Here is a 72,089-nt window from a genome sequence, read left to right on the forward strand (position 1 = left end):
ACATTATATGAATGAATGAATAAATGATGTGGATTTATAGGGTGCAAACAGCTACCTAGGACCATCCTGGTTATAATTATAGAATGAGGACAATCTGAATTTCCACTGTACAATAGTTTGCACATAGGCAGCATGAAGACAAAAGCATGCAGTACCAATGCCAGAAATTACCAGAGGTGAAATGCTGCAATTCCACTGAACTGAAGTCTCTCCATAGAACGGTGCAACCTTTCAACCTGTGCCTGCTCTCCACAATGTTGTGGCCTTCCCAATTTCCTTTGAACACAGCCTGTGGCCATGGACAGCTGCAAAAGGGTGCCTATAGCATTGCCCCGGTGCCAGTGAACGTTGGCCATGCCTACAAAGTCTATGCATTGTGCTCAGGACCCCTAACTCCATTACCTGGTGGTCACAATATTAGACTATGAACAACCAGTGATGTGAAAAAGGTTTGGCCTTCACGATTACCACGTACCCATTACTCATATCACTGCAACTGTTGTACACAGCCCTGAAAATGTACCCTAAACCCAGTGCCACTTGAATTATATGATTTTGTAGCAGCGGTGATTTTTGCATAATTATATATTTGCAGCGTTTGCCACATAATCCATCATCTGCAACATGATCTGCAGATTTAACAAAAAAAATAATTGTTTCTGGACCAAACAGTTCAAAAGTTACTAAAAAGGCAGCAACATATGTTGTTGTACACTTGAAGGCCCTTTGGAAAGCTGGACTGGTCACCTTTCAGTTGTTTATTGCTATATTAGGGTTTTAAATTGGTAGTAATGAGGTGCAAGCAATACCTAGACAGTGTTACCAGGTTTAACAAGAATTGGTAAATGCAATATGTTTCACCTATGTGATTAATAATAAGCTTTTTTTGTTGTAAATTATAGCTTGGTGAGCAGTTGTGCAATATAAGTTACTGAAACTTATAAACAGTTTGACAGTGCTTGCTGCATCTCAAGTTGTTTGTAACTGTGACATTTTTTATGTGCCGGGCATCTATGATTACCCCTTAAACATAAAGCATTGTAGAGGGGCTGAGTGAGTTAGGAGCATTAAACACCGTCATTATCTTGACATTTTTATTGTTGCCTTAAGACTGCTGGACAATCAAACAAATTAGCAGCATCTGCTTTCAAGCCTAAAAGTTATTTTTAACACAGCGACCCCACCCCACACATCACACAAGGTCAATGCCAGGTGCAAGTCCACCAACATCCCAAAGTTGGCCCTGATTGAACACACACAGCAACAGCATCAATCCATCTTGTGTTATGTGAAACAAAGAAAACATTAAAAAAGCAGTAGTGAGCTTTTGAAAAACAGTAATATTGCCAACTTCTTTGTGCTGGGCTGGAGCCAGGACATGGAATTGGTTCCTAGTCTGATTGGAAAACATAGCAATTTCATTATTTTATTTTTAGCAGCCTCGATCAGAGGCCGTTCCGCACCAGAATTGATAGGGGATGGGGGAAAGGCAGGAGAGAGAGAGATTGAGAACATGGCCTGCACCATGGGGAATGGACTAGTCTTACACAAGGCATTTGTACAACACACTTACTAAAATTTAAGTGAAAAGCAGCTCTAATACTACATTGTGTACAAGGACTTACAAATCATCATGCAATAAATCCTTGTTTCCTGTAACGTGCGCTAGCATGCGCATGTTACAAACTGTGCAGATTCACTGAAATGTAAAGTAATCATCTCTCATGAAACCGAGCACCACTGGCATGAAAAGCGAAAATGGCATGTATAGCTGCCAGAGCTAAAGTGGTCTGACCAAGAGTCAGTGTTTACAACATGTTGAGCTCCGTTGCCAGTCAAGCTGATGCCACTTCTCTTATCTCGATAGAGATCCTCCCCTGATGGTACACAAAAGATTAATTTTTTCATCACAACAGGATAATTACTAATATTAATTAAGAATAATTAGTTGCCTTTGGCCTATTTATTACTGGGAATGGCAAGAGGGCATGCCCCTTCCTTGAATTCCGCAATGCTTCTTTGCTTTAAATGCTAGCGGAAGAACAGTGGGTGCCTGTGTCTCTGATGCAATCGTGCAGGACTATGCTTTAGAGCAGCACCGCCATTTGCATTCTGGTATTAGAGCTGTCCACAGCCCTGTATAATGGCAAGGGAGTGTGTGTGTGTCTGAATATAAGTGTACGAACCTCAGGCGCATGAAATGATTGTATGGTAGGTGTGCGTGCGTCACCTTATTCCCACCTTTGGTTGTTGGAATCTCTTGTTTAGTCTCAGCGATTTTTCTTTATTCAAGTACCCAGAATTTCAATTATGAAATTATACTGAACACAAAAGGCGCCTTTGTTGCAGAGCATATGAAGAAGGGCTCGCCCATATAAAATCAATAGTGGAAACATCAGTGTGCTTTTATACAGTGTTTACGGTCCCACCAGGGACTCTGTGTAGTTAAAGCAAGAAAGTCCTGCAATGTCAGACACTGGGGCATTGTAGACCTCCTGTGGTCTCTCCTGGTTGCCGCTGCAGGCAAAATGCATTATGCAACCATGGGGAGATTAAGTAAACAAGCACAGCACTAGCGCTGTGCAGGCTAAACATTCCAGAAAAGCATATGAAAATAGTACTCGGGCCTTGGGACACTAATAAGAGAAAACACACAAGGAAACAACAGGAAAAATATGCTACAGCCAATATAAACAGAGTTAAAGTAAGTGGCACACACAGGAACCAATGAAAAGCAAGGGGATGGGATGTAAGCCCCTTTAAAGATTCATATTGAATACAAGAGATTTTACAAGCACAGCACAAGCGCTGGGCAGGTGAAACCAAAAATGACATAATAATGAAATACTACTACTACAAAATGTGCCACTTTATGCAGCATACTTTGCCTTTTTTTGCTGCATAATTTACCCAACCCTGCTGCATAACCTGGCCCTCTCCTGCTGCATGATTCCAGTAGCCCTGCACAAACTCCATGCATATGCATTCCTTCTCCATATTTTTTACCAGCATGCAACATTGCACGTCAATATTCATCTCTGAAAAACTTCAATAAAGACCCCTTAAGACAGAGTAATTTTTGCACTACGGTGTGTATGCACATTTTTCAAAATTACACCATATGATACATCACCTACTTATGCTGTGTTGCTGAAAAAAGTTTATCGCGGGAACAATGGAAATTAACAAAATACTGGTGGGTTTTTTGCAGCATTTGTGATTTTGTACCCTTTTTTGGCATGATATGCACCCTCATGTTCAGAGTGGACTCAATATCGCATTTCACACTAAAATGTAGTGGTAGCGGATATGCATTTCATGCACTTGTGTGTAACATTACTGAATTTTTTTTATGCAAAAGGAAACACGTGGATTTCATACTCCCTGATATAAAAACAAATGGCTGGATTGCACCAAGCTATTCCAACCTGGATTTTGAATGGCATAATCACTATCTTCTGAAAGAAGGTTGAGCCATAGAGCACATTACAGACTCTGTAAATTATATTTTGTCTATAACTGTCAGAACTGTCAATATCAATCTGTCTGTGTTATTGTTTGCCATACGTGGTATAAGTGATGTAATATGAGGGGGTATAAGCTGTAATGGGGAAGGTGTGAGTTATAGATCATGTAGTCTGTTAAATACTAATAAGTGTATGCTAAGTCAAACATGTGTCTTATGGTGGCTTCATGCTAGATGGTAAGTTCATAATAGACTACTACAGTGGAATCTGATTGTATTTACAGTGGAGTACAGAGGAGTACAGAGTTGTAGAGTGGAGTGGCATAGAGTGGAGTTGGGTGTCGCAGAGTGGAATATTATAGAATGGAATGTCATCAAGTTGAGTGTCATCAAGTGGACTGTCATTGAATGGAGTGCTGTATAGTGGCAAAGACTGGAGTATAGTGTTGCAGAGTGGAGTGGCATAGAGTGAAGTGGTGTGGTGTGGTGCAGAGTGGTGTATCAAAGTTGAGTGGAGTGGCGTGTAATAGATTGGCATGTCATAAAGCCTTTAAAAGTGGAGTGGTGCAGAATGGACTGGCGTAGAGTGGAGTGGCATGTCGTACAGTAGAGTGGTGTGTCATCAAGTGGAGTGGCATCAAGGAGAGTGGCATAGAGTGGAGTAGATTGTTGTAGAGTAAAGTGATAGAGTGAGTAGAGTGGCGTAAATTGGGGTATTGTTGAGTGGAGTCTCATACAGTAGAGTGGAGGAGACTGCTGTAGAGTGGAGTGTCATAAATTGTGTCAGAGTGGAGTAGAGTGGAGTGGCATAGAGGTAGAGTAAAGTGTTGTATGTTAGAGTTGGTGCAGAGTAGAGTATCATACAGTGTGTTAGAGTGGAATGGCATAGAGTGTTGTAGAGGGGAGAGGCAAGGAGTGGTGTAGAGTGGAGTAGTAGAATACAGTGGAGTAGTGTGTCACAGTGTCATCAAGTGGAGGGTCGTTGAGTGGAGTGTCTTTGAGTGGAGTGTTGTCATTGAGTGCAGTGTCATGGTGTCATAGTGTGGCATAGAATGGAGGAAAGTGTTGTAGAATGGAGTGGAGTAGAGTGGTGTAGAGTGTCATGGAGTAGAGTGTTGTGGCATAGAGACAAGTGGAATAGAGTGGAGTGGCGTAGGGTGGAGTTGCTTTAAGTGGTGTGAGGTAGAGTGGAGTGGCTTGTCTTAGAATGGAGTGGTGGAATGGCATAAAGTGAAGCAGAGTGTTGTTGAGTGGAGTGGCACAGAGTAGAGTAGAGTGACATAGAGTGGCATAGAGAGAGTTATGTAGAGTGGAGTAAAGTGTTGTATAATGGAGTAGAGTGGAGTGGCACACAGTGGCATGTCGGAGAGAAGAGTGGAGTAGCATGTCATAGAGTGGCGTGTTGTATAGTGCCTTAGAGTTAATGGGCATAGAGTAGAGTGGTGAAGAGTGCAGTGAAATGTTGTAGAGTGGAGTGCCATGGCGCAGTGAGGAGTGTTGGCGAGTAGAGTGTCACAGAGTGGCATAAAGTGGAGTAGAGCGTTGTAGAGATGTGTGGTGTAGAGTGAAGAAGTGTTGTGCAGTGTAGTACAGTGGAGTGGCATAGAGTGTTGTAGAGTGGAGAGGCACAGATTGGCATAGAATGGAGTGGCATGAAGTGGACTAATGGAGTAGAGTGGAGTAGGGTGGAGTAGTGTGTTACAGTGTCATTTAGTGGCATGTCATTGAGTGTTATCAAGTGGAGTGTTGTTGAGTGGAGTGGCATAGAGTGGCATAAAGTGGAGTACAGAGTGTTGTACAATGGACTGGCAACGAGTGGACTAAAATTGTGCAGAGTGGTGAAGATTGGAGTGGTGCATCGTGGAGTGGCATAGAGTGGAGTAGCATGTTGTACAGTAGAGTGGAGGTGCAGAGTGTCAAAGAGTAGAATACAGTGTTTTTAAGTGAAGTGGTGTAGAGTGAAGTGGCATGTTGTATAGTACATTGGAGTGGCAGAGTGGCATAGAGTAGAGTACAGTGTTTTACAGTGGAGTGGCATAGAGTGGCATGTTGTAGAATAGAGTGGCGTGGAGTGTCATAGAGTGGCATGTCATAGAATGTCTTTGGTGGAGGGGCATATAGTGGAGTGGTGTAGAGTGAAGTGACATGTCGTAAAGTGGAGTGGCCTGTTGTAGGGTGGAGTAGCATGTCATAAAATGGAGTGATATGTCGTACAGTGGAGTGGTGTAGAGTGTTGTGCATTGGAGTGGAGTGTCATGGAGAAGAGTGGTGTGTCATAAAGTGGAGTGGTGTTCAGAGTGGAGAGGCATGTCATAGAGTGGAGTGGAGTGGCATGTCATAGAGTGGAGCAGAGTGGTGTAGAGTAGAGGGGAATAGAGTGGAATAGAGTGTTGTCAAGTGGTGTAGTGTGGAGTGGCATGTTGTAAAGTACTGTAGAGTGGTGTGTCCGAGTGCTGTGTCATAAATTCTCTTAGAGTGGAGTGGCATACAGTAGAGTGCCACAGAGTGAAGTGGCATGTCGTACAGCAGTGGTGTGTGGTAGAGTGAAGTGGCATGTCATGGACTGGAGTGGCACGCAGTGTCATAGGCCCTCATTCTGACCTTGGCGGGCGGCGGAGGCCGCCCGCCAAAGTCCCGCCGTCAGGTTACCGTTCCGCGGTCGAAAGACCGCGGCGGTAATTCTGACTTTCCCGCTGGGCCGACCGCCCGCCCACCAGCCCAGCGGGAAAGAGGCTTCCACGATGAAGCCGGCTCGGAATCGAGCCGGCGGAGTGGAAGCTGTGCGACGGGTGCAGTTGCACCCGTCGCGTATTTCACTGTTTGCGCAGCAGACAGTGAAATACATGTAGGGGCCCTCTTACGGGGGCCCCTGCAATGCCCATGCCAGTGGCATGGGCACTCCAGGGGCCCCCAGGGGCCCCGCGACCCCCCCCTACCGCCATCCGGATCCCGGCGGTCGGACCGCCGGGATCCGGATGGCGGTAGGGGGGGTTGGAATCCCCTCGGCGGCGCAGCAAGCTGCGCCGCCTTGGAGGATTCATTGGGGCGGCGGTACACTGGCGGGAGCCCGCCAGTGGTGCCGGTCCGACCGCGGCTTTACCGCCGCGGTCGGAATCCCCATTGGAGCACCGCCGGCCTGTCGGCGGTGCTCCCGCGGTCCTCCGCCCTGGCGGTCTTTGACCGCCAGGGTCAGAATGACCGCCATAGAGTGGAAAGGAATGTTATAGAGTCACAGAGTGAAATGGTGCGTCGTTGAGTAGAGTGGAGTGGCATAGAGTGGAGTGATGTGTCAGAGTACAGTGGAGTGGGCTGTCACAGAGTTGGGTGTCATAGAGTGTTCTAGACTGGAGGGGTGTAGAGTGGTGTGGTGTACAGTGGAGTGAAATGTCCTAGAGTGGAACTGCCTGTTGTAGAGTGGAGTGGGGCATTGTAGATTGAAGTAGCATGTTGTAGAGTAGAGTGGAGTGGAGTGGAGTGGTGTGTCGTAAAATGGCACGTCAGAGAGTGTCTTAAAGTGGAGAGGCATAAAGCATAGTGGTGTAGAGGGTTGTGCCTTGATGTACAGTGGACTTTGTGTTGTAGAGTGAGTGGAGTGGCATGTCGTAGAGTGGAGTGGTGTTTTATACAGTAGAGTGGCATATCATAGAGTGGAGAGTAGTGAAGTGTTGTAAAGTGCCTTTTGTCATATCTATTTTTTTTAACATTTCAATAGGTAACACAGTACTTTCTAGATAATTCGATAATTCGCAAAAGTATCACAGCACATCATAAATCTTCTAAAAACATATAAATCAATAAAAATAGTTTTTTCTAACTCTTCAGAGTTTGTTAAACTGCCTAATGTCTTCCAATAGATTAGAAAAACAGTAATAACCTATATCTCACGTAAAAACACAGAACAAACACAAAATGTGGTCAAAACAATATGGCTGCCTTTTCATTTTGCAAGACTTTTGATTCATCAATAATACCGTGTTTCACCATCACCATTTAGCACAGCCCTATATATCGCTAAGTGTTTCTCCCTTATAACAATAACAACTAGTTTTCTGGAACAGACAGGACTACATATCAACCTGTTATTCCATATTTGAATTCATATGTCTATAAGAAAAACAAAATAATTAAAGTTCAATGATATTCTGCTATAACGTAAAGCGAACACCAGTATTGTACTTCAACATGAAGTATTTCAGTCTTAGAGTTTGATGTCCTGTGCTCTAAATCCTGCACGATTAGTACTTTCCGCTTCTGCTTAAGTCATTACGTATGGCAAGATGAGAATTACTTCGGGGAGTGCATTCACATCGGTAACATCATTAAGGTGAAAAAAGAGCAGTAAACGATTTACAAAATCAACATACGCGGTCTAGACAACTTCCCATCAGGAAATGTTCGAAGACGTGTTTAATAAATTACTCCTGATCCCCCGCTGAGATGGATCAAAATCCGAAGGGAATGCCTTAGCACCCTGGGGAAATATCTACCCATCTGTTTGTTAAGTCTGTGTTTTTTCTGCATTTTACAAGATGGTGAGTGTTCAGCTTACAAAACCTAAAAGTTTAAGCACACTCAACCTTATTTCCATCACATCTAAACTCATATTACTAGAGAAAACCTCAAATAAAAAGTGTAAAAAGGCTGAACTCTTGCACTCAATTAAATGAACAGACTTGCTTTTTTGGACTCAATTGTTTTGTTACCTTCATAAAACTATCCCTCTAATCTTCAATACTATGATTTCTGCAGCATATTTTCCTTTATGGCAAAACACTGACCACAATATCTAAAAATTAATGAGCAATGTTTTAAACATGTATAAATCCCAAATTCAGATTTTGTCTGTTAAGCAGAGGGTGTTAAGGCGTATAGAGTGAAATGCTGAATAAGTATTGTAATTGCAACTAATAGGTTGTTGATTGAAAATCGTCACTGCATTTTTTTTTATTTGGAATTGAGTGCTATTTAAAGGGGTTGAAAAAATGCTCGAAAGATTAGAATAATGCATACTTTATCTAAAAAGAAAGCCCTCATTCAGTTTCACATACTTGATGCACACCATGAGTTGTTTTCAACCGTGCTGGAGTCTTGCTTATTTGTAAACTGAGTTATATGTCTTTGATTCACTTTAATGAGCGTCAACCACATCACCTGAATTTCTGTTTTTACATTACAGGTGGGTCAAGTGGCATTCTGCCAATTCTGGTTTCACTGGAATGGTAAAGGCTTATGTCAATGTCTGGGTTGCTCTGGATAGTTTTTCACTAAACCCACGTTTCTCAACGTCGATTGCAAATTGATACATTTCATGGCTCTACAGCTAAAATGGGGGCTTCTACAGAGGTCTTAATTATGCTTCATGTTAGTTATAGAAGCACATCTTTTAGACAGAAGGATCACATCTACAACGATTTTCAATACAAATCCGCACACTATAAACAATATGGGGGTCATTATGACCCTGGCGTTCTAAATACACCAGGCTCGCCGTGGCGGTCGGAACACTACATTACATCTGCAGCAGTAGCGCTGCAGTCGGACTGCCAGCACCACCACTCTACAGCCACAGAATAGTGTGGCAGTGCTGGCGGCCCTAATACTGGGAATTACGAGTCCCATCTCTGCTAGCGGCATCATGGCAGTAGCACCGCCATGAAACGGATGGCAGAGACGGGGTGCAGGAGGCCTTGTGATTGTGCTCCCTACGCACTACAGCATTGATGCTGGCTCTATTATTTGTAATCCTCCAGGGTGGCACTGCATGCAGCGCCACCCTGGGGATTATGAGTCCCCTTCTGCCAGCCTTTTATTGGTGGTTTACATTGCCAGGCAAAGGCTGGCGGAGTGCGTGACTCAGGGGTTCCCATGCACAACCCCATCAGGCATTCTACTGCTCAAATTACGGGCAGTGGAATGTGCAACGGGTGCTGCTGCACCCAGCGCACTGCCACATTGCTGCCGGCTCCATTAGGAGCTGACATCAATGTAAAGATTCTGTTCACCGCAGGGTTGGTGGGCGGAAACGCTGTTTCTGCCCACCGGCTCTGCGGTGAACACATAAAAGGGCTGGCCGGGTCATGACCACACTGGCGGTCTTCCGGCAGGATTAGTTCTGCCCACATAACTCATAATGAGGGCCTCTTTTCTCACTTCCTCCATTCTGCCTTTCCTCAATCACTAACTCTTGAATGGATTATGTACTGTTCTAATTCACATGTAACTAACCCCACTGTTATGTATTGTATCGTTCTCCGGAAAGTGCTTTGAAAAAGCACTATTTAAGGAAATATAAACACATTAAATTAAATGAAGGTAGGTAATGTAAAACTTGAACACGTGTCAAAGCAATCATAATATAAGTCAATGAGACAGTGTAAGTTGATTTCTACATATCAACATTATTTTAAAAATTATGTTTAGTATGTAAGTAAGCAACAAATGTATGCAACAGAAAGCTAAGGCGAAATGCTAAGCACGTGTTAATACGTAAATATGTATATTTTGAAACCACCCCCTGTCATGTCTCCACCATCCATGATACCACTTTATTTCCTTCTGCTTTCCCCTCTGTTCACTTGGAGGAGGTATCTGTTGGCTATACATAGCAGACTGGTATGAGCAAATAGCAAGTCATTCCTCCTTTTCACTGCTAAATGGATGAGTAAGCGTCATGAAGATTTCAGAGGCTACAAAAATCTGTTAGATTTCCATAGGGTAGTGAACATTCCACCTTTTTAAGGATGTTCAATGATAGTAAAGGTTTCAGCCTTAGGCAACACCCTGCACCCAACTTCAGCACTGCAGGAACCTGAGGTGCCCTGCCTTTGGAACACATTGTGGCATCTGACAATGCCATGTGCCCAGAATGTGTACCCCAGAACCTACTGTGGTTCACTTAGCAAATCTTCTTTTCCTACCTCCTGCACCCAGTCATCACATGCCCAGAATTCACTGTGCTTCAGACAAGTACAGTTGGCTCATCACAATCTTACTGGCTAGGGTGCCGACCATTGTATCCTCAGTAACCACTGTGCAATGCCAGTCAAATTTCACACCAGATTCTGGAACAGGGTGTAGGCTTTCCCTATTCCCACCACCCAGCCCCCAACTCGCCTAAAATCATTGTTTATTGCTGAAGGCTATAAGTGAAAGTGGTCCATTCTGCTTGATTATTTTTATCACTACTTTATTGTTTTTGTGAACTCCAGAAAGCTCAAGAAGAATCTGCGTATTTAAGATGGGGCTTACATTACTTTCTTAGATCCACTGTGAAGGCACAGTTCTTTGAGGACCTGCAGGTTCATGTTTTAGACAAAATTACCATGTTCTTTAAATTATATATATATATATATATATATATATATATATCTCAATCAGTCATTTGTAAAGTGCAACACTATCACCCCTATGGGTATCTGAGCACTGAGGGTGCTGAGTCTGCGTCGAAAAGCAGTGAGTTGCTTTCTGAAGACTGCCAGGGAGGGTGCCGTTCGGATCTGGAGGGGGAGGTCTCTCCAGGCTTTGGCGTTGATGAAGGAGAAAACTGAGCCTCCGCTGCAGGTGTGAGAGATGTGGGGTAGTTGTCCGAGGGCTAGTGAAGAAGAACGCAGGTGTCTTGAGGGAAGATGGAAGTTCAGCTGGTGGTTGATGTAGGATGGTCCCAGTTTAGGGAGGGCTGTGTAGGCGTGCATGAGTATCGTGAACTGGCATCTTTTCTGGACAGGGAGCCAGTGGGGTTTCCTGAGATGTGGAATGATGTGGGCATGCTTGGGGAGGTCCAGGATGAGTCTGACTGACACATTCTATATTGTCTGGAGTCTTCTGAGGAGCTGAGTGGGGATATCATTGTAGAGCATGTTGTTGTAGTTGAGGCAGCTGGTGATGAGGGCTTGTGCTACAATCTTTCTGGTGGTTACTAGGATCCATCTGAAGATCTTGTGGAGCATCCAGAGGGTGTGGAAACAGGAGGAGGCCACTGCATTGATTTGTTGTTTCATGGTCAGGTGGCTGTCCAAAATTATGTTGAGGTTGCGAGCATGGTCAGTGGGAGTGGTCCAGGTTCTTCCGCCCACCAGCTGTGGTCCCAAGCGGAGGTGTTCTTTCCAAAGATCAGTACCTCGGTTTTGCCAGAGTTCAATTTGAGGCAGCTGTCTCTCATCCAGTAGGCTGCATCGGTCTTGGCATTGAGGAAGTTGGTGTTGGTATTAGAAGGGTCTTTCGACAGCGAGAGGATGAGCTGGGTGTCATCAGTGTAGGAGATGATGTTGAGTCCATGGGCTCTGACGATGTGTGTGAGGGGGGTCATGTAGATGTTGAACAGCATGGGGCTGAGCGATGATCCTTGGGGCGTGCCGCATATGGTGTTCTTGGGAGCGGAGAAGAACAGAGGTAGGCGGACACTCTGGGTGTGTCCTGAGAGGAAAGAGGTGATCTACTTGAGGGAATGTTGTTGAATGCCAATGTTGTGGAATCTGGAGATGAGTATGTGGTGGGAGAAGATGTTGAATGCTGCAGACAGGTCGAGGAGATCAGAGCCACTGTTTGTCCTTGATCGAGGAGAGTTCTGATGTCATCTGTTGCGGCGATGAGTGCTGTCTCAGTGCTATGTTGGCCGAAAAACCTGAATGTGATGTGCTGAGTAGGTGGATCTGTTCTAGGTGGTTGTTGAGCTGTTGCTTGATGGTCTTCTCGAGTATTTTGGCTGGGTATGCATTCAGGGAGATTGGCCGGTAGTTCTTGAAGTTGCTGGAGATGGCTGGGGCTTCTTTAGGAGAGGTCTAATGTCTGTGTGCTTCCATCCATCGGGGAAGGATGCTCTGGAGATGGACAAATTGAGGAGGTCGGTTAGTTCAGTGCTGATTATGTTGGCTCAGAGGGCATGATGGTAGCAGTGATCTTGACGTTAAGTGAAGACCAGGTTGTTATGGCTGGGCTGAGGTTTGTCAGTTGGATGAGGCTATTGGACTCAGGGCAAAGAGGGTTGAAAGTTAAATTTGTGCACATTGCCAATCTTGCTGTGGAAGTAGTCGTATAGTGAGTCACTGAGTTGTTGGGAGTGGTGTACCTTGTTTTCTGTGGCAGTCAAGTTGGACAATTCCTTGATGGTCTTGAATAGTTCCTTGATGTGGTTGGTTGAATGTTGATGCGGTTGGTGACAGCTGTTTTTTGTCCTCCTTGATGCGCTGGTGGTAGTCGTTGAGTGCTGTTTTGTGTGCGGCTCTGTAGGAGGGGACCCTGGCACTGCACCATAATTTCTCGAGTCAAAGACAGTTACACTTGGTGGTTCCTGAGCTCTGGGGTGTACCAGCTGGCTAGTCTTGATGTTCTGTTGGCTTTTGACTGTTTCAGAGGGGTGACTTTGACAGCACATTTGATGGTTCAGGCAGAGAATTTGCAGATGACCTAGTTGAGGTTGGTTGACGTGTCGGCTGGTGTGGTGCTGAGAGCCTGCGTTTATGGGCTCTCAGTTACTTTTCCTCAGCTACGGTCGGTGGAGCATCAGTTCTTGGTGATGGTGTGCTGGGCCTTGGGAAATAGTGAAGTGGATGATTGTGTGGTTGGTCCAAGAGAGTTCCGTGGTGTGGGTGAATTTGATTCTGTTGCTAGAGGAGAAGATGGTGTTGAGGATGTGTCCCGCTGTGTGCGTGGGTTTGGAGACTACTTGGGTGAGTCCAATGTTTTAGAGGTTCTCGAGTAGAGACGTGGAGTTGGGGTACTTGGTGCCTCGATGTGGAAGTTGAGGTCGCCGAGCAGCATGTAGTGGAGGGAGTCAAAGGCAGGGGGGTGATGATGCTGCTGATGGCGTTACCAGGTAAATGCAGAAGGCAGCAAGGCAGAAGCCGAGACTGCTGACGCTATGCTCAGGCACTATGTAGCCCTTAGCAGTATAGTGCAGGGGGAGCTGGAGGGGCCTCTCAATGGGGTCACGCATGGATGCAATTAAGTATGTCCTAGACTGGGAGAGGTGTGGCGGGGCTGGAGGGGGAGCAGAATGGGAAAAAGCGGCATATGTATAAATCTATATGTAGATAGATATACATTTAAAGATATATAAAAAACAAAATCACTGAAAAGACTAAAGGAACGTTATATTTAAGTGAAAATGTCAGTTAAAACATATAATTTTAAGATAACAAAACTGCTGACATTCACCAGCTATAGTTAACTCAAGTATAACTCGGCGCCCCGCCATGCACAGTCGTGTCATCAATTCTGTAGTTTTGGATGTTGCAGTGATATTATCAATGATGTCATAGAACATGTCATGAGTAATGTAATATGTGAGGTAATTAATTAGCAGTGCATAGCAAGGGCACAAGTTAGAATTACTTTAGTGAATGAGTTATATTACTATAAGTAGTTTTGTTTGATTTTAATGGTATATTTTATCTGACATTATCACCTAACTATACCATAACCTTTTTTTCAGTGAATTTCGAAGGTTTTTTTTAACACAAGTGACATGTTGATAACCGTGCACGGCTTGGAGTTGGGTGAATGGACTGGCTATGTGTGGTGCCTGTGGCCAAAACCCATGCGAGCTCTCTACCCCCTACAGTTCACAAGCAGGTGGGAACAGGGCCAACCCCTCACTGGCACCCAAACTCCCCCTGCACATGGCTTTCAGGTTGTGGCAAGACCCTGCGCCAAACTCTAGTGGACTGACTATGTGATGGTACAATATAAAAGGTGTTATTATTTTAAGAAAGGCAGACTTGCTGACATTGTCAAATGGTCAGAACACCAAAATATAAAAAGTGGGCCTATTGTTTTTCATCAATGGCTCAACATATCTACATATGTAAAGCTGACATATTGTCTCTGTAAAAAAAACACAATTCATTATAATCAAATGTATATTTTATTAAATTTTGTTAATTCACACAATGCAATGTTTAATACAAGTGAGTGTCATAATTTTTTCGATAACGTTTTACTACTATAAATCAACCTTTTTAAAATCTTTCAGCCCACAAAATGCAGCCACAAAAACAACCACAAGAGGGCCCTATGCTCCATCTAAACAATTTAGAGCACAACTTAAGAGTGCTTTAAAAATATGGTAAGCTTTCATGGGGTCATCGATTTAATGACCCAGGAGAACTATTGTTTTTTTCCTAGCCTAGTTCCATCTCACTGAATTATAATTTTTTAGATTTTTTTGCTGGGGAACTGCTGCATTTCCTGTAGCCCCAACAACATTACAAAATGCTTGGTGGTACAAAATAAGGATTAAGGAGCTTATTGTGAAATGTGGGCAGTCCTTTACAGGGGTATGAGGTACAGAAAGGGATGAGGACCAACAATCAGGAGTCAAAAGGCAGGCAGATGATACCAGATGATACAGGTAGAGGCAATGTTCCCTTATCCATATGCCCAGATATTTCCATCTCAACATTGTTTCAATTTAGGAAAGAGTTGAAGGCATAATCTCTGTAATGATCACTACAATCAAATGCAGTAATTATTCAATATCCTGCAACCTCTCCTATCACTAGATAATTTTATGCTTGTCTTTAACCCTGAAAAGCACTTAGCTGTCTTTTTTGTTAATTTCATGCTATTCAAAAACTACACAACTCTATGAAAGAGTATGAGTCAGTTATTCAAGCAGTCTGTAGGGCAGCATGCGTGCCACTGCTGAAATGTGAATTGCGTTTAACGGATTCTCAATATTAGTAACTTGCACCTTCTCATTCTCCACATTTCACTGTCACTTGTTCAATCTGAGGAGCCTACTCTGTGCTTGAAGAAAAGAATGGGCCCAGACCTTTAGCAACAGGGGCAATAGTGGTAGCAGGAATTCTCAAGCAGAAGGAGGTGGTTTTTGTTTGCTATATCCGCAACAAGCTGAAGCTATCTTGGATGAGCAAAGGCTCTTGACAGGTGACCCCTAGTAATATGCCCGTAGAGACCATCTGAGTTACTAGTGGGTGGCAAATTCCAGCATGTGAGTGGTAAGAGCTATTAAAGAGAAATCCTCTTGCTTGACTGTGGAAATTGTGGAGTCCCAGATGCTCAGAAGATTATGTTACTTAAAGACAACCCATGTCAAAATAAATTCAATCATACACTATGTCTGCGATATCTTTCTATATTTTGCACCAACTAATTAGTTCCTAACCCATCTCATAGCTCAATAGGGTTCACTTTGTGTTCACCTACTGCTATGTGTGAGAAAGTGGATTACTATTTGGAAGGAATGTTAGCCCCCACAGAGTAATAGTGTCACAATTCCATACCAAGTTCACTTAGGTCTGAATAATTTAAACACAAGCACAAGCTTTCTAGCACAAAGCAAGAAGGCTTATCCTAGGAGAAATGTGTAAATCATTTATCAGTACCAAAACAGTTAAAAGGCAGAAAACATAACACAATAAACAAACACTCCACTTCACACTAATAGACTGAAATGTATTGAACATATAGGCACCACAACAACACATATAGGATGTAGAGAACTGGAGATATGATTTTTACAAGTCTTTAATCAAAATGGCATGTAAAAACAGAAAGCATAAATCGTGGTGCTCTGGTGATGCCAGCCTTCCTACCAGTCAAAAGTTAAGGATGACCACAAGCTACTGCCTGTTGGGAACAGGGACCAGGTTTATCCCTGGGGAAAGTTTACCTTCAGACTTAGAAGATTTTCTGGAGAAAATCTCTTGTTGATGGGTCATCAGCTGGTTAGGGTGCAGGATAGTCAAAACAGTGCCGGTTAGGAAGAAATTCATAGGATTTAGGGCGCTCACAGAACGTCCATTAAAATCAAAACATTCCGTTCATGGCACGGTGCTTCTGACAAGAGGATCTTCCTTAGTCCTCCAATGTCTCAAGGGAAACAAAACAGCAAAAAAACAGATGTCAGAGCACTCATGATATCAAATTAGAAGTAAATTCAAATGTCCAATCTCCTTGGTGAAAGTACGACAAACTCGTGTTTGTCTCAGAGTCCAGTTTAATTCATAGTGTTCTATTGTTCTCCACAAGAACAGCCAACACGTGTTTCATCCTCTGAGAAGTTTCTCTCTTGAGGACTTCATCAGGGCTTCATTATAATTGGATTATGAAGTTGAGAAATTCTCAATAATTAAGTGAAAAGTCTTAATGTCATATAATCAGTCCAAAACAATTCTTATAACGAGATAGTCTAAAGCAATGCTGTTCTAAGATACGGAAACGCTGCAGGGTGTATCGGACCACGCGGCGGTTTCCCGAACCTAAATAGAATTTAGATACCAACCGAGAGATACGGACGGAGACTATCTCGTTATAAGAATTGTTTTGGACTGATTATATGACATTAAGACTTTTCACTTAATTATTGAGAATTTCTCAACTTCATAATCCAATTATAATGAAGCCCTGATGAAGTCCTCAAGAGAGAAACTTCTCAGAGGATGAAACACGTGTTGGCTGTTCTTGTGGAGAACAATAGAACACTATGAATTAAACTGGACTCTGAGACAAACACGAGTTTGTCGTACTTTCACCAAGGAGATTGGACATTTGAATTTACTTCTAATTTGATATCATGAGTGCTCTGACATCTGTTTTTTTAGGGTGCAGGATAGGTCTGAAGAAGTGCTCTCTGATGGTGGCATGGTGAAGCATGGGTCAGTGTGAGCCTCAGCTCCAATGGGAAACACAGGTGTGGTCATCATTGATGACACAAAGCTCTTAGTGGGTGAAATCCAGAATCTATATATAGAAAGGTCTTGTCTGCAGTCAGATGCGATTTGATGTCGGCTTCAGTGTCATTCCTCTACATTTAGAGTTAGAAACTTTTACTTGAAGTCAAAATCATTTCTGTGGTGGAAACTGGTGAATTCACTCCAATCAGTGATTCAACATTGGTGGCTGCAACTTCAGCGCCAGTCCTGGTCTCAGTTGATTGCAGGTTTTTGGAAATCGAGATCCTTTCAGCAGGGCTAACCAGCAAGCTGAATCCGACCAGTAATCCAACATCAGTGGTGGTCTGGTGGTAAACTCTAGTCCTTTTTTTTTTAAATCAGAAAAAGTTTCCAAATGTCCAATATTGTGATTTTGAAGGTAGCTAGAGTACACTCTAACACCAGCCTAGGGTCCAAACCCTTGTGGACACCACTTAGTGTTTGGGACTCATGAGCCCAGAGCCACCAGCAGGGTCAAGGGCTGATCACGTTGCAACTGGTCAGCTGGGCTTTTGGAAAAAAATAGGCTTCTTGCTACTTTTTGTGAACCTTTCTACAGACAAACTATCCTTACCACAACGTAGCCACGCTTGTTCCATGACATAAGGGCACCTGCATTGGAGCTAAGTCACAAATTCACCAGCACTGGGAGAGAGCAGAACTGCAGCATATCTTTGAAAATAGAACACTCTCCTACTCTCTCTCTTTCACATAACACAATGCAGCAAACTTCACTAGCTGTGCTATGTTGCGTGAAATGTTAGTAAATATGCTCCAAAGTATCAGAAAAAGATGGCAAATTCGGTAGGCTTGGTGCTACCCTGCATGCATCTTTAGATGCCTCTACATTGATTAACATACCAGTTTATACAAGAAATGACTAGAGGACTCACATGGAAGTGTCTCTAAGACTGCCTGCTTAGTGAAGGATCTCATCTCAGGGAAGTAATCCATTGATTAGATCATGTTTAGTCAGACTATCTCTACCATTAACTCTCCTGCGTTGATCTACACCCAACAGCAAACTCCAGGAGGTACTAACACTGAAGACACAACTTAAGAATCTAATGACTAGGGACAACAATGATAACAATAAATGACCCAGGTTAGGGAGTGTTGACTGATTTTATATCTGCAATAAAAAGCAATGGCCCCAGAAAACTCCTACATCCTGCATCTCTACAGGAGCTAACTTTCTGACTGCAGAGTTCTGAATGATCTGCAGCCTTCTGGTGAGTTTTTTGTTGATCCTGGTATAGAGGGTGCTCCCTTAGTCTAGTTTGCTTGTGACCAGGGCATGTGTGACGGTTATCCGGGTACTGACTAGGAGCCATTGAAATATCTTCCTCAGCATTTTTTGGGTATGAAAGCATGAGGTAGTGCATTGACTGCTAAGGTCATTTTGAGTATGCCAAAGATCCCAAGGTTCTTGTCCTGAGTGATGGGGTGGATGTCGGTCCTAGCTCTGTGGGCCTTCAGACGGAATCCTACAGTAAAGTTCTTGGTCTTCATACAGTAGGCAATTTCAGTCACCCTGGCATTGAACTTACTCTCGGTACTCTCAGTACTGGGCATCTTGTCTGTGGGAGAGAGAATGAGTAGTGTGTTGTTGGTAAACTAAAGGACGTTGATGTCATGAGAGTTGATGATGCTGGCTAGAGGGATCATGTATGCATTTAAGATGGTTGGGCTCAGGGAGGACAATTGTGGATGAGGACACGGTCATCTGAGGCATACGCTGGCAGGCTGACTGACTGGAATGTTATCCCTGAGTGGTCCAGAAGAAATGACTGCATTATTACTGGCAGTGGCCACACAAATGTAGGTCAAACTCTGCAGAAGCTTGGAGCTGGTCAGAGAGTCCTCTGTTTGTAAAGTCATAAATGCCTTTTTTCGCAACTTCTCCACTGTTTGTAATTTCATAGGGTAAACAAGTACGTATGGAGCCTATTTCCGTCTCACTGGATTATAATTTTATAGATACTGATTCTATAAACATGGACCAAATTCTTTCATCAGTCCTTATGCACTTCTCACAGTTATGTGTCCCATTCAAACGTTTTGTTACAACATATTTCATAACTTTTGTTTTCAATTTGTGTATTTTTCAAAACTGGTTGCTTCTAAATTACAAGCATGGATTAAATCCATTCAAAATTCCTTAGATCCCTCACAAATATCTGTACTCATTATGAACATGTTCTCTTTTGGGGTGGCAATTCATGTTTTGAACTTCTGAATTGCACAAAAGAAATGTGCCGAAAATACTAGTAAAGAACTGAAGGTAGGTGTACTGTTCACAACAAACATTTTAGGAGAAAATTATTAGGGGAAGAGAACAATCATTCTAAACCTGCTTTCCAGGTTTGGTCTAAAATAAATATACTGCACCTCTGTAAGAGTTTTTTCCTAGACACAATATTTTCTGAAACAGTCACATGCTGGGTCAGACTGAGATAGAAAATAGGTCTGGGCACCAAAATAAAAATGCCCCCCATTACTGAATCAGCCGGCTAAAAAAGTGCCCTATGTTTATGAATTTGGGCAGTTCTAAACTTGTAAAGTGTTGTCAAGTATTTTGTGAAGCAAGGAATAATGCATGGATTTGAGCTTGGTGTAGTCAATGTTTGTTTTAATATGATGGAAATTCACAGTAAAATCTGACCCAGCAGCCAATTAAACAGGCCCAGGCACAGCCCAAAAATGGCCCACACATTAACTGATCAAACCAGCATGTCAGGCACTGCCTGATTGTCCTATAGGCAAGTTGTACTCTGGACATGTATTTTGTATGCTAATGGCATCTACCTTCTGTTCCACACACCATCCTGCCCCCCCTTACTCCTATGTTCCCTACTCGCACCTCCCATACTGATTGCTCCTTCCACCAGACCATCTCCTTCTAATCCCTCTACCCCTGGCGCTCCTTGTACTCGTTCATGATGAATGGTCGACGCCCAATCACATCTTCCAACTTGAAACCCTTTCAATTAGTGTCTCCTACAGGAGTCATGTGTCTCTTGTGTTTTGTTTGTGTGTTTTTTTCATATCTGGTTAGTTTTTATTTTAATAACATACTGTATAACATACTAAATTGTATGGGTTTTATATTAGCCTTTCTCATCTGTAGGTCAGTTTTTGTGTTATTCAAGATTTTTCTCCAACAGCCTAAAGTAATGCGTCCATTACTTACGTTAATGGCATTACTCCTAGTCCTACTCCCTCTCCTTCCTTTCCACCAATGAGGCTCCCTGCCTCCCCCTAGACCCCACCCTTCCCCTTCAAAAAGCCCCCCCCCTTCCCGCACCACCTCCTGTACAGAAACAAGCCCAAACAGCAACTCAGGCAGTCCGTACCGGGAGGGCGGGATGGAACGGAAAGGAAGGCGAGGGAGTAGGACAAGGAGTAATGCCATTAACGTAAGTAATGGACGCATTACCTCCCGTCCCTCCCTCGCCTTCCTTTCCACCAATGAGACATAGCAAGAGAAAAACAGGAGACGGACACTCAGTTGCAACAAGTTTAATCACAACCAAAAAAGGACACCGAACAACCACCCCCCTATTACATCATAGAGGACAAGACACGGTGACCCAATACCGACTCCAAACCGCCCAAGTCCGCCAGTCTGTAATGACGAACAAAGGTAGAAGGTGAGGCCCAAGTAGAGGCCCTGCAAATTTCCACCACAGAAGTGCCCTGCAGCTCCGCCACCGTAGCAGCCATACCCCTGGTAGAATGGCCCAGTATCCCCTGGGGTGGAACAACCCCTTTCAAAGAATAAGCCATCAAGATCAGAGAGCGAACCCAACAACTCAAGGAAGTAGTGGACGGCTTCTTCCCCTTCCGAGCTGAACCGAAATTAACAAACAGGGAATCACCCTATCGGAAAGGAGCAACCACCCGTAGATATTCCAACAAAGATCGATGAACATCCAAAGAATACAACCGAACCTCCTCACCCGAGGAAGGATCGGGACAAAAAACAGGAAGGATAACTTCCTGTCGAGCATGGAAAGCCAAATTCACTTTGGGAACAAACAAAGGAACCGGAACAAGCACAATCCGATCAGGAAAAACGTTACAAAAAGGAAAAGGGCAGGCTAACGCCCCCAACTCCCCCAAACGACGGGTTGAAGTAAAGGGCCACCTGAAAAAAAGTCTACAAAGATAGATGACGTAAGTCACAGGAATCCAGAGGTTCAAAGCGAGGAACAGTCAAAGCATCCAACACCAAAGAAAGATCCCAGGAAGGAAAAGCCCACACTGAACGAGGAAACAAGTTAAGGAGACCCTGGAAAAACAGAGGCATCAAATGACTCATCAGACAGATTACACCACTGACCCCTAAAAGCCTGAATCGCAGCCCACTGCACACGCAGTGAAGCCACAGACAAACCCAACTGGGCCCCATCCTGCAGAAACTCCATCACTTCAAACAGAGAAGCTGCCGTAGGATCCAACCTATGCCGCAAACACCAGGAAGAAAAAGTTTCCACTGCCGACCATAAGAGAGCAACGTGTAACGACGCCGCGAAGCCAGCAAAGTAGAACTCAAAGCGACCGGAACTCCTAAGCTCGTCAATCCCCTCCGTTCAACTTCCAAGCCGTCAAGTGCAACCGCCGCAACGACCCCATCGGGAGGCAAGGAAACTCCAGAGGTGAGGGATAGAGAGGAAGAGTCCACATGTGACCGGAGGCCATCAACCGAAGCAACGGAAACCAATTCGCCCGTGGCCAATGGGCCGCGATCAAGAGAACCCTGGCCTTCAGAAGACGTACCCTCACCAGAAATGCATGGAGCAACTGGAAGGGTGGAAAGGCGTACAAAAGATCCTGAGGCCAAGGACACGACATCCCGTCCACCAATCAAGCCTGTTGACAACGAAACCGGGAACAAAAGCGCCTCACTTTCGCATTCTCTGGGGAGGCAAACACATCCAACACCGGAAGACCCCACAGGTGAACCAGGTGCTGGAACAGAGACAACCAGAGGGAGAAAAGCTGAGATGAAGGAATGATCCGGCTCAGAAGATCCGGCCGAACATTGACCACCCCGTGAATGTAGGTGGCTCGCAGAGATAGAACCCACCCCTGCACTCAAACAAAAATGTCCCTCGCAATGTGGAACAGCGACCGCGACCTGGTCTCTCCCTGCCTGTTCACGTAAGCCTTGGTCTCTAAGTTGTCTATCCGGATAAGAACATCCAATCCCTTCAGTGATTCCTGAAAATGAACCAGAGCAAGAAGCACCGCCTTCAACTCCCGCCAATTCGAGGAGCGTCTGGCCTCCAGAGGCGACCAAAACCCCTGGTCCTGAGCCGACCCCAGCCAAGCCCCCCAACCGGAAAGGCTGGCATCGGTCGTCACTACCACCGGGCGAGGAGGAGATAAAGACACCCTCAAATGAAGATGAGCCGGCACCAGTCACCAACCCAACTCCCTGCGAACAAACCCCGACACAGGAATCCTTGTCTGAAGAGAACTCGACCCCGGAGACCAACAAACGAGAAACCAATTCATCAGGCAAAGAAGATGAAACCGTGCCCACTGCACCAGAAAAATCACTGACGCCAAATGACCCTGCAGACTCAACCACTGAAGGGCTCTGGGAGCAGGCTGCACCAAGATCGACAACACCTGTGACTGGAGGCACAACAACCGCTTCTCCGACACAGTCACCAAGCCTTGAAGAGTCTGAAAACAGGCCCCGAGAAAAACCAGATCCTGGGAAGGTACCAAATCTGACTTCCCCCAGTTGACCAAAAAAATTTGATTTTGCAGGACCAACAGAACCCGGGCCACATGACTCCTTAACAGAATCTGAGTGGGAGCTTGAATCAGAATATCGTCCAAATAAGGATGGACGAACACCCCCTCCGAATGTAGAAGAGCTACCAGAGGGGCCAGCACCTTGGTGAAAATCCGTGGAGAGGACTTGAGACCAAATGGCAGAACACAAAACTGAAAATGGTCCTGGCCCACCGCAAAGCGTAGGAACCTCCGAGAAGACTGAGCCACTGAAACATGCAGGTAAGCATCCTGCAGATACAGAAACCCAAAGAAATCCCCTGGACCGACCAGAGGAACAATTCACTGAAGGGAAAGCATACGGAAATGCACAGTCTTGATCCAGGAATTCACACCCTTTGCGATCAAGGACAGGACGAAAGCCCCCTGACACTTTCGGAACCAGGAACAAGTTAGAATAAACGCCCAGACCTCTCTCCCCCAAAAGAACATGGGATATGGCCCTCTTGATGAGCAAGTCCCAGACCCCCTCCAACAATGCCCGCCTCTGGGCACCGTTCGTAGGCAGTGGAGTAGGACGAACCCCGGTATCTGGAGGCACTACGTCGACGTCTATGGCGTAGCCATTGTTCACAATGTCCTGCACCCAGCGATCGTTGACATCCTCCTGCCAAACGTGAAGAAAGTGCCTCAGCCGCTCCCCAACCGGCCCGCTGCCAGGCCCACAGTGATTGTCAGGAACCCTTCTTGAGGCCTCCCTGCCCCGAAGGAGCAGACTTTTTAGGAGAAAAATTGGGCTGAAAACGACGCTTCCTGGAAGAAAAAGACTTGGAATCAAATTTGGGAGAAGAACGAGAATTCTTCCGCCAACCCTTGCCAGAAGAAGAGCCACCTTTGTAAGGCAAGGCGTGCTTCCTCTCCTTAAAAGCTTTCAAAAGCATGGAAGGCAACTGATCCCCAAATAAATTGCACCCCTCAAAAGGCAGCCTCAGGAGATCAGACTGCTTCCCAGGATCCGCCTTCCACATCCTTAACCAGAGGTACCTACAAGCCCCAATCAAAGTTCCCGAAGCCAGAGCCAAAGTGTGGACAACATCAGATGACATGTCCGCCAGCAACCTGGCCTGTTGTTCCATAACTGCCAGCAGTTCCAAACACTCCGAGCCCTCCTCAACAGCTACCGCCAGTTTGTCAAAATCCTGCACCAAGGATTGGGCAGAATAAGCAGAAAAAATACCAGCTCTAAGGGCCAAATTCTCTGCCGCAAATGCCCTCTTCAGACCCGAATCCACCTTTCTGTCAGTGGCATCAGCAGGAACACGGTCTTCCGGATTGACTGCTGTCTTGCCAATTAAAGTTGGCAAAATGGAATCAAGCTTAACTGAAGTTGGCAACACATCCTCCCCCTCCAGTAAGTACAGTTTCTGAAAGAAGCACGGAACCTGAGACTTGTCCACATCTTTCCACTCCAGGAACACCAATATCCTTAACAGGGCCCTGAAAAGGCATGGCAAACCTTGAAGGTGTTTGATATTGAGGGAACAAGCGTGAATCAGTCCCTGAAGGTTGAAAAACAGGAAACCCTAAATTGTCCCAAACATGCGTCAGAACCTCCCACATCTCCTCCCTGGAGACATACTTCCCACCAGAGGAAATAGAAGGAGCGTCATCATCCGATGAAGAGGACCCCTCCGCAGCCCCCTAAGGACGGGACGCTGTAGAACACCCAGGTCTAGGTGCTCCAGCTTGAAGAGCATGAGACACAGCCACCTCAATCATGTCCTGAACCTCTTCTCTGGACATGAGAGGATCAGGAACCCCTAGCGCAACCTGGTGTCCACCAGGAGTGGGAAGTGGAACTGCAACATCCTCCCCCGAAGAAGAAGAAGAAGAAGAGACAATCCTGCGCCGCTTGGAAGGAACCTGCCTCGACATTATCCCAACAAGAAATGTACCCAAGAGGCCAACAGCTCCCAGTAAAATACCGGAGAAAGTCCCCCCCACAATCAACATCTGCAAATGAAAAAAGTGCATCAATTAACCCAAAATCACAAAAAACGCGGGCAGAAACGCCTGTCCTACTGCCAAAATGCAAATATTCCCAACCGGCACATCAGCACAGCAAACGCAAGCCGAAGATCCGGAAGCACAGCCCCAGCCACCACAGAGCCGACCGACTCCGTCAGCCGACTCCAAGGACGCGCCTCCAAGGCAGCGCCGCCTGCCACAAGAAGAAGTGACCGCCGGGAAACTCTCAGCAAGGTGCTCCGCGCTTGTTGAGAGTGAAGAGGACGCCCCCCCAGGCCCCGCCGTGGAGGAGAAGGAAAAGGTAAGTCTAGCGGGGCTAGACAAAAAGAACAGGTGGGGGGGCTTTTTTAAGGGGAAGGGAGGGGTCTAGGGGGAGGCAGGGAGCCTCATTGGCGGAAAGGAAGGCGAGGGAGGGACAGGCATTGGCTAATTTCTGGGAGTGTCAGCTTTCTGCTCTTTCACAAGGAGTATATCTGACATCAAAGTAGTAGCCTTTTGTGCCAGTGACTACTACTATACAATGTGTGCTTTTTTAAACCAAAAAATATTTGTAATTTTAACCAATCTTTTTTTATTTATATTTGTGAGTTCCTGACAGCTTAAAAAAACTACAACAAAAATAAAAACAGGATTTGACAAAGCAAAAAGGATGGCAGACAACACCAAACCTAGCGGTTTTTCAACGTTTTTTTCACTTTGTTTTCTGGTTCCTCTATCCTCCAGCACTTCTTGTGCTGGTGTTCCTGCAGTGGTCCAGTGGCTTACTATTCCTTTTCCCGTTTTCTTCCTTTCCATAATTATGTAGTCTTCTCTTTGACCAGGAACCATTATAGTTGTTCTCTGGGATTGCACAATGGCAAACTGCTTGCATGCCTGGGCCCAGATGTATTAAATTATCACACAATGCAGCACAACTTCCAAAAATGCTGCACTGCGTTGCATGAGAAGGAAAGAACAGGAGGGCACCATCTTTAGAGAGATATGGCTCTCTCCTCCCCTCATGACATTGCACGATGAGGCAGCCATGTGCCACACAAGGATGTCTGCGTGAGTCTACCATAGGTTTTGTACTCAAAGGATATCGTTCTAATTCAAAATACTATGCTTGGATTAACTTTAAAACAGTTCTCATTTTGTGTGAGTGCTGTAGCATGCAGCATACATATAAATGTGGAAAAGAAAGAAGAAATAAAAACATTGCTCCATGATAGCACCTATTTAAATTGGGCACTATCTTTTGATGCAAAACCCTGACTACTTTTATTAGCAAATAGGGTTTCGTATCAAAATCCTTGGCAACACCAATGCACCACCCACGGACTGCCCCCTTGGTGCTGAGTAAAGGAAAGCAGCTGTACTTTCAAGTGATTTTTCAGTGCAAAACAAATTGTGTCCTGGAAAGTAAACTGGGAAAAACGTTTATGTGATACAAACTGTGCAAAATATGTGTAAGTAAATCACATAGCATTTCTCTGATTTACTTTAACCAAATTAAGATATGCATTCATCTTGCATTTTTTTTATCTGCTTCAGGATCTCTTTTGACCTGGACCAGGTCATCCCATGGAGCATAGTTCCTGATTGATGAGTGGATCAAGCAACTATTAAATAGGCACTTGGTAAAGTCAGGGTGCTCTATGGCAACAACCTGTGCTGCCCGCTCGCTGACTGTGAGCCGATTAAAATAAGATTACACTTGCACTTCTCTGTTCCTTTATGCCGCCATTTACATACATTATGGCAAACTTAAGCTTCTATCTGTGTCACAGTTTAGGCAATAACAACCTACAGCATTACATTCATTGCGGAGATTTGAGTGGCAGTCCGTTCGTGGCCATCGTATTGCAGAATAAATAACGTCTGCCTCACGACATGGAACATAAGGAAATAGTTATTTATTTGAATTAGATTTTGTTATGATAGGTGCAGTTTTAAGGCCAGTCCAATAAAATGGTAACTGAAGGAAAGCTTTAGAAAGGTGCATGTTATCCGCTCTCTTTCTATACATCACATTACTTTGAACACAGTGGGCACATTGGCTAACATAAAACTATGAATATTTTGCAAAAGTGCAAAGTCACACAAACTGAGGAGAACCAGTGCGAAGGGTTTATCAAGTATTTACATTCCAGCGGAAAACATTTTTTGGCTTGAAATGAAAAAAACTGTTTGCACTGTGTCCCATGAGCAGTACAAAAGTGTTCCCTATGGTTTTTGATGCGCATCTGCTTACATTGGTAGAAAGAACCTTGGCAGGGGCGTAGCTTGGGAAGCAAGATTTGGGGGAGGGAGTTGAGCTTCAGATTTCCCAACAGTCACGCTGGCATGTAATGCCAACATGCCTGGTAGACAAGCAGGACACCTGAGAAGAGATAAAGGTGCGGTGGAATGGGAGACAAATGCTGATTGGCGAGGGTAGTGAGTGAGAGAAAACACAATATTTTGTAAAATAATCAACACATTTAAATCCATTTAAAGCAGAGAGGTGTGTGCGTTTTTGTTGGTGCTTATGTAAAAAGTCCCTGTGAAATACAAAGGACACCTCACCATTTATTACTCATACATTTAATAGGGGGGTGTAACACCTCAAACCCCCGCCTGAAGCTACGCTCCTGGGCGTTGGAAAAATCTTGAGGCGGGTTTGTGCCTGATTGCATCACTTTTGTGTCACCAAATTGTTAATAAAGATCCACTCAATCTACAAATACTGCCTCCTTCCACTACATCTGCTTAGAACGATTACACTTTCAATCCCTATCCTTAGCTGTAGGCAAATGGTAGAAGCATTAATGCCTTCTCATCTGAGTAATGGAGATTCACTGCCACTGAGAAAAACAAAATGTAGTTGTCTTAATCAGAGCCAAGGGGAAAAAGTCCATATGAAATACAGGAACCGGGGATAGTCCACTTAGCCGGGACATTTCACATACGGTTCATTTAAGGGAAGATTGTTTTGGGCTTTCTCTCATCGGGGGTAAACAAGGTCAGCCGTCTGAATATCCAGATGTGCTTCTGATGCTGTGTTCCCATGGCTTCATTCAACACCAAGAAAATTAGCAAGGAATGCCTATTGTTATGAAATAATAGTAGAACAACGTTCAATTTTCTACAATGATCTATGAAACTTTACACTGTCTCATAGACTCATAGACTGTGACGCCAATTAAATTTAGTTGAAAAGGAGACCGTTTTTCATGTCATTAAGTATCAACCATCATATCGTTATTATAGGAAAGAAAATACTGAACCTTTGTTTGTAAAATGTAAAGAATTTCTAAAGTTGATGACATTTGACATGTTTAAACAATAGTCAATACATCCTTTGTGAACCATTCCATTTTCCAGTACCTATTTAAATCTCTCTATCGTTGTTACTCTGAACTGTTGCATAAGAAGGTGGGTGGTTCTAATTTTCCTAGATGTACCATTTAGCACCATTTCCCATATCGAAAGCATATACTGTAGTGCTCTATTTGGTGTGGTTTTTAGGAGTCTGTTGTCAAATACTTTTTGCCCACCATATAAATACATACAGTAGGTTTGGGCCAGCCCATTACTTACCAATGCACAGGAGCCACCGCTATGGCAATGTTTATTATTGTTTTTATTTTTCAAGGAGCAGGGCCACGGGTGATGACAGGGACAGAGGAGGGTGGTGTGCACTCCCCTCAGTGCGCATCTGCATTTGGCTGGCTGTCTCGAGCCGGTCAAACAAACATGTGCACTGAGCTCTCTCCAACACGTCACTTTGTTGCCGGGCTGGAGAGAGCAGGCAGAGGCTCCCAATCTGCCTTGGAGCACCAACTCAATCAAGAGCAACATTACGATTGGCCGCAGGGCAGGCTGGAAGCCTGTGCAGGCAAGTGGAGTTAGAAGAGCGGCTTGGCGGCAGCAATGAGGTAAGCTTCTTTTTTTAAAATATTTATTTATGTTGTGTTTGTTTTGTGCCCCCACTCTGCCATTTTGCTCCCACAGGAGCCACCCCTGATGTTTCTCATTCTTTGCCTCAAGTGCTGCTTCCCTCCCACAGCTCCATAACACTCTTTCCGTGTTCTTCCCACTTGCATCTTTTTGTTTTTTTCCCTGTTCCTTCCCGTCTGTCTTTAGTTTTTAGGGCCGAGGGGCAAGAGCTCTGGGCCGCGTTGTAATCTCCCAGTGGGCTTTTAACTATGCCCACTGCACGCCCATCAGTTTCATTGGTTTGTGGGCTTGCCTTTTAAAAATTGCTTGCTTTCCGGTGTTTAGCCCCCCTTGAGAGCACCGATAAACTACTGAAAACATACAAGGCTCCATGTTTTCCACATGCAGCGCATTGGGCAGTAGTCGACCGCTTTTCATGACATCGACCCTATCACATGGATAATTCCATAACTGCTGATACATCTGACTGCGAGCAAACTTCTATTTCCTTTTGTGTGCTCCTTCACGCTCATGGTGTGGTACTTTAAATTGACTTGTTTTAATTGCTTGGGGGTAACATATAAAATAATTAAAATGTAAAGGCAGTAATAGAGCTGGAGGCCACAGGCGGGGCATCAGACAGTGGTATTGACAACTAGAGGGGCTCAGTATGTGGTTGCACTAGTAACTTTGGAGCTCAGCCACATGGGACATGTGGATTAGCAGCTTCAGACAGAAGAGGCAGGCCGGTTATTTTGACAGTGCCTCTTTGCTGGGGGTGGAGGAGTCAGGGATTCCCTGACAGGTAAACTCCGCACATTCCAGGCATTCCTCCCTCTTGGCCCTCTGAGTTTGCCCTGCTGAGGGTGAGCATGGGTGGAGGCAGGAGGGTGTGCTCTACAGACATAAGGAGCCTGCGAGGTGTGGGTGTGCGAGAGAGGTAGGTGCATTGCAAGGCATGTAGCTGTATGCCTGGTGCGTGCACAGCAAGGCTGGTTTGTAGGCAAATCGAATTTCATGGTGGGCTGGTGCCTCTAAAAGGCCAAAGGGGCGGAACACATGTTGTGTGACTACCGTGCTGACCAGTAGCATAGTCAGTGGGTCATCATGGCCTCCTCAGGCCTATGGGCCAGTGGTGCCACAGATCCTGCTGCACCAATGGAAGCTATGTCTGGTGCCGTTCTTTCCGATTCACTAGCCTAATATTGGACAGAATTTACCCTAGGCACATCAGCCAGCAGAGGCACCGACTTCATTGCACATCCCCATTATTCTGCATGTGACAGCTCAGTGGACGGTTGTCATTAATGTACACAAAATGACATTCATCTTTTTGCAGTTGAAGGACAACATAAGGACACGTAAGAATCAGAGTTTAGCTCGTATGTTGATTTCTCAAGAACTCAGCCATTGTGTACCCTGGCACTGGGTCGCATTACTGATGCACTGTCTAGCTGCTCCATAGAGATCAGTCAGAGCTGTATTGCGCAAGGGAGCGACCCCTTAGGCAAGGGTCTCTCCCCTAGGGGGCAAATTTATTTTGAGCCATTTCTGCCCCTTATTTTAATTAGGCTGATCTGCCCCCGGCAGAAACCCAGAAACCACTAGACACCAGGGATTTTATTATTATTATTTTTTTACAGGTGGGGAGCCATATCCCCTCCCCATGTAAATGGGTACAAAGTTGTTCTGCCGACTGATGGACAGATGTGGCAATTACCCCTGATCTACTCCCCAGGGGGCAGGGGCAGAAAGCCTACTAGATGCCAGGGAATTTAAAAAAATAGAGGGTTGGTGGCTACCAACCAATATGGACATGGTTATGCCCCCACCCCAACTGAAGGGGGTAACAGTCTTTCAACTCTCCCCTGCACACCAAAACATCTTATCCCAGGGCAAGCAAGAGGACACTAGATTAATTTGGGTTTGGGTTTTACATTTAGGCCATGAGAGCTTGTCTAACTCCCAAAATCGTCCCACTTGGAATGGTGGCAGCTGCACTTTTTGGAGTTTGGGATGCTGCCATGTAGAAAAGTCTACTAGACCTAGACACATCTGAAAACTAAACATCTGGGTTAGTCCAGGGTGGTGTGCTTCACATGCACCCCACACCACTTTCTTACCCACAATGCCCTGCAAACCTCTAACTTTGCTTGAAATCACATATTTTTCCCCACATTTTTCTTATGGGACCTTCCAGAATCTGCAGGAATCCACAAAATTCCTACCTCCCAGCATTTTCGCATCTATACCGATAAAAATTCTGCTCCACTTGTCAGCCTAAAAGTATTTTTTTTCCAAATTTGCATTTTGGACCAGCTTTGGTTCCCCCTCAATTTCAACATGTTTTTGGCTCTTCCCTGTCACAGGCACTTGGCCCATCTATACAAGTGAGGTATCATTTTTATGGGGAGACTGAGAGGAATGTTTGGTGGTAGGAAATTTGTGCTGGTGCAGTGATCCCACACAGTAATGTGGGAAAAATATGATTTTTTTTTAGCTAAATTTGAGGTTTACTGAGGGTTATAGGAAAGAAAACACTAGGGGATTTATGCAAGTCACACCTCTCTGGACTCCCTTGCGTGTCTAGTTTTCAGAAATAACTGGGTTTGGTAGGTTTCCCTAGATGGCTGCTGAGCCCAGGATCAAAAACGCAGGTACTCCCCCACAAAAACAGGTAGCTTTGTTTTTGATCATTTTTATGTGTTCACGTAGTGTTTTGGGACATTTCCTGTTGCGGGCACTAGGCCTACCCACACAAGTGAGGTACTTTTTTTATCGGGGGATGTGCGGGAATGCTGAGTAGAAGGAAATTTGTGCCCCCCCCTCAGATTCCGGAACTGTGCAGCACCCAAATGTGAGAAAAAAGTGGGTTTTTTTGTTGCCAAATTTTGAGGTTTGCTAAGGAGTTTGGGTAACAGAACCTGGTGAGAGTGCAACAAGTTACCCCTTACTGGGTTCCCCTAGGTGTCTTGTTTTCAGAAATAACCAGGTTTGCTAGGGTTTCATTGGTGCTGGATGAGCTAGAGGCCAAAATCCGCAGCTAGGCACTTTGCAAAAAACACATCCGTTTTCTTTGGGAAAATATGATGTGTCCATGTTGTGTTTTGGGGTATTTCCTGTTGCAGGCACTAGGCCTACCCAAACAAGTAAGGTACCATTGTTATCGGAAGACTTGGAGCAATGCTGGATGAAAGGAAATTTGTGGCTCCTCTCACATTCCAAAATTTTCTTTCACCAAAATATGAGGAAAAAGTGTGTTTTTTTGCCAAAGTTTGAGGTTTGTAAAGGAGCCTGGGTAACAGAACCCGGTGAGAGCCCCACAAGTCAACCCATTCTGAATTCCCCTCCGTGTCTAGTTTTAAAAAATGCACAGGATTGGAGGGTTTCCCTATGTGGCAGCAGAACGAGAGGCCAAAATCCACAGCTAGGCACTTTCCATAGAACAGGTCAGATTACAATGTAAAAATATGATGTGTCCATGTTGCATTTCCTGTCGTGGGCATTAGGCCTACCCACACAAGTGACGTACCATTCTTATTGGGAGACTTGGAGAAACACAGAATAGAGGAACAAGTGTTATTGCCCCTTGTCTTTCTCTAAAAAATATTTTTCAAATGTCAGACAGTGTGTAAAAAAAGAGGTCTATTTGAGAAATGCCCTGTAAATCACATGCTAGTATGGGGACACCGGAATTCAGAGATTTGCAAATAACCACTGCTTCTCAACACTTTATCTTGTGCCCATTTTGCAAATACAAAGGTTTCCTTGATACCTATTTTTCACTCTTTATATTTCAGCAAATGAATTGCTGTATACCCGGTATACAATGAAAACCCATTGCAAGGTGCAGCTCTTTTATTGGCTCTGTACTTAAAGTTTTTGATGAAACTACAAGTCCTGTATATCACCACAACCAGAAGAGTCCAGCAGACGTAACTGTATATTGCTTTCAAAAATCTGCCATAGCTGGAAAAAGTTATAGAAGAAAATGTGGACAGAAATTGATCTTTTTTTCACCTCAATTCAATATTTGTTTTATTTTAGCTGTTACTTTCTGTTGGAAAACCACAAAGGATCTACACAAATCACCCCTTACTGAATTTGGAATTTGTCTACTTTTCAGAAATGTTTAGCTGTCTGGGATCCAGCATTGGTTTCATACCCATTTCTGGCACTAACTCGAAGGAGGCTGAAAACACAAAACATAGTATAAATGAGGTATATCCCAGTAAAGTGCCAAAATTGTGTTAAAAAAAGTAGTTTTCTGATTCAAGTCTGCCTGTTCCTGAAAGATGGTGATTTTAACACCACAAACCATTTGTTGATGCCATTTTCAGGGGAAAAAAGCACAAGCTTTCTTTTGCAGTCCTTTTTCCCCATTTTTTTGTTAAATGAAATTTTCACTGTATGTTGACTAATTTCTTGGTCTCCTCCAGGGAAACTCACAAACTCTGGGGAACCTCTAGAATCCATAGGATGGTGGAAAAAAGGACGCAAATTTGGCATGGGTAGTTTATGTAGACAAAAAGTTATGAGGGCCTAAGAGCGAACTTCCCCAATTAGCCAAAAAAAGGCCTGGCACCTGAGGGGGAAAAGGCCTGGTACCGAAGGAGTTAAAAAAGAAAAGAAAACAAATGACTGTCACAGCATAACAGATACTCTTGCATGCGTGATGACCCATGGGCATATACATCATCATGCTGAGCCACCGTAGTGTTATGACGCATATGTGTGATGATGTACGTTTCTGCATCTATCATCGTCTTGTGACTTACTTTTTTATTTATTTTTTAATTTGCCAATATTCCTCAATATCAGCAATAATCTATAATTGTTTTTCTTTTCTAAGGCTGAACTGCATTGGCAAAAAGTAATGGCAAAGTAAATAATGAAGACCTTTTTGCGTCGCCAATGCTTACTTTATTTGTCAGTAGTGTTTAGACAGAAAAAGTGTTCCGTTTTTTTTCTATGTCACTGCCACCAAGAAATGTGGAACAATGGAACACCGTTTACGAATATGAAATTACAAGCGGTTCACCCATGTCCATGCTAGCATTATCGATTATCATCCCTAAGGCTGAGATGGAGGTTGTTCTGTTTGTCTGTATGTCTTTTTCTTCATTGGGTTATCGCTGATGTTGTTGGTACGATCATAAATGACCCTGGTGTTGAGGTGTTTTTTCGGAAGCCCTTCAATTTGCGTCCCAACTGATTTGTTTGCTATTGTAAGTGCATTCCATCATTTTGGTGAACCTTGAAAGTTCCTCCGATTGTATTTGAGAGATCTGTGCGGTGGACAGCTATACATGTGTAACAATGTAGTAAGCGCATTTCACCTAGGACTCATGCATGTTTTTGTGTGTGCCCTTCGTAAAAAAAGATCATGATAATATACACCTCAGCCACATCTCCTGTAACTGTAATCCATCTGCACATTGATTTATACATTTCTATTTCTACCAAAATGTATGGAGTTATAATACTTTCGTTGCTCTTTGCATCCATTTAACACACACCATTCCAATATGGCTGCAGATTGAGTGTGATTAGAATGTGTTATCATTAGGTCAAAGTCTTCCAGATATTGCAGCTGTCTGGTTCGCGAAATACATTTTAGGGACATTATGAAAGCTTCACTGGGAATGCATTCCACCAATTGCTTACCATTGGCTTTGTGGTTTGTAACTCACATTTGCTTGCTTTCTATTTGGTGGCTTTATTTTTTTTAGGTTGTCCAGTTTGACTTTGTCTGTCCTTTTCCGCTCTATGCCCCTCTACTCTATGCTACGCCACTACATTCTATGACACTCCACTCTACGATATGCCACTCCATTCTACGACACTCCAACTCACTCCAGTCCATGCCACTCCACTCCAATCTATGCCCTACACTCTATGACTCTTCATGCCCCTCCACTACACTATACTCTACCCACTCCAATATGCTCCAGTCCACTCCAATCTACCCTACTACACTTCACAACAATATATCCCAATCCACTCCAGTCTATCCTACTCCACTCAAGTCTACCCCAGCTACCCCATTCTACTTCAATCTACCCCACTCCACTCCAATCCAATCTACTCCACTCTGCCCCAATCTACCCCACTCCAATCAACCCCAATCCACCAGTCTCCAATCTACCCCACTCCCCTCCAATCTACCCACCCCACTCCATTGCAATCTACCCCCTCTACCAACTCCACTCCAGTCTATGCTACTCCACTCCAGTCTACCCAATTCTACCCCACTTCAGTCTACCCTACTCCATTCTACTTTACTCCAAACTAGCCCACTCCACTCCAATTCAATCTGCCCTCCTCTAGCCCAATCTACCCCACTCCAGTCTACATTACTCCAAGCCACTCAATGTATCTCACTCCCATCTACCCAATCCACTCCAATTTACCCCACCTACCCCATTCCAATATACCCCAGTCTACACCATTCCAATCTACCCCAGTCTATACACTCCACTCTACCTCAATCTACCCCACTCCACTCCCATCTACCCAATCAATTCCACTCCAATTTACCCCACTCCACACCACCCACCCCATTCTAATCTAGCTCAGTCTGCCACACTCCATTCTACTCCAATCTACACACTCCACTCTACCCCAATCTACCCCACTCCACTCCAATCTACCCAATCCACGCCACTCCAATCTACCCCATTACAACCCGTTCACCCATTCTACCCCTACTCAACCCCTATCTACCCCCACTCCACTCTAATCTGCCCCCCTGCACTCTAGTCTAATCAACCCCACTCCACCCCAGTCTATCACACATAATGTACTTCACTCTACTCAAATCTACCCTAAGCTACCCCACTTCAACCCAATCTACCCTGCTCCAATCTTCTGCACTCCACTCCAGTCTACCCACTCCACTCTAGCCCAATCCACCAAACTTCATTCCACCCCAACCTAACCAACTCCAATCTACCACAATCCACTCAAATCTACCCCCATTCCACTCAAATCTACCACACTCTGCCCCAATCTGTCCCAAACTACCACACTCCAACCCACTCCAATCTACCTCACTTCCCTCCAGTCTACCTCACTCCTGTGTACCCCACTCCCCCACTCCTATCTAACTCCAATCTACCCCGCTCCACCTCACTCTAGTCCGGTATACTCAACGCAACTCCAATCTACCCTACTCCAATTTATCACATTCTAATCTACCCCACTCTACTCCAGTCTACCCCAATGTACCCTATTCCACTCTATCGCATTCTAATCCAGTCTACCAGAATTTACCCCACACCACCCCAATCCCCCTCACGCTACTAACCTTTAGCTGTGTTGAACTGCAGCCACACTGGTGTACAACATGGCTAAAACATATTGCCAAATCCAGTAACTCTCATACAGGCGCAACCTGTTTGCTTTGCCAATGCTTGTTTTTTCTGGTTATATGTAATGCAACAGTGCCTTCCTTTGGGGTAATTCATCATATGTCTTTAATCATTTATTTATTGTAGGTTCATTCTATGCCTTTGACTAATCAGGGAAGTTATTGCCCCCCCTCCAAGCTGCCCTCCAGTTATGGAGATGTTTTTTCAGCGCATCCTCGGTTTCTAACTTGCATCACACAATTTAGACTCTCACCTGTGTTTCTTTGATATTTGATTGTTGTTCACAAGTGTCTCATGGCCACAGTTTATTCATACTACAGCTCTTGGGCTCTGGTCATGGCTTCTGGTCCCTCCCACTATCAGCACCACCACAGCAGCAATTCCTTTCAGTCACCAAGCAGATGCCACTTTGGACCACAGCCCGGTGCCATGATTTTTCCGTTGCTCTTCAGATCTCCTTCACTGTTTCAGTAATGAGTGCTATCAAAGCAGACAGGACTCTCATAGTGTTTTTGTGCTCAGTTTCATTATTACTACTTAAAGACTGAGTGTATTATGGGAAGAGAAGGATGAGGGCATGTGTAATACGATAAATAATCATCTTTTTTTCTTTAGCACTGATATACCCCGGTCTTGAAAATTATAAATTAAAATTACTTTGATACTACATTAAAGGCTGTGGATAATCCTAATAATTTCTACATGCGTTCTGCGTCTAACACGGGAGCCAAGACTAGAGTCGCTAAAACATGTTTGTGAATATGTGTGCACTTCGTTGGGGTGAAAGTAGATTGAAATGGGAAATATTGGTACTGATGGCTGAATTAACAAATATTTTTGCTAATGGTTCAAGTAATACTTTGTATTGTTTTGAAAGTCTTTGATCACAATATCCAGCATTGTGGACTGGCTAACTCATCTCAGAGCTATCTAAATGAACACAGACTTACAGGCATTGAGCATCACTCAAAGCACATAACACTGTCAGTTATCCATGGCTCCTCCCCAAAACCCATTCACACCACCTCCTACTCACAGTGATATAAACACCTTCACACAGAGCTCCTCACACTAATGGGCAGATCACTCACATCCACTTGCTTAAATGCTAGTGACATCACAGTGCCATCAACACCCATCTACATCATCATTCACTAACAGGCGCTCCTCATTGCTCACACCTCCACTAATGAAAGGACCAACCCTACTGTAATGTGATGTGAAGCAGTCACTCCCAGTCGCCAGCATAGCCCTTAAATCCACTTTAAAGACTCAACATATACACTGTTTAGACGTGTCTCTCAGATTTTTAAAATTTTTACCACGTCGGTAGGTTGTCTGAGTCATTCATTGCTTCACCGTGGTAGGACTCAAACCACTGCTGACTGTCTATTCTCTGCTGATGCCCAAAGATTGGATGTTTCGTTTCACTGTGTCCCTAAGTGTGAGTTCATTGTTCCTCCTTGGAAATGGCGCCTTACGCCAAGGGACATGGGTTCATGCACTGCTACCCGCCAGAATCTAGCACGGATTACAGAAGTCTTCTGAGCAAGGGATTGCGGGGAGCGGAGACTACCGAGCACAAAATCAAGCTGCACTAGCCTAACAGGTTAGACACAAAGCCTTCCCTTTCTCTTCAGCTACCTCAATTAGACTGCGGAAGGAAATACCTTTGGGTGTGTGAGAATTAGCACAAAACTGGCTGAAGAGCAAAGGAGCGCTGCAATCACATGGGAGGAGTGAGAGGGAGTTGTTTACTTTATATGATTATATGACATTTCTGAAATCAGGATTAGAACCCAGGTCTTAAAGTCGGCAATTTGCCTCAAAACGGTATTTATCTTCGCATAAGGGGTAAGAAAAATACATACCATACCAGTTGAAAGCAGATGATGTTGTTCTGAAATACTGTACATATCAATTGGCAATTGCAATTTATGGTTAAATATTATCTATATAACTAATGACAATTAAAGATATTTGAAACTAAATTAATACAATTTAAGGGAAATTGTAATAATTTAAATAGATGGGTGGACAACGAGAAGTTAGAATGTGTCCTAGAAAACCAAGTGATTAGATATGCTTTTTGCACGGTATGTTAGTTCAGTAAAACATCTTTAGCAGTGCTAAATTACCTTCTGTGAACCAACATCAAATCTATCACATATTCGGATGAGGGGTTTAATTCTATGCACTATTGGAATTATCATAGTTAGTTAAGAGTCCCTATATGACATCTTTGATAAATTAGATCGACAAATTCGATTGAAAATTCCATTTTGTATGGTATGCATGCTGATGTCTTTGTATGTGCACAATTCATCAAATGTGGTTGGCATGGGTTTTGGGGGGGTGACTTCAGTTATAAAGCAAAATCAAGAGGACTGAGTTAGCAAGAGCTACTGGTGTATAACGGTGCCAAGTATAGCAGAAACTGTGCTACTTTAAACTCACGTAGGATACACTGTATACTGGAGGGAAATGACGGGGACAATTACTGAACTCTCCCATTGAAAGCATACCTTTGCCAGGAATACATTATGGGGGTCATTCTGACCTCAGCGGTAAAAGGCTCTTACAGCCGGTCAGAAGACCGCCATCATACCGCCGCGGCCGCGGTAAACTGCCACGGTCATTCTGACCCACAACTGCCAAACCGCCAAAAACCCGACATCCACTGAAGGCCGCCTCATCAGCAGTCAGCGATAAACTGGAGATGACCAAACCTCCACCGTCACGCCAACACAAACACGCCCATGCCATTACGACCCACGAATCCACGCGGCGGTCTTTCAACCGCGGTATTCCATTGGCGGTACACACCGCCGCAGTCAAAATACACACACCTTTACAAAACACATCCACATTGGACAATTCAAAATACACACACCTGATACACATACAAACAACACACCCACACACCCATCACTATATAAAACACACACCCACAACACCCACAACCCCCCACAAATCGAATTTCAGAGACAAGGCGCAATACACAGAGAGAGAGCACAGGGAACGCAAAGCACAACACACACAGGAACCCGACATCATCACCCACACCACATCTATGCACAAAACACCACACACCACCACACTCATCACCACAAACACCACCCCACACCTCATCCACACCACCCCATGGCACCGCAAAGACACCCCAGGTTCTCGGACCAAGAACTCAGGGTCATGGTGGAGGAAATAATTAGGGTAGAGCCCCAGCTCTTCGGCACACAGGTGCAGCACACCACAATAGCCAGGAAGGCGGAGCTATGGCAAAGGATCGTCGACAGGGTCAACGCTGTGGGACAGCATCCCAGAAATCGGGAAGACATCCAAAAGCGCTGGAACGACCTACGGGGGAAGGTGCGCTCGATGGTGTCAAGACACAACATCGCTGTGCTGAAGACTGGCGGCGGACCCCCACCCACTCCACCCGAATTCACAGCATGGGAGCAAGAGGTCTTGAACATCCTGCATCCTGACGGCCTCGCTGGAGTAGGCGGAGGAATGGACTCTGGTAAGTCTAATCTCAACTACTTCACCCCCCCCAACCACCAGCATGCCAACCCACACCCCCACTCTCACCCCCAACCCCCCAGCACACATCCTCCCTGTTAATGTCTCACCAGCACAACCCACCCAACCCAACACCAACCCCTGAATGCCAACACAAACCATGGACACCCATCACCTAAGCATGACCACTGCACATACCCATCCCCCCCCCACAAACCACCCTCACAACTCCTCCCACAAGGGACTGCCAGCACTGGGGGACAAGGGCATCCACAAATCGCACGCCATGGCACACACAAAAGCAATAACCATACTCTTTTACCCCTGCAGGGCCCGAACGCCAACACACAGGCCAGGAGTGTCCAGATTTGTCCATCCCACCCCCAGAACAGGCCCCCAGTGATGACAGCAGCTCTGTCGACCTAGAACCTGATGACCAGCCCGGACCATCAGGGACCTCTGGACAGTCTGTTACCCTCAGTCAGTCACAGGCCACAGCAGACCTACCCCCCTCTGGAAACACCAGCACAGCACCCACCCAGCGGGCCCATGCTTCTGTCTCCAGGACAGGTCAAGCAGCAGTGTGTCTACCAGTACAGGGCACCCAGGGTAACCCACAACCTCAACAACAACAGGGACCTGGGGGCAGTGGTAGTGGGCACACCGTCCAGGGGACAGAGGCCCAGGAACAAAGGGGAACTGGGAGGGCTGCTGTGCGACAGAGGGAGGACAGGCCTAGGGAACCCACTGTCCAAGAGGCCCTCACCACCATCATGGGAGCGTACCACCACTCCCAAGAGACGATGGCGACGGTCCTGGCCAGGTTGCAGGAAATCCTGCTTCTGCATGAGCAACAGAATATGGGGTTCCGGGAAGAACTGCGCAGCATCAGTTCCGCAATGGGTACAATGGTGGTGGCACTCAACCAGATTGTCACCACTTTGCGGGACCATGTGGCCCCCCAAAGGGCCCCTGCCACTAGCATAGAGGAAGAACAGCCCACCACCTCCGCCGGCGCTAGTGGTCAGGATGCCCCGACACAACAGCAACGGCCCACCCGGACCCCACCCCCTGCAGAACAAGAACCACCCCGCAAGAAAGGCCTGAGATCTAGGAAGAAGACAGAGTAGGATGTCAAGACCCCCGCCATGCACGGAATCCCCAGGATGTCATCCCACTGTCCCACTTGTTCACCCTGTCCAACCTTGAACTGCCCCTGCTCCACCTTCCACAGGGATATGGACAATTGGCCTGTAGGAACGACAGTCTGGACACTGCCATGGACATGCCTCCACCATCACCCATCACCCTTTTTGAACTATACACCTATTTTATAACTTTAATAAACACAATTATTGCACAACAACCAATTGGATTCTGCTATCTATTTATTCAAACCAAATGTATTCGAGATAACCAACAAAACATTTCTATTTACTTTGTGATGACAACATACCAGTGTCACACAGCGGTAGTCGATGGGGAAAAAAACCAGAGGGCACTCGGTGGGGATCAGATCACTGAAATAGGAAGTGAAATACACAACTAAGTTACCATACATTGGGGTGAAAGGTCAGACAGTAAAGAGCCTCTACAGTTACAGATATAATACAATGCAGGAGTAGATTCTTACCTGTGTGTCACTGGAAATACTGCAGTATGACTCTGTCCCTGTTGTCTGTGTCGTCCTCTTCGTCTTCCTCCTCTTCACTCTCCGCAGGCTCCACAGCGGCCACAACACCACCATCTGGACCATCCTCCTGCAGGAAAGGCACCTGGCGTCGCAAAGCAAGGTTGTGAAGCATGCAGCAGGCCACGATGATATGACACACCTTCTTTGGTGAGTACATTAGGGATCCACCAGTCATATGCAGGCACCTAAACCTGGCCTTCAGGAGGCCGAAGGTCCGCTCAATCACCCTCCTAGTACGCCCATGGGCCTCATTGTACCGTTCCTCTGCCCTGGTCCTGGGATTCCTCACTGGGGTCAATAGCCAAGGCAGGTTGGGGTAACCTGAGTCACCAATTAGCCACACACGCTGTCTCTGTAGCTGTTCCATCACATAAGGGATGCTGCTATTTCGCATGATGTACGCGTCATGCACTGACCCTGGGAACTTGGCATTTAAATGGGAGATGTACTGGTCAGCCAAACAGACCACCTGGACATTCATCGAATGATAATTTTTTCGGTTCCTGTACACCTGTTCATTGTCTTTTGGGGGAACCAAAGCCACATGGGTACCATCAATGGCACCAATGATATTGGGAATGTGTCCAAGGGCATAGAAATCACCCTTCACCGTAGGCAAGTCACCCACCTCAGGGAAAATGATGTAGCTCCGCATGTATTTCATCAGGGCAGACAACACTCTGGACAACACCTTTGAAAGCATAGGCTGAGACATCCCTGATGAAATGGCCACTGTAGTTTGGAATGATCCACTGGCAAAAAAATGCAGTACTGACAGCACCTGCACTAGAGGCGGAATCCCTGTGGGTTGGCGGATGGGTGACATCAGGTCTGGCTCCAGCTGGGCACACAGTTCCTGTATAGTGGCACGGTTGAGTCTGTAGGTGAGTATGACGTGTCTTTCTTCCATTGTCGACAGGTCCACCAGCGGTCTGTACACGGGAAGATTCCTCCGTCTCCTCGCAAGTCCCACCGGACGGTGCCTAGGAAGGACAACATGGAGCACAGAGTCAAGCAACCCACAGGTAAGTGCCCACAGCATGCACAGTACACGAATCTCTCGGTATTGAATGGCCAGTATGAATGTCGGTGCAAGGCCTAGCCATGTGTGACGCAGTAGGAATTAAGCCATGTGGGCCCTTGAAATGGCGGCTGCCTGACCTGTGAAGTGTGACAATGTGAAGTGAGGTCATTGCGCTGGCGTGGCACATCGTGGCGGTAGGCGGTCGCAGTCCGCGGCGCAGAGCCGCATTGGACAACATTGAACCCTATGGGTTTCAGGAGCCAATGGCGGTGAGCGCCGGCGGTCGCGGTATGCACCGCCGCGGTACGCACCACCGCGGCCGTAACCGCCATTTTCTCTATGCTTAATCACACGAGACCTGAGCATCCACAGGAGAGGACCTATACTGCAAGTGCTGCTGTGACCTCGGTCTGGAAGTGACAATGGCTGCTGCGACTGGGGAAAGGGCCCCCGCCTTCAGTTCCGAGGAGTTGGAGAAGCTCGTGGACGGGGTCCTTCCCCAGTATGCGCTACTCTACGGGCCTCCAGACCAACAGGTGAGTACACGGGGGGCAATGCATATTGCCCAATGCCTGGGTTGAGTGGGGAGGATGTACGATGGAGGGGAGGGCAGCGAATGACGAATGCATGGCACGACAGATGAGAGCATGTGCCACATGGCAAGGTTGGGGAGGGGGGGCCACTCACATCGAGCATGCAGAAAAGTGATGATGTTTCTCTTCCCCCCTTGTACATGTCACATAGGTCAGCACCCATCAGAAGATCGACATTTGGCGTGCCATCGCCAAGGACGTCCGGGCCCTGGGGGTCCACAACAGAAGGGGCACCCACTGCCGCAAGAGGTGGGAGGACATCCGCCGCGGGAGCAGGAAGACCGCCGAGGCTCTGCTGGGAATGGCCTCCCAACCTAGGAGGGGTGCCAGTCGGACCTTGACCCCCCTGATGTCGCGGATCCTGGCGGTGGCCTACCCCAATTTAGATGGGTGCTTGAGGACATCACAGCAGACACAAGGGGGTGAGTACAAGCACATTCAGCTATTTTGCGCGCAGTGGAGGTGCCTGGGTGGGGGAGGAGGGCTGTGGGTATCCCTAGGCCAAGGCGATTTCTGTAGGATAGGCCCGTCCGTGAGCTATGGTCCTGTGCCCCCGCCCCCCACCTCTGTAGGGTGCCTAGTGACGCCATTCATGGACCAGTGTATACTGTGTGGGCAGTTGTCGCCCATAGGCTTGTAGGGCATGTCCCAGTGAATGAGTAGTGTACCCCAAGTGCGCAGCATAGTGCAGGGGGCTTCTGTGTCTGTCCTCTCTGCCAACGGTGTCCCCAATGCATGCACTCAACCTGTCTTTATGTTTTCCACCCCCCCCATTTTCTTTGTTTTTCTGTGAATGTGTGCATTAGCATCATCAGGCAGAGGAGAAGTGGCATCGGCGCAAGAGGGAGCTGCATCTCACATGGCCCCGGAGGGCCATGCAATGGACTCCGACATGACCAGTGAGACGGAGGGCGAGGGGGGCTCCACCACGGGGACCCGTGGAGACGTCAGCGACACCGACACGTCTTCGGAAGGGAGCTCCCTTGCGGTGGCGGCAACATCCATGCCCACCGATCCTACAGGTACAGCCGCCACCCAGCGCACCATCTCCGCCCTCCCAGCAGCCCCTCGGCCTTCGGCCCGTGCCCGCAAGGCCAGGAAGCCAGCCATCTCCTTCGCCCCAGGCACCTCAGGCCCTGCCCCACTTACCCCTGCTGCCCTCAGTGAGGAGGTCATTGACCTCCTGGGGACCATCGTTGTTGGGCAGTCTACCCTTCTGAATGCCATCCAGGGTGTGGAGAGGGAGGTGCATCAAAGCAATGCATACCTGGAGGGCCTTCATTCGGGTCAGGCTGCCCATCAACGATCGTTCAATGCTCTGGCCTCAGCACTGACGGCAGCGATTGTCCCTGTCTCCAGCCTCCCTCTTCTGACTTTCTCCACCCAGTCCCACTCCCCTGTTCCTCTGCCTATCCCATCCACACCTACAGACCAGCCTGCACACACCTCAACACCCAAGGGCAGCTCATCCAAACATGTGCACCACAGAACACACAAGCATTCACCCAAGCAACATCCAGATGCAGACATGGCAACAGTCACTACCACCTCTGTGTCCCCCACCTCCTCGTCTCCCTCCTCCCTCCCTGTGACGTCTACACACACACCTTCAAGCACACCACCATCAGCCATTGCACCCATCACCAGCAGACCCTCCAGACCAGTCCGCACACGTGCAGTCACCACCCCCACTGCCATGTACACGTCCCCTGTGTCCTCTCCCAGTGTGTCTGTCACCTCCGCTTCCCAACCACACAAACGCAGGCAGGCACCCAAACAACAGCCATCCACCTCACGTCAGCCTCCTGCCCAAGCACCTGCACCCAAAGACAGCACACTTGACTCTCCTACAACCTCATCCTCTTCCTCCACTCCCATATCCACTCCAGCTACCCTTTCCATGGCTCCAAAGAAATTTTTCCTCTCTATACTTGACCTCTTTTCCTCACCTGACCCACCCCCTCCGTCCCGTAAGAGTTCCACAAACACCTCAGCCACCACCAGCCCAGCAACTCCCAAGCACGTCGTGCCTGGTTTTTGGAGTCCGCCATTTCCTTGGTCTGGGACATCGACAAGCAGCAAAGGCACAGCCAGCCCCACCCCTGGGAAGAGGAACAAGAAACTCAAGGGCAGGCGCAACAGGCCTGATATGCCTGCCCCCAAGGAGGGTGGCCTCGCACCGTCACCTGCCACATCGGCTAAGGGAGCCAAGGGCCACGGCGAGTCTGCCAAGGAGGCCAAGGGCAGCAAAACAAAAAAGGCAGGGAGCAGCCGACCTGGCCATGAGGGCCCCACCAGCCCCATTCCGGGGGTATCGGAGGAGACCCAGGGCCCCAGGGCTCCATCAGAGGAGGGCCCGCAACGGAAAGGTCCGATGCACACTGAGCGGCAACTATTGGCCAGGTGTGGTTCACTGGATACACAAGACAGGCACCGCTGAACAGGGCACCGCCGTGAGAAGCACCGCTGAACAGGGCCCCGCCAAGACAGGCACCGCTGAACAGGGCACCGCCAAGACAGGCACCGCTGAACAGGGCCCCGCCATGAGAAGCACCGCTGAACAGGGCCCGCCAAGACAGGCACCGCTGAACAGGGCCCCGCCGTGAGAAGCACCGCTGAACAGGGCCCGCCAAGACAGGCACCGCTGAACTGGGCACCGCCAAGACAAGCACCGCTGAACAGGGCCCCGCCGTGAGAAGCACCGCTGAACAGGGCCCCGCCGTGAGAAGCACCGCTGAACAGGGCCCCGCCAAGACAGGGACCGCTGAACAGGGCCCCGCCAAGACAGGCACCGCTGAACAGGGCACCGCCAAGACAGGCACTGCTGAACAGGGCCCCGCCGTGAGAAGCACCGCTGAACAGGGCCCCGCCAAGACAGGCACCGCTGAACAGGGCACTGCCAAGACAGCCACCGCTGAACAGGGCCCCGCCAAGACAGGCACCGCTGAACAGGGCACCGCCGTGAGAAGCACCGCTGAACAGGGCCACGCCAAGACAGGCACCGCTGAACAGGGCACCGCCAAGACAAGCACCGCTGAACAGGGCCCCGCCGTGAGAAGCACCGCTGAACAGGGCCCCGCCGTGAGAAGCACCGCTGAACAGGGCCCCGCCGTGAGAAGCACCGCTGAACAGGGCCCCGCCAAGACAGGCACTGCTGAACAGGGCACCGCCAAGACAGGCAGCGCTGAACAGGGCCCCGCCGTGAGAAGCACCGCTGAACAGGGCCCCGCCAAGACAGGCACCGCCAAGACAGGCACCGCTGAACAGGGCCCCGCCAAGACAGGCACCGCTGAACAGGGCCCCGCCGTGAGAAGCACCGCTGAACAGGGCCCCGCCAAGACAGGCACCGCTGAACAGGGCACCGCCAAGACAGGCACCGCTGAACAGGGCCCCGCCGTGAGAAGCACTGCTGAACCGGGCCCCGCCAAGACAGGCACCGCTGAACAGGGCACCGCCAAGACAAGCACCGCTGAACAGGGCCCCGCCGTGAGAAGCACCGCTGAACAGGGCCCCGCCAAGACAGGCACCGCTGAACAGGGCACCGCCAAGACAGGCACCGCTGAACAGGGCACCGCCAAGACAGGCACCGCTGAACAGGGCCCCGCCAAGACAGGCACCTCTGAACAGGGCCACGGCGTGAGAAGCACCGCTGAACAGGGCTCCGCCAAGACAGGCACCGCTGAACAGGGCACCGCCAAGACAGGCACCGCTGAACAGGGCCCCGCCGTGAGAAGCACCGCTGAACAGGGCCCCGCCAAGACAGGCACTGCTGAACAGGGCACCGCCAAGACAGGCACCGCTGAACAGGGCCCCGCCAAGACAGGCACCGCTGAACAGGGCACCGCCAAGACAAGCACCGCTGAACAGGGCCCCGCCGTGAGAAGCACCGCTGAACAGGGCCCCGCCGTGAGAAGCACCGCTGAACAGGGCCCCGCCAAGACAGGCACCGCTGAACAGGGCACCGCCAAGACAGGCACCGCTGAACAGGGCACCGCCAAGACAAGCACCGCTGAACAGGGCACCGCTGTGAGAAGCACCGCTGAACAGGGCCCCGCCAAGACAGGCACCGCTGAACAGGGCCCCGCCAAGACAAGCACCGCTGAACAGGGCACCGCCAAGACAGGCACCGCTGAACAGGGCCCCGCCGTGAGAAGCACCGCTGAACAGGGCCCCGCCAAGACAGGCACCGCTGAACAGGGCACCGCCAAGACAGGCACCGCTGAACAGGGCCCCGCCAAGACAGGCACCGCTGAACAGGGCACCGCCAAGACAGGCACCGCTGAACAGGGCCCCGCCAAGACAGGCACCGCTGAACAGGGCCCTGCCGTGAGAAGCACCGCTCCGCTGGGCCCTTCGTGTCAAGCACCGCTCCGCTGGGCCCTTCATCTCAAGCACCGCTCCGCTGGGCCCTTCATCTCAAGCACCGCTCCGCTGGGCCCTTCATCTCAAGCACCGCTCCGCTGGGCCCTTCCTGTCAAGCACCGCTGAACTGGGCACCGCCGTCTCAAGCACCGCTCCGCTGGGCCCTTCATCTCAAGCACCGCTCCGCTGGGCCCTTCATCTCAAGCACCGCTCCGCTGGGCCCTTCCTGTCAAGCACCGCTGGCCCATTGGCAGTCCCGGTTCTGTGTCGGGCAGGCCTTCACAACGCACTCTGCCCACCATGCCTCCTCCATGACCAGTGGTCTCTGTCATCCACCTGATGGACTGTAGCTTTGCACTCCCCAGGATGTCACAGTGGGCAAGCCACCCACTGTTGGAACTTGTGAGACTGTGGCTTTGCACTCCCCAGGATGGCACAGTGGGCAAGCCACCCACTGTAGAGACTTGTGAGACTGTGGCTTTGCACTCCCCAGGATGTCACAGTGGGCAAGCCACCCACTGTTGGGACTTGTGAGACTGTGGCTTTGCACTCCCCAGGATGGCACAGTGGGCAAGCCACCCACTGTTGGGACTTGTGAGACTGTGGCTTTGCACTCCCCAGGATGGCACAGTGGGCAAGCCACCCACTGTAGAGACTTGTGAGACTGTGGCTTTGCACTCCCCAGGATGGCACCGTGGGCATGGAGGCCCTTCATGGATCTGGCGTCGTGGGCTCATGTGGCTGAGGTGCCCCCCCTTCCCTTCCCCCGGAGGTGCCTGTTTTTACTTTTTGTGATGCCCCAGCAGTGTTCTCTCCAATGGACTCGATCTCGTGTGTGGGCTTTGCCCATGTGTTGCAGCACATTGGCCCACGGACATTTGGACTTGGAAAGACTGTGCCGGACTTTTGCCACTTTTATGGATATTTATCTAGATGTGTATTGGTTCTTCATATATTGCTAAGATCACTATACTTTATTGTTGCAATAATATATTTCTACTTTTATATTCATTGCCTTTTGTCTTTGCTTTTGGGGGGGGGGGTTTGGGGGTGTCACTCTGACTTTTTTATCTGGATAGGTGTGTAGGTATTTCGGTGGGGGTGAGGGTGGGGGTGGGTGTGTGGCGTATGTGTGTGCCCGTAACCTTTCCTCCTCCCCCCTCCCCTGTGTCATAGGTGCAGTACTCACCGTTGTCCTCTGCGGCGAGGTTCGTGATCCTGGAAGAAGAGCAGGAAGGCAATGGCTGGGAGGATGTGGAGTTCGGGTTCCATGCTGTTCCGATTCCGCGTGGAGTGTGTCGAGGTAAGCGTTTTCCATTGGAGATGTCTGTTTCCGCCGTGTTTTTATCGGCGGGCTCCCGCCCCGGAAAAGGTGGCGGATTGGTGAGTCGTGATAGTGTGGGCGATACATTGTCTGCCGCCTGCCTGTTGGCGGTGCCCGCCGCGCTGTTTGTTTGTACCGCCGTGGCGGTCGGAGTGTTAATGCGGCGGCCTGTATTGGCGGTTCCCGCCAGGGTCAGAATTCACTTTTTTTGACCGCCAGCCTGTTGGCGGGTTGGCCGCCGCATTAACACTGACCGCCAGGGTCAGAATGACCCCCTATGTCTTATCATGGAATAGTTTGAGATGCGAGGTATAAGGATTTTAATATGCTAACGTGAAATCGAATGCCAATTTCACGTTATCTTTCATTTTTACTCACTTTTCTATCAATGTGTTGCTTATTCGTACTTGAACAAAAGTAAAATGTTTTCATGGCCAATATGAAGAATGTACTATCACCAATTTTTAACAAGCACTGGCAATGCCAGTAGGTGTGGCTTAAAGTGAAAGTATCTCTTAAATTACTGGCGAGTTTATATACTCATTATCCAAACCAATAAAATTAGGTGGCAGGGGAGGACCAAATTACGTGGCAGGGTTCACTAACTTATGGAACAAGAACATTTTACAGCAGTATACCTTTACTAATCTGTCATTAGGTCGAGCAGAGCAGCACACAAGTGCTGCTTTCCCGGTGTGTTGTTATCTATTTGGGCTTTTAACCCCACCCACCTCACGCCCATCACTATCACTCATTCATGGGCTTGCCCTTTAAAAATCCTTAGCGGTCATTGGAACCTGCTTTACGTTTGTACCTCCTGGGGGCATTTTGGTTACCGTCTTGGACATCGACCCTGTTACATGGCTAACTGCAGTTTTGCCGATACTTCTGACTGTGAGCAAAGTTTTTGTGTGTCTCCTTCACGCTCATGGCGTGGCGCTTTGAATCGGCTCACTTATGTGAAACTGTTTTAATTTTCATTTTCAATTTATGTGGCAAGAAAAGTCCTGTTGGGAGTTTACAAGGCTAATAGCTCTAACATGAGCAAATGCATGCCCGTTGCATTGCAAATGCTTGTTTTTACCAATGTTAGACACATGTTAGCACTGCCTTGGCAACAATTTCACCTCATTACTGTTAGTTTAACACCTAAACATAGCAGTCAACAACAAGTGTGGCAGGATTTTTAGTAACTTGTCTGAGCTAGAAAAATGCTTTGTTAAAATCTGCACATTATGCAGCAGGTGATGGATTAGCAGCAAGTGTGTGAAATCCATAATTGCTGTGGCTGCAGAATCATGTATTTCCAGCATCTGTGTAAATTCCAAACCATAGAAATATTCTTGCACCCATGCATCCTTTCTTCCACCATTCTCCCACCCACTCACTCATTCTTACATTCATCTACTCACCCATCCACAATAAAAGACATGCAAACTCAACAGGCGTATGCAACATAAATTAAAATAATTAAAGTTGAAAAAAGAAAAATGCCACCACATAAACGCAGACTCAATAATGTACACAATTACAATTGGCAAAACAATGTTCAAATCCCTCAAGAGTGTGCCTTGAAATGATTCTCACAGTGCAAATCTTCTATCATCAGATTATAACCCTTGCTGCCTATAGTAATCTGTGAGATTGCATGTAACAAAATACTCTTAAAAAAACACATTACCAGAGTATGATGATAATCTGCCTGAAAAGGCCTATTGGCTTTAACATATTCTTCGCACAATGGATAAATCAGGCCTACTGCCTTTGTTGTCTCTTTTCATAGTAAATAGATCAGACCTACGGCGTCTGACAAATTTTCCCTATGACTCAGTCAGGGCTATGTACTTTACAATTGGTTTGTCACCATAAACACCTCATGCCTTTTGTATTGAGAATATACTTACAAAAATACATTTGGCAAAATGCCTATATCTCCCCGGAGGATTTAACAAGGAATATCATAGTGCAAATCTTCCTCTTAGGTTTTTCAAAAACGGTAATTAACACCCCTTGTCTACTACAATAATGTGATATTACATGCAACAAAATACCTTTCTACAGGCTTTAACACAGTGTAATAATAATCCACCAGTAAATACCTATTGGCCTTAATTTATGCTTCTCACAGTGGACAAGTCAGGTCTACATCTTTGTCATAGCTTTTTATAATAAACAGATCAGCTCTATGGCTTCTGACAATGTTTCTCATTGAACCCTTCTGGCCTATGGCCTTTGTCACCATGAAAGAAAATCCCTGTTCCACTGAGCCTATGATTTCCCACAATGCAATGTTAACACCGTTTGGCCACTAAATGTTTATTATTATTACCCAATGTTATTAAAGCAGGCCTGAGGTAGTTATGGTGACAGGTCAATGATTTGCTTAGATCCCAGTCCATCGTACTCAATTACCAACTATCCTTAAAAACGTTTATACCGTAAGAAAAAAACACTAATTTTTTTCAGGAAATGTGGAAGCATCAGATATATTGAAATTATTCCTCCTGGACGACGTACGGATGTAGCGTGTTGCAAATTAGGGCTGTGCAAACAGCTGTGATGTCTTTGACAAATTCAGTTGGACCTCCAAGACAGATATAAGCAAGAGTAGAAAACATGACGAAGTTAAGTGCTACCACCATCAATGTAAAAAGTAAAACAAATCGCAATATAGGTGCAGATCCATTGTAAAGAACTGGCCTTGAATGGGTGACAGTTCAGTGCCAGCCATGGAGTATGTGCGCAATGCTTCCACAGAGAGCACCAGAGCTTCTAGGTCTCACTGAGGGGCATATTTATACTCAGTTTGCGCCGATTGTGCGTCAAACAATTTGACGCACAATCAGCGCAAACATTGCCCCATATTTAAACTCTGACGCCCGAGCCCGCGGACGACAAAATTCCACTGTGTGCGTCATTTGTTGGATGCGGCAACCCGCCCTGCGTTAATGATATGCAGGGTAGGCGTTCCCGTCCAAAAAACAACGCAAACGGCCGTGGGTCGTATTTATGCCTCCGGGCAAAAATGACGCTCGGCCGGGAGGTGGAGCCAAAAAATGACGCACAGCCCGATGTGCGTCAAAATTTAACGCCTGGGTCAGGGCAGGCATTAAAATGGGGCAAACACACCTGTATTTAATCAGAACACACAGAACAAACAGCAGAGCAGCAGAGCAGCAACAGGGAGACATGGAGGTGATTCTTATCCAGCGTGCACGCAGATGCAGAGCCCAGCAGCAACAACAGCAGCTACAACAACACCAGCAGGGACCCCAAAGGCAGCGCAGAAGGCAGGAGAGGATATTCCGCCCAAGAACAACCCTTCAGGGCCTCGGGGAACATGACATCATCCAGAGGTACCGGTTGAACTGGCAGGTCATCCAGCAGCTGCTGTGAAACATTGAACAGCAGTTGGCCCCAACTTTGGTCACACCCCGCACCATACCAACAGAAACAAAGCTGCTTGCCGTACTTCACCTGCTGGCAAGTGGCTCATTTCAAACAACTGGTGCCCTGGTTGGCGGAATATCACAACCATCATTCTCCGCATTTCTGCCAAAAGTACTGGATGCCATCATTCGCCTGACACCCCGCCACATCTGCTTCCCTAACACACTGCAGAAGCAGCAGGAAACAAAACAGGGGTTCTACTCAATCAGTGGCTTCCCACACGTCCTTGGTGCAATCAACTGCACACACGTACGCCTTGTGCCACCTGCTGCAACTGAACACCTCTACCGCAACAGGAAGCACACACATTCCATCAACGTGCAGGCCATAGTCGATCACCAGGGATTGATCACCAACATCGTGGCTAAATATCCTGGGAGTGTACATGACTCATTCATCTTCCGTCACTGTACCATCAACCAACACTTCCAGGATGGACGGTATGGCAATGGACTACTTGTTGGTAAGTACAAAAACCTACTTATATATACACTGCACAGCAACCCTCTAGGACACACAACACATACACCACAACAGCAACAAGTCGACAAGAACACACTGAGGTCCTGACATCACTAGTCATGTTTCTTAAGTCACCATTGAACCTGTCACACATCTGAAATTACTGTACAGCCTAATGTGAAGACGTCAATGAGTGTGGTTGCCTAAATGTCACCTTGCAAATTGTAAGTCTCTCAATGACCATTACATTAATACATTGCCGAAGTCTAAAGGTATGGGATGTCCAGGGTACTTCCATATGAACGTGTTAACAACACTTTCAATATTAACTGTGCATGCAACTATCATCTCACCCCCAGTGAAGACACACGCCCACATGTATCACAAGTCACAATGTTAGGGAGGGCACACTGCACTGAAAATCACCAAACATAGGGGGTGATTCCAACATTGGCGGGAAAGCACCAGCAACGAGGAAGCTGGCTCCGAATGGAGCCGGCGGAGTTGCTGGTGTGCGACGGGTGCAGTTGCACCCGTCGCGATTTTCAGTGTCTGCCAAGCAGACACTGAAAATCTCAATGGGGCCCTGTTAGGGGGCCCCTGCAGTGCCCATGCCCATGTTAGGGGGCCCCACGACATGGGTACTGCAGGGGCCCCCAGGGGCCCCACGACACCCGTTCCCGCCATCCTGTTTCTGGCAGTGAAAACCGCCAGAAACAGGATGGCGGGAAGGGGGTCGGAATCCCCATGGCGGCGCTGCTTGCAGCGCCGCCGTGGAGGATTCCCTGGGGCAGCGGGAAACCGGCAGGAAACCGCCGGCTTCCCTTTTCTGACCGCGGCTTTACCGCTGCGGTCAGAATTGCCCCTGAAGCACCGCCAGCCTGTTGGCGGTGATTCCTCCATCCCCAACCCTGGCGGTCTCGGACCGCCAGGGTTGGAATCACCCCCATAGTGATGACAAACGGTTAGCAGACAAACACGTGCTCAGCCAAGGTAAAAACACAATGCAGATGGTATAGCCTACAAGTATAGGATGTCACATCAGTACACAAAAGAGTCACAGACAACACAAGACAACTACTGCCATAGACGGTCTTTTCAATAATGCAAGCTACATCAACATGATCCCATTCTGTGTTTTTCTTTCAGCTGATCAGGGGTATAGCATCCAGCCATGGCTAATGACACCATTTGGGAACCCAAGTACTGCTGCAGAGCGGGCATATAACGACGCCCATAAGAGGACACGCGGCATTGTCGAGCGGACCTTTGGGATCCTGAAGTCAAGGTTCCGCTGCCTCGACATCACTGGTGGTAGCCTACTATATTCCCCCAAGATGGTCTGTAGGATCATACTCACATGTGCAATATTGCACAGCATTTGTGTAAAAAGGAACATTCCCCTCCTCGAACCAGCCCCATACATGCCTGAAGACGAAGAAGAGGAGGATGCTGGCCTGCAACAGGAGGGGGAACAACCAAACACAGCTGCTGGAGTGCGTAGGCGCCAACAGATTGTAAACAATTTCTTTTCATAATTATCACCATCACCACTTAATGCACTATTGTAAATAAACACTGATAACAAACACCACATTATGGTTTGGCCTATTCATTTCTGCCCACCTTTAGCTTGAAATATCAGAAGAAGAATGTCGTCTCATTGAGCAATAATGATATAACAATCAGGACACAGAAAAATACACTACAAATGTAATGGCCACCATACAATGGTCACATACACACACAATGTAAATGACAGACATCCTGTACAGTTCACCTTTGAAGGGCAATAGCTGAGGACCACACATATGACACACATACATGTAGGAAACATGGATCATCGCAGCAGATGGCACACAGCTAAAAAAACATCACTCAACTAGGGGAAAACAGGCCTCATACATCAGCCAGTTCACATGCTAATGCTTCAAGAACAGGAATGTAGTACTAGACTCTTGGCAACAGTAATTCCAACTACTTACTATCTTTGCAATGACTATCTGTCACTAGAGTTACACATAAGCAGAACAAACACAGCACAAGTGCTACACCTATGACAAGCATCCTGCACATCACTACCCATCTACATGTCAGCCCTTTTCTAAAAACATTACACACACCTGCGGCTGGTCACACCCCACCTGTCTGAAGAGGTCCCTGGAATGCTGATTTGTTTACACTGAGATTTCCTCATCTACACACACACACTCACAAGAGTCATCCAGTGTGCCACACCCTTTCCTATGCCTACCATTGTCATAGTACCATCTCCCTGCATGGAACTCAGCTCATATAATACACTGGCTTTGAGTTTTTAAGGCCTGGAATCACCTGTAGATTGATTCTCTTTTGAAAGGTACTGTAGGCAAATTTTCAGCAAATCTCATCTGACAGGACTAGTGAGACACTGATGGAGGCCACACCAGTGATCCCATCCATGCACACCACCCAAATGTACATGCCCCGTCCCTGCTGATGCCTCCTACAGCATAGATGTTGGCATTTGAGCAATTACATCATTAAGCATTGCTACTAATGTTGCCGTGTAACACTTTATCAGGGTTCATGTGTCACCTTCAAAACAACACAGGACATACACAGTGTGACATGTCAATTGTCTACTGCTCCCTCTGACCAGTCCTAGTCAGAACACTGATCATGTAATTACTGAAAGAACTTGCTCCTGATTGACCCAGCATCCTGTCAGCTTGACTGGCACCTCTCCGTGGGTCACCCTAAAGATACCTGTGGTCCACCTATGGACCACACGTGCTGTCCAAAACCTCTTGTACCTCAGACACTAATTTGTCATTAGCCTCATCAATGTATACTCAAATACATAGTATTGCATCATCTGACTGTTATTTGTATCAGATTTGTGACTGTGCCCTTGAATAGCTAAATCATGGCCCTTCCGTTGTCTAGCCCTCATTAATGCCTAAACTACAAAGTGTGACAGTGGACCTGGACCATAGCGTTTGATGGTGTAAGTGGCCTCCATCCGAACCAGCAACCTCAGATAATGTCCATGAAAAGTCAACACATATGAGGACCCTGACTGTTCACACGCTGAGTAACATTGTTCAAATAATAAAGATGAGTTGTGTGTGCTGAATACCAGCCATTTACTTCTGCACAGAGGCTATGATGTTTCCTGATACATTACCATCCACAGAGGCCAACTGTAGTACAAATGTTGCAATGACACATGCGGGATCCAGACACCTGAGACATTCTCTCACTCAGCACACCAAGGTTTCCCAGTTGAAAGTCTCATTACACGTCTTCAGTGACAGGGTGGGACCATCCATGTGTAGGTGACCATGTCCTCAATGGCTTTTCTCAAATTTTGCTACAAACGATACCCATTAGATACACGATTAGCTGCTACTAACTCATGAGGAGACCTGGACATTACAGTGACAACATACACCTTGACAGTTGATACTGGATCAATATTGGACCACACACATGTACATGTACCATCCAATCAACAAAATGGTTGCAAGCAGCCGATCACAGTAGTGTCCCAGTTGTAACCTAGCAGGAAGAATGAAACATGCCTCTAAACCAGGTAATGCATAAAGGGCCACATACATCAACAACCTATTTGCTATCATGACATAAGGAACGTTGAGATTTAGCCAAAAAATCAATGCAAAATGGTATGTCAGAATCCTCCAAAGAATCAATAGGGCAAACGTCAAATGGGCAAATAGGATTACAGATTAGCAAACAGTGAATCATACCCTATTTGTTTCCATGGGCCTGCTGCTGATGGTTTAGCATTACTGAATTTGGGAAACCCTTGGATAAAGTTGCAAGTCTGGAAGAGCAAACCCTAGGGTGCTGGGGGCCTAAGTCCACCTCTGCTGCCCCCCAAATATACATTTTTTATGCACATGTAAAGCACACACATGCATAAGGCGCACGTGTGCCCTACATGTGAAAAGTAAAACACATTTTAGATACATTAACTCTTAAATTGGACATGGTTACCCCCAAAAACAGTCTAGGCGACAATTGCACTACCTAATTGGCCTTTATTTAATTTTGAATAGCTTGATACATGTGGACACAATTTTGCCAAGGAATACATCCTGGTATCCCATTCATATTTTGAAATTAGCAATCAGCAATTACCTACATATGTGTACAATTATGAGTAATATCCATTCTGGCCATTCATTACCATTGCACTGTGAATACCTTCTATACATCCTATAAGGGACATTTGCCATAGCTAACCCCAAAGTTGATCACTTAGCACCATTTGGTCATGACAAAATTCATTTCTCAATTTGACAAATGAAAGACATATTTGTCATAATGCGTCATATTTCCACGCATACAGCTTGTGCGTCATAATTTCTGACGCACATGAGTGCATATAATGCAGAGTCAAAAATATTTTTCATAATTAGATATCATATCTTGCAGCGGCTTAATTTTTAACTCTAGAACTGTGAAATATGCCTCAAACAAATATAATCTACCAATGATGAATTTTTTTTTTACTCTGCATTATTTGCACTCCTATGCGTCAAAAAATATGACGCACAAGCTGTATGTGTGAAAATATGGCGCATAGCGGAAAAAAACGGCAGCCATTTTATGCAGGATGTGATGTAATAGGATATCCTGTTTACAGAATCTGTACAGTGGGTGTACTTTCACTTTCACTTTGCAGTCTCAGATTATTCTGGACTGTGTGGCTGTGTGCAAAGTGTTGTCCTGTGTATTAGTGCTTTTGTGTCCAGTGTACCATCTCAATTGTGCTTTTGTCATCATTGTCTTGTTGTAGAATACTGTCTGAGTCTGTGTTGTATTAATTTGTCAAGTCCAGTGTTTTATTTATTGTCTGTGGGAGTCTGTTGTGGGTACTGTAATATAGGGGATAGTTGGGCTCTTCTTCTTAAGTTTTCCTTGTATTTTCCCACTCTACCTTTCCCCATTTCCCCCTTTTCCTTTTTCTACTACTTTTTCCCCTTTGTCAGTGCTGACATGTCTGGTAGGCCGTGGCTTTCCAGGATGGGTGAGGAGGAATTGGGGGGGTTTATATGGCTTGTTTGCCATTTCCTCCCACTCATGCTGGAGGCTGGGGGTAGGGTGATACAGTGGTATCACACGGAGGCCCGTAAAGTCCGGTGGGGGAAGGTGCGCCATCACTTGTTGCGTCTATATGGTAGCCAAAGGAATGACCATCAATTGAAGCACCGCTGGGCTGATCTGATCTCCAGGGAGCAAGATCTGCTGGACCACCTGGGAATCAGGATTGGTGGCCATGTTGGTGAGTACAGATCAATTAAATGTGCACAATTTAAAGCTGTGTGGTGACATGTGATGATTGTTACCCAATCTGCCAGATAAGTAGCTGACTGTGTGTAATGCTAGGGAAACATACTGGGTAATTGATGCACAATGTGAAGGATGACAAATGCTAGCAGTAAGGTAGCTCATGTTTTCTACACACACCGGTTGCCTGTAGCAGAATGTAATGTAGTGCCGCCTTTGTGTCAGACAAACGACACATTAATGATGCAATTAGGACTCTACAGGTCACAATAGCCAGTGAAAAATGGATGTTGAAACATCATACCTACATATGTAGACGCCATAGCTAGACTGACATTTGTAAACCCTACATGATGCTGAAAAGGAGTGCTGCCTTCACGTCAATTGAAGTTAGCAATGTTGTCCACACATATGTCACATGTGTGTCTGGTTGGTGTGTAGGGAAAATGTTCTCGGAAGTGCCATGCCTTGTCGTGATAAATGTGCTCCTTCACATCTAATTGTTACATGCCTGATCTGAGCATGAACCATATTTGTTAAGGACTCAGGTGCCCTCAGCTAACATTTTAGACAGGTATTTATTGTCACTTGTGCCCAAATCAGAATAGGGATTGCAGTCCAAAGGTATGGACTAGGGTACAAACATCTATGTTTGGTGCCAATCACTATTGTTTGGACACATCAATGTATGAAACTTTCACAACATGAGGTATTGCCAAAGTACCTGGCCCTCTGTACCATGTACCTATCAGTCACATATGTGTCATGACCACATAGGCTGTTTGAGAGGTCAGGCAGTACTCAAGTAACCAGCTTTTGGATGTCTCTCTTGGATGCACATGATGAGATGAATGCACACCTATATTGTTGCTGCATACTAATGGAGGTGCATCTTTGCCACCACATGACTGTCCGGGCCACTGCATGTGTGTAGTAGGGTGTGTAACTGTAGCAGGAGACTCATCCGATGTAAATGTTGCGCATGAATAATTCCATGCAGTATGAGCATGTGTGAAAGGGTTTCATTACTCATGTCATATTCTCACATTGTCTTTGTATTTGCAATTGTTCATCAGTGCACGGATTCTGAGTACATTCTTCCTTCCATGCTTTACAGGTGGACCTGCACCATACACAGTGGGAGAGGTGGCTCATTTTGAGGACCCCGACACCTACAGTGAGTGTTGCATGTGTGGTATTTTTTATGTTGTAGGTTTGATGCGCTGCCCATTCATTAGTATTGTTCCATTATTGGGATTTCAGTTATCACTTCATTTTGAGTTGACCTATGCTTATCCATTTGTCTGATTTTGGGTCTGTAGGTCATTTCTGTAGGGCCCGCTATGGGGAATGGGGTGAGTCATGTGGAATACACTAGTTAATGTAAGAGTTGCTCTGGGACTTGTCTCGGACTGAGTCTGCATTTCAGACTGACATTCTCCCAGATAGCTTCTGCAAATGGCTTGTCTGAAATCTGCTGCTTCCCTAGTAAACGATGTACTGAGTACACTGTAGGTTGGATCTTCCGGGGGCATGTACTTCCACAAGTTGGACTAGAAGTGTGTGGGACTACAGTGCAACGGCCTAGGCGTACATGCTATTCATGATCGTGGGTGTTCTTGCTCCTCTGTGTCTGTAGAGAAATATGCCTCACTGGTAGTATGTGATGTTGGCCTAGGTCAGTACATTTTGACATGTGTGGACCTTGGATAGGACAAGGTTTAGCTGACTCCGATTTGTTGCTAGCCCTTCACTGGTGGTGTGTGTGTGGAGGCAAAAACATGTTGAGCTTTCTATACATTCCTGGGTGTGCATTGATTATGGGATTGTTGGATGTTCTTCCCACCCCCCCTCAAAGTCAGCCATGTGTTTGGGAATAGGGTACCTAGGACTGTAGCAACCAGTATGCTACACATACTTGTGACCATTTGAAACTTTGTTTTGAACCTAGTGTACACACTTGGTTATGGCACATGAGTTCTATACTAGCAAATCCAATTACAAATAGCAGATATTGAGGGTTGTGATTGTTATCACATACACTGACATATGGAGTCCAGGCAATAGGCGGAGGAGGTGCAGCCATAATGTAGGCTGCATTAGTAATTTTTATGATGAGAAGTTTAGGCTGATGTCACCCATCATGTAGATAATTGTATATGCTATGTGTGAGATGACCTTTGTATGCAGGCTTCCCATGTACTTCCTCTGAGACATTCAATGATCTATATGGTGATATGAGCTGTTACAACTACAGTAAAAGTAATTTCCAATTGACCCATTGTGCTATTCCACACAATGCATTTCCTATGGTAAATAGTTGCCCTTTCTCTTCACAGCTGCAAACATGAGTGCCGCAGAGAGGCATGAATTTGAGAGGCGGGCTATGAGGTACCGACACATCCTGCAGGTGCAGTCGGGGTTCTGACTGAGGGTCTGAAAATACCAGGCGGATCGGGCCTCCGGAGCATGGTGGGCCTCACCACAGGGTGGCCCAACGTTGCCCACTACAGCCACCACCACCACAACCACCAGTTCTCCCCAAGTGGCCCCAGCAACGGCGAGGACAGTTGTCCCTGCCTCTGCAGCACGACCAGGTCCCAGCAATATAAGAGCTGCAGGACAGTCCAGTGGGCTACGAGCACCTCTGCCGGCACACAGACAGCAGCAGCACCTCCAATTGACCCTGCGGCATTCCAGGCTTTGTACCGCAAAATGGACAAGTTCATTAGGAAGGTGGACAAGCTGAGCCAGGATGTGGCCTACATAAAGAAGCGGGTCAGGTCCATCAGATGGACCCTACGGAGGGCCAACCTCTAGGACTGATATGGTCTATTTAAATGTATCCCTCCCCTCCCTCCTCTTTCCTTTTTATCATGATAAGTGGGTTTGGGGGATTAGAGTTAGGTTAGTATAGGTTGTTAGCTTAGTTAGTGTTAGGGAGGAGGGTGAGAGGTCCTTATTCTTTCTACTTTTCATAATTGAGTGTGTGGGTGGGTGGGGGTCAATGTTGGGGTTCCTGTCTGTTTAGAAAAAATAAAAATAAATAACATATACAAAAATATATATATATATATATATATATATATATATATATATATATATATATATATATATATATATGATTGTTTAGGATAGTATAGTATGTGTGTAGGTTAGTATGTGTTGTCCTGCATGTGTCCTGTCTCATAATGGTGGGTGGGGGGTTGATGTTTAGATCGATTCGTTATATGTGTAGAGTAAGTTTAGCTTAGGTTAGTTAGGGACAGTTGTGGGTTAGGAGTAGTCAGGTTAGATTAGTGTAGGTATGACTTTTCCCTTAGTTGCCTCTGGTGTGAATACTTATGAATAAATATATAGTTAACCCTTTGCATTATGTGTTAACTGCTACTTGATCATGGCCTTGCCATCAGTGTAGAGATTGTTGTTCTATGACATTTGTGTCCTATGCTACAAACCAAAGAAATAAGAGGTTTAAAATGGCAGCTACCCCTGTGCTAACTTGGTAAGTATCCACCATTTGATAGAACCACCATTTGGAGTTTACATGGATCACAAAATATTTGTGTTGATGAGTAGGTTTTCTACATCACAAAGTGTGCTTCCAGACTTGGTATTGTGGGGAATTTTTTAGGTCGGACTGCAGTGTGATGTTCAGGGACATCTTTGTAGATGAGGTGTTGTTAACACTCTTGTCTTCTTGTCTTCATTACTGACATAGATCATGTGTGAAAAAATTCAGCATGACTTCCCTTCTTGGAAGTTTACTCAGAAAGGTTGATTGATGCTGTGTTTAGTTGTGTTTGCTTAGATTAGACTGCATAATGTAATGTTTAGTATTGCATGGTGACCACATTTATCAGCCACCATTAGTTGACTTTGATTTCTATTGATGGAGCATTATTCTGTCCAACACAGCATGATTGTGTGTGGTTTCTCCCTTCATCAGATATTCTCCTCAGGATGGGCAGGCTATGATGCAATCCTGGCCACTGCACAGATGTATCAGACTACATGATGTCAGGACAGTTGTATTGACAAGCTACATGGTTGTCACATAGGCACTTTTGAGTTCTCTACTGCACAGTTGATGTGTCAAATTACACAGAGACATATTAGGTGTGCAAGTGCTATTTATTGATAGGTGCTGTAGTGCAATATGTACATTGTACAGGTTTGCTGAGTCCGTTCTAGTGCAATCTTACATGGCGATCCTACAGAAGGGGTGTGGATGATGCTCCGGACATGCTGGGGTGATGTTACCGACAGTGCAGAGGGACAGGATTTGCCAATTAGTAGGAGAGAGACATTCACTGGCAATGCTGACAAGTTATACAGTGGTTAGCAGAACAGTCATTGAGTATAGTTGTAGTGAGACTGGCATTTGACAAAACGTAGGACCTTGGTCAAAGTGGGCCATGGTGCAGGGACTAGTGCTTCCGGGTACTCTTGCGTGTGAATGTGATCTGTTCCATGTCTTCTTCTTCTGATGTGTGTGTTGCCTGCTTTGTCTTTGTTGTTGTTGGTTATGAAGGGGCAACACACACCTCAGTGTTAGAAGACGTGGAGTCAGATATCCCGATGACTGCTCCTTGTGAAGGTCTTAAGGGCAGTACTGCAGCAAGGAGGGCCTGCTGGTTTTTGAGAATAGCAGCTACATCACGATGGTAGGCAGCCAGGTCAGCCCTGAGGGAGTCATGATTGCATTCGTGCATGCAGTGGAAAGTTTGGGGTGCGAGGTGTTGTGGCAACTCCCTTACTGCAGTGGTGAATTCCTTTACAGTTTCTTGTAGTCCTTGCAGTATGGATGTTAGGGCTTGCATAGCTGCTGCCTGATCTGCAGATGACATCATGCACGAATGCACCCCCTCAAGGCTGGCTGCCATATTTTGCATCCCCACCCGCACCTCCTTGGCCAGCTCCCGCTGTACTCCAACTACAGTTCTTTCAAAGCTGGTGCCAGTGTCGTCAGAGTCCTCAGCTGTGTAGGAGCTGGCAGGTCTTGCAATTGGGGTGGTGGGTGGTTCTTCTGTGATGGCTGCTTGTTCTGTGCTCCTCCTTGTGACTGAAGGTGGGGTCTGGAGGGTTTCAAGGACCTTTTGAATGGTCTCCTGGGGAATGTTTATGGGCTCATCATCCATGTCATCAGGGAAATCTGGGACAGGCATATCGGCAGGAGATCCATGTTCCTCTGCAATGAAACAGGGTACAATTAGTGTGTCTGTGTTGTGACAATTTTGACGTAACATGCCAGCCTTTTGATGAATTCACTTTGTGATCTTGTTTGGTATTGGTATCTGCTGTCCTTCATATGGGCATTGTTATAGGCCTATGGCCCACCTGTGTGTCACATGTATGATATTGAGTTATCAGACTTGTCTGCCTAATCGCCTCTAGGTGTTGCTTTGTACCAAATAGGGAATAGCCAGCTTTTTGTCCTACTCAACCCTCCGTGTATACCCATTCTCATGGTGAAACCTTTCACTGGCTGTGGGTGTTCTGATGGTCCTGGCAGCACAATTGCCTCTGAGGACCTGCCCCAATCCCTGATTGTTCACATTGACTTAAATGTAATTGACATGTGGCATATCCTATGCATGGCAATGTTATGATGTGATATGGATGTAGACATTGTTAATGTGTCCTGCTGATGTTGGGTAATGTGTGTTGCATTGGATTGCCCTGATTATCGTATCAATGTCCTATTTGGTCCTCTGACTGTGCGGTGTATTTCAGTGACCAGTTCCATGTGTACCCTCCTCAATGCTGTTGTCTGAGCAGTATGACATTTGTGATGTAGCCTTGTTTGCCAGGCACGGGAAGGACCCTGACATATGCAGCATGGGTGTGTCCTTAGTGCTGTGTCGCTCCTATTGCTGTTTACTTTGGCTGATGTATGTGACAACTATGGGCATTGACATATGAGTGTACTGGGGCCTTTGTCTTGTTTCAGGAGATTGTTGCAGATGTCATCCTCACCCCCTAATTTAGGTATGTATGTTCCATGGGGAGGTTACTGCCATTGGCTACTATAGCTGCACAGAGATCAGAGGTGGTAGTGTCAACTGTTGTTGCAATTACATTGCAGTTGTTGTTTTGGCTACAGGATTGCTGATAGGGCCCTAGTTAATGTAGGAGATATTTTGGCTGATGAGTGCCAGTATGTAAGTTTGACGTAGTGGCCTTCCCTCCTGTCGAGGCTTTCCCTTTGCTCCATTGTTGGCATGACAGGATGCCCCCATGGGACTGTTGTTGGTGTTGTGTTATGTTATGTTGTGCCCCAGCTTCTGTATGTGCAGGCCATGCCCCCATGCCATACCCCTTTACCCATGCCACTCCATGTATATGATGACTTATATGCAATTTGTAGTAGGTATTCCCCCCCTGCTTACAGTCTGCATGTGCGTTGTCTCGTGGTAGTCTGCACTGTCCTGTCCTTGAATCCCTGTGACGATCTCCTCGGGATGACGGCTGCAACCATCTCCTCCATGTGGTCCAGGGCCTCCTGGTGTGCTGGACTCCCACCTCCAGTCTGCAGTGCTGCCTTCCTGTTCCTGGCCATTTTTTCCTTTGTCCTACGTTTGCAGTCATGCCAGCGTTTCTTACACTTGGTGACTGTTCTGCGTACTTCAGCCACACTGTTGATCTTGTCAACAATTTGTTGCCATATGGCCTCTCTCCTACTGATTGGCAACTTAGAGGTGATGAACAGTTGGTGCTGGTATTCCATCACCTCTTTAACCAGGATTTCCTGCTCCTCTGCACTGAAGCGACACTTTCTTTTTTTTCTATATATGTCCTGGTTCTTGTATGGATCATCCTGGCTGGTTCCTGGTCTGCTGTCATCTTCCTGGGGTCTGTAGTGGCATCTGGGATCCATTTTGGCTCTCCTCTGCTGAAAGGGCAGTGTTCGTGGGTATTTTTGACGCTATTGCGTAAAAAAAAACGGCACATATCCGGGTTGCGGTGTCGTAAATCGACCCACAGTCATTTATGCCGCGTTAACGTCATTTTCCTTTACGACTTGACGCCGCGATGTTCGTAAAAAAAAATGACTCCCACCTGTTGATTGCGCCCCGTGCGTCAAAGTATACATTTGACGCCTGCACGGCGCAACGAAATGGCGTTAGCTGGCGTTAAAATTTTTGACGCAAAACTGCGGCGCTGCAGTTTTGCGTCAAAAAGTATAAATATGGCCTTGAGTGTGAACCACAAGGGAACCCCCAAAACACACAAGTGAAAACTGTTGTGCTGGTCTGGGTTGATTTGACTAGTGCTCCCCGCACATCCACCACCCATGGTATGCCCCATGTTGATGTCACATATGTTATAAATAAAGCAAGCATGCCTGTGTACGGGCAGTATGTGCATAACCAGTATGTAAGTGTCTGTGTCGATGTCCATTCACTAAGCAAGGTTGGGCCTTTTGCATGTGCTCACAACATAATCCCCACCCTCTGCCATGTCTGAAATCTGGCTGTGACATGTCAATCGGGAGTAAATGAACTATGCTGTTGTTTCTTGTGCATCTCACTGCCTGCTGAGGCATGCCACTGCAACAAGGCGTGATTCTTGCACACCTATCGGGCACAAATGGCACCGTAGTGTCACAGCGCGTCGTCAGTGATACAGCTGCTGTCTTTCGCTCCAAGAATACAATGGTGAACCACAACAGAAAAATAAAACTCCCACATCCTGTGAACAACACAGCAAACAGGTGCTTATGATAAGTGTATATGAACAAAGGCTGGTAATTTTATCTAGGTACTTGTGAGTTTCATCAGCCAATGAGCCTTGGTAGTAAGGGCTTGGATGCCCTGCTTGCTTTAACTTACATATCTTGGGGGCATACCCCCAAAGTTCACAGTGACCAGGTGCCCACACCAGATGGTGTCGATACACCAGCTTCCAGTTGGGGGCTTCACAGAGGGCGACCCGGACTTGGGGGGCTTTGAAGAGGCACACCTTTGATCGCGGAGACTATGTGTGACTCTGACCGCATATTCTATTTTGCTGCAGCATGTGGAAGAGAACCTGCATTTCCTCATGTTGTAAGTAGTATATGTATTAAACGTTTAAGATACATTCCTCTACTGAACATGGGATCCATTTGTATTCTGAACTTGTTATGATGCATGTGTTTTTGTTTGAAGTGAGTGTTCCAAGCTACCAGTCCAACAGCAGAGGCTGCGACTGCACTTGCTGTGAGCTTCACTTTAGTTTCTACTGGAACTAAAGAAATACAAAATATGTTTCGCACAACCTACCTTGGATTTTAATTTTCTACATTTGGCGATGAGTTGAATAACCGGGAGCTCAGACAAACACTTTGTCTTTGTTACTGCTATTGGGATCCAGTCCAGGCTTACACTTCACGTCCGTATCCTGGTGAACATGATGTCTACGCTTCTCACAGACCCGGTTGAGCCCTGTAGCAATGATGCACAGGTTACTGGTGTGGTAAACAAATATTTATCTGCGCTCTGAACAGCCGTGCTTAACATTTCGCTGTAAAAAATTCATAGATGTTCGAGCCCCTCCGTGTGCACAATTTATAATCTAGGTGTGGTGTGCACTCATGCACAGATAGGAAGGTGCGCATTGGATCATTAATAGACATTGACTAGACTGCTAACTTTTACAACTCCATCCTAGCATCCGAGAAATAATTGCGACAAACCAATGTTTCTACAACGGTGACGCACACACCTTGGCCCATATTTATACTTTTTGACGCTAAACTGCGCTAACGCAGTTTAGCGTCAAAAAATTTAGCGCCGTCTAACGCCATTCTGAAGCGCCATGCGGGCGCCGTATTTATGGAATGGCGTTAGCCGGCGCAAGCAGACCGGCGCTGCCTGGTTTGCGTGGAAAAAAACCACGTACACCAGACAGCGCCGGCGTAGGGGAAAATGGCGTATGGGCGTCTTAAAATGGGGCAAGTCAGGTTACGTCGAAAAAATCGTCGTAACCCGACTTGCGCCATTTTTTTTCGACGCCCATCCCCCATCAACATGACTCCTATCATTAAAGATAGGAGTCATGCCCCCTTGCCCAATGGCCATGCCCAGGGGACTTCTGTCCCCTGGGCATGGTCATTGGGCATAGTGGCATGTAGGGGGGCACAAATCAGGCCCCCCTATGCCACAAAAAATAAAAATAAAAATACTTACCTGAACTTACCTTAATGTCCATGGGATGGGTCCCTCCGTCCTTGGGTGTCCTCCTGGGGTGGGCAAGGGTGGCAGGGGGGGTCCCTGGGGGCAGGGGAGGGCACTCTGGGCTCATTTTGAGCCCACTTGTCCCTTAACGCCATCCCTGACCCAGGCGTTAAAAAGCGGCGCAAATGCGCCGTTTTTGGCCACGCCCACTCCCGGGCGTCTCTTTTGCCCGGGAGTATAAATACCACGTAAAGGCCTGGGAGTCATTTTTTAAGACGGGAACGCCTCCCTTGCATATCATTAACGCAAGGAAGGGGTTCACGCTAAAAAATGACGCACACTCCGGGCACTTTGGCGCCCGAAGCGTCTAACGCCAGAGTATAAATATGGCGTTAGTTGGCGTTAGTTCTGCGTCGAATTTGCGTCGAAAAAAACGACGCAAATTCGGCGCAACCAGAGTATAAATATGGCCCCTTATGTCAAAGCGCATCACAATGTTTATGTTTTAAACAGTGCACTTTGGAAATTATTGGAGTTCCTAATACGGTGATGCACACACTTTATATGTAGCACATCACATACTCAAGTTACAATATGGAGAGCAACGGTAGACTCGCACGTGAGCAGTCACAGTTGTTAACAATCAGCTAGATACCTGCATGTTACTGCCTGAAAATCATATCAGTAAAATCCTCATTATTAATCGTCCTTACATATAGCTCAGGACTGATATTTGATTACAGTGTTAAGAAATGTATAAACCAAAGAAACTACTAAGCATCAACAACTTTATTGACAAAATAAAACATGGCTGTAAATAATTTTCTACAGGTATCCCCATTCTTCCGAGTTCCACCTTTCAAATGGAGCGCATGGTTAAGGTGTTTTGAAAGTTACCTATTTGCCATTGGGGCAGATGAATTTCAACCTAAGCGCAAAACAGCTATTATTTTTAGTCATTTGAGGAATGAAAGCAGACAGGTATTTGACAACTGAAGATTACATTTTCAGGAGAAACTAGGTGGCCATTTTGAATTCAGTGGTCTTTTACACAGATCGCCAAAGTCGCGGGCGCCAGAAGACAGCCAGTGCTGGCCGTCTTCCGACTGCCATATTATGAGTACTGAAGGATTTCCACCACAATTTGGGTGGACATCCTTCAGCAGTCATGCCAGTGGTAGCAGCGCAGAGGCGATTCCACAGCTGTCACCGCCACACCGAAAGGACCCCGCCCCCCATATTACGAGCGCTAATACGGTGTGGCAATGTTCAGATAGTAGCTGGAAGCGTCTGTTCCCGTTACCTGGCAGACAACCTCCTCGCCGGACAAGCTAAGTCGATTGTCCGGCAGCGGAGGGGGGGGGAAGGTGGTGGGTGTAGTCTATGCATGTGTGAATGCGTGTCTGTTGGTGCGAGTGAATGCATGTTGGTATGCATGTTGGTGAATGCATGTAGGTGTGCATGTTGGTGAATGCATGTGGGTATGTGGGGAGGGTGGGTGCTGTCTTGGAAGGGGGTGGGGGAAGGAGGTGCTGCCTTGGAAAGGGGATGGGAGGGGTTGCTGTCTTGGAAAGAAGGGGGTCGGGGGAGTCATCTGCTGTGACAGGAAAGGAATTTCCTGTCACCGTTAGCCTTTCTGGCAGGGTTTTTGTGGAGGTGTAACCTCTGCGGAAAACCTGGCAGTCAGGGACTCCTAATACCATCATTGGTCTTCAGTGTGGACAGCCGGCCCAGTGGTGCTGTCCTCCAGCCCGGCTGCTCTACCGCCCTGGCGGTACCAGCTGGGATGTGGCAGTTTGGCAGAGGCCAAACCGCCACACTCGTAATGTGGCGGTCTTCACCGCCGGCCTGTCGGAGGTGAGACCGGCACCACAGGCCTGGCGGTCTTTGGACTGCCAGGGTCGAAATGAGGCCCCAAGTGTTTAGTTGGAAATATATCATTTTTCTAAAAGTAAGCAATCATAAGAGTCTGTAGAAGACTTTATTTTGGTTCTAAGAAGTATGGCAGCTACTTGCTATTTTGGTGCTTCATCTGACACTTATATTAGAGACCAGATTGTATTTAACTGTTTCTCAAAGAAAAATCAAGAAAGGCTGCTAAGTTGCAGAGAGATCAATTCTATCAACAAAAATGATAAGTTAAGAACTAAAGTCTATGCCAGATTCAGGAGTGAATATTGTCTGTGAAAACGACCATGTAGATGCTATTCATGTAAAAGGCAAAACTCTGAAAAAAGGGTTATTGCAGTAATAATGCATTTTGTTTCAGATGTGGGTCAAAATCACATTTAAGTAATTTTGCCCAATGTCCTGCTATTAGTAAGTGTTGCATGAAATGTAAAAAAAAGGTCACTTGTGGGCTGTGTGTAAGAATAACAAATCTGAAGTTAAAGTACATAGAGTTGAAGTTGAAGATGATATAGCACCATTAGACTTATCTAACATTATTTTATCCTTAGATTGGGATGTACCCATTATCAACAAAGTTAAGGATCCACTTTGTAAAATGCAAATAGGTTCAAGCAAATTATGGGACATGACGTGTGATTCTGGGGCTCCTATAACTACCATTTCAGATAAATTTTTCTACTAACATTGGGGTGCAGGTGAAACATTTTTTTAAAAATCGACCTACATTAAAAAGCTTATGGAGAATGAGATATAGCGATAGTGGGTTTCTTTGTCGATTAAATAATGTGCCTAGGAAGAAAAACGACAACAAACATTTGCACAGATATCAAAGGAAGACACATGGTTGGATGACAAGGCTTAGTCAAGTTGGGTTTGATGCTAGTACCTGGTGCTGATCCGCCTATTAGAATTGCAAATGTTCCCATTTCAAGTATTGTCATGAAGGATGTTCATAACTGAAAAGAAATTTTGAAAGCTTTTCAGGAAGTTTTTCATGGGAAAATGGGACATATAAAGAAATACACCTGTGCTGTAAAGTTGAAGAAAAATGCAGCCCTGGTATGTCACAAAGTGAGACCAATTCCTTTGAGTGTTAGGTATGAATTAAAGTCCCTGTCGAATAATATGGTAGCTGAAGTCATTATTAATGTAACTGACTCATCAGAATGGGTAAGCCTTATAGTTATTGTGAGAAAAAAAGATGGGGACATCAGGTTATGTGCAAACTTGAGGCGCCTTAATAAAAACATTATGGTGGATTACCACCCTCTTCCACAGGTACAGGATCTACTAACCAACATTGGTGATTCAAAATTTTTCACATTACTTGATCTAAAATCAGCATATCACCAAACACCCTTGGAGGAAAAATGCCAAGATTTAACAGTGTTTGTTACCCCATTTGTTCCATACACATTTTACAGACTACCATTCGGCTTAGCCTCTGTGGGTAGCGCTTTTCAGAATCTAATGGACACTATGCTTGAAAGCATTTGTGGAGCCCAGGCTTTTCAGGACGATGTTTTAATACATGCACAAATATTGGAAGAACATGATTCACTCCTGAGAAAAGTTTTAGAAAAATTTAAGGAAAATGGTATTACTCTTCGTGGAGGGAAATGTACATTTCTGGAAGAAAAGGTTAACTAGGTAATTCTATTGGACTTAATGATATTTCACCAACATTTTCCCTAATTAGAGCATTGGAGGATGCTGAACCACTTTGTGATAATTACATTCTATACTAATTTCTGGGCTTAAGTAAATATTATTCACGTTTTGTGCAGGGCAATGCGTATATTGTACGACCAATGCGCAATTTGTGAAAGAAGGATATGAAATTCATCTGGTCTGATGATGTTCAAGAGGCATTTGATAAGGTAAAAAAAATAGTTGTGTCTCTTCCTACATTATCTCCATTTGTTGTTGGATGCAAATGTATCATAACTGTAGATGCTAAGCAGATTGGTGTATGGACTGTGTTTTTTGTAAAATCTCACATACAAAAGAAAACACTATCACATTTGGCTCTCGTTCACTTTCTGAAAGTGAATCTCACTATAGCACAATTGGGCGAAAGGCATTGGCATGTTGCTGGACTTTAGAACCTTTCAAAACATACCTATGGGGTTCAGCCTTTGACTTATTCACTGATCAGAATCCACTTATTCATCCCTTAAATGGAAATGGGTCGGGAAAGACGTCTTCCAGATGGGTCAGGTTATTATCTAAACCACAAGGCTACAATTTTACAGTGAAGTATATCCTGGGGGAAGAAATGTTAGAGCAGACCCTCTGTCCAGGCGTCCAGTGGAGAATGGAGGTGACAATATGCTAGAAGAGGATGAATTGTTTTGGTGCAAGACATTGTTGAGAATAAGGGAATCTTAACACATCAACAGTGGTTGGAAGAGTGTAAACAAGATCCTATTTATCAAGCAGGGATAAATTCTATGAAAAATGGTTGGTCAAAAGAGAAAATTGTCATGCATTATTGAGACCATACATACAGGTGTGTGAGGAACTTGCAGTGGTTCAAGCTGTTTTTATTAAGGAATAATGTATGTGTGCTTCCAAATGCTTTAAGAAATATCTTGATTCAAGAAGTACATAGAGGTCATTTGGGAGTCAGTATCACTTCAAAAAATCTTAAACCGTTTTATTGGTGGCCTGCAATGGAAATGCAAGTTGCCATATCTATTGATGAGTGTACTACTTGTCCTGTTTCAGACAAATATTGGGAGTTTGCTGAATCGCATATTCAATAAGTCTGTTACCTTGTGAAGAAAGGCAGAGGGTTGCTCTTGATTTTGCAGGCCCACTTGAGCTACTTCCTTTCAGCAAAAGATACAGTAGTCTTTATTGACTACTTTCCTAAACAGGTGCATTTTGATTTCACAAGTGCACCAAGTACTGATTCAGTTATTACAGTTTTGAAGATCGTTTTCAGTATTGATGGTCCACCATCTGAAATATCGTGGAACATATTTTATTTCTTTACACATGAAAAAATGTATTGAAGAACAATACAAAAAACATAATAAGGTAAGACTATACTCACCTTTTTCAGATGGAGTAGTTGAAAGAAAGAAAACATT

This window comes from Pleurodeles waltl, chromosome 10 (assembly GCF_031143425.1).
Source record: "Pleurodeles waltl isolate 20211129_DDA chromosome 10, aPleWal1.hap1.20221129, whole genome shotgun sequence".
Classification (NCBI taxonomy): Eukaryota; Metazoa; Chordata; class Amphibia; order Caudata; family Salamandridae; genus Pleurodeles; species Pleurodeles waltl.